Below are 72,089 nucleotides of genomic sequence, written 5' to 3' on the forward strand. Positions count from 1 at the left end.
GTACCCGCCTCTACTACTGCCTCTGGCAGCTCGTTCCAGACACTCACCACCCTTTGAGTGAAAAAATTGCCCCTCTGGACCCTTTTGTATCTCTCCCCTCTCACCTTAAATCTATGCCCCCTCGTTATAGACTCCCCTACCTTTGGGAAAAGATTTTGACTATCTACCTTATCTATGCCCCTCATTATTTTATAGACTTCTATAAGATCACCCCGAAACCTCCTACTCTCCAGGGAAAAAAGTCTCAGTCTATCCAACCTCTCCCTATAAGTCAAACCATCAAGTCCCGGTAGCATCCTAGTAAATCTTTTCTGCACTCTTTCTAGTTTAATAATATCCTTTCTATAATAGGGTGACCAGAACTGTACACAGTATTCCAAGTGTGGCCTCACCAATGCCCTGTACAACTTCAACAAGACATCCCAACTCCTGCATTCAATGTTCTGACCAATGAAACCAAGCATGCTGAATGCCTTCTTCACCACCCTTTCCACCTGTGACTCCACTTTCAAGGAGCTATGAACCTGTACTCCTAGATCTCTTTGTTCTATAACTCTCCCCAACGCCCTACCATTAACGGAGTAGGTCCTAGCCCGATTCGATCTACCAAAATGCATCACCTCACATTTATCTAAATTAAACTCCATCTGCCATTCATCGGCCCACTGGCCCAATTTATCAAGATCCCGTTGCAATCCTAGATAACCTTCTTCACTGTCCACAATGCCACCAATCTTGGTGTCATCTGCAAACTTACTAACCATGCCTCCTAAATTCTCATCCAAATCATTAATATAAATAACAAATAACAGCGGACCCAGCACCGATCCCTGAGGCACACCGCTGGACACAGGCATCCAGTTTGAAAAACAACCCTCTACAACCACCCTCTGTCTTCTGTCGTCAAGCCAATTTTGTATCCAATTGGCTACCTCACCTTGGATCCCATGAGATTTAACCTTATGTAACAACCTACCATGCGGTACCTTGTCAAAGGCTTTGCTGAAGTCCATGTAGACCACGTCTACTGCACAGCCCTCATCACTATTTATTTCCCCAAGTTCCCTAACATCCATGCCTTTCTCAACCGTAAATACCGATGTGAAATATTCATTCAGGATCTCACCCATCTCTTGTGGTTCCGCACATAGATGACCTTGTTGATCCTTAAGAGGCCCTACTCTCTCCCTAGTTACTCTTTTGCCCTTTATGTATTTGTAGAAGCTCTTTGGATTCTCCTTTACCTTATCTGCCAAAGCAATCTCATGTCCCCTTTTTGCCCTCCTGATTTCTCTCTTAACTCTACTCCGGCAATCTCTATACTCTTCAAGGGATCCACTTGATCCCAGCTGCCTATGCATGTCATATGCCTCCTTCTTCTTTTTGACTAGGGCCTCAATCTCCCGAGTCATCCAAGGTTCCCTACTCCTACCAGCCTTGCCCTTCACTTTATAAGGAATGTGCTTACCCTGAACCCTGGTTAACACACTTTTGAAAGCCTCCCACTTACCAGACGTCCCTTTGCCTGCCAACAGACTCTCCCAATCAACTTCTGAAAGTTCCTGTCTAATACCATCAAAATTGGCCTTTCCCCAATTTAGAATTTTAACTTTTGGGCCAGACCTATCCTTCTCCATAGCTATCTTAAAACTAATGGAATTATGATCACTGGTCCCAAAGTGATCCCTCACTAACATTTCTGTCACCTGCCCTTCCTTATTTCCCAAGAGGAGGTCAAGTTTTGCCCCCTCTCTAGTCGGGCCATCCACATACTGAATGAGAAATTCCTCCTGAATACACTCAACAAATTTCTCTCCATCCAAGCCCCTAATGCTATGGCTGTCCCAGTCAATGTTGGGAAAGTTAAAGTACCCTACTATTACCACCCTATTTTTCTTGCAGCTGTCTGTAATCTCCTTACATATTTGCTCCTCAATTTCCCGTTGACTATTTGGGGGTCTGTAGTACAATCCTATCAAAGTGATCTCTCCCTTCTTATTTTTCAGTTCTACCCATATAGACTCAGTGGGCGAACCCTCGGATATATCCCCTCTCACTACTGCCGTGATGTTCTCCCTAATCAAGAACGCAACTCCCCCTCCTCTCTTACCTCCTGCTCTATCTTTCCTATAGCATCTGTACCCTGGAACATTGAGCTGCCAGTCCTGCCCCTCCCTTAGCCATGTTTCAGTAATAGCTATAACATCCCAGTCCCATGTACCCATCCATGCCCTGAGTTCATCTGCCTTGCCCATCAGACTTCTTGCATTGAAATAAATGCAGTTTAATCTAGACTTCCCTTGGTCTTTGCCCTGCTTTCTCAGACCATCTGTCCGGTCATGTTCTGTACACTCTCCCTTACTGCCTTTTGTTTCTGTCACCACTTTATTTCCCACTGACTTCTTGCATCGGTTCCCATCCCCCTGCCATATTAGTTTAAACCCTCCCCAACAGCACTAGCAAACACTCCCCCTAGGACATTGGTTCCAGTCCTGCCCAGATGCAGACCGTCCAATTTGTACTGGTCCCACCTCCCCCAGAACCGGTTCCAATGTCCCAGGAATTTGAATCCGTCCCTCTTGCACCATCTCTCAAGCCACGTATTCATCCTAGCTATCCTGTCATTCCTACTCTGACTAACCCGTGGCACTGGTAGCAATCCTGAGATTACTACCCTTGAGGTCCTACTCTTTAGTTTAACTCTTAACTCCCTAAATTCAGCTTGTAGGACCTCATCCTGTTTTTTACCTATATCGTGGAAACAGACATTTCGGCCCAACCAGTCCATGTCAGTGCTTACCCTCCAGCACGCAAATATTCTGAATCGCATTTACTCACCATGTTTCTCATATCGCTTCACCCCCTGTTCCTTCATTTACCTATCCAATCTAATCTTGAATGTTGACATAGTTTCTGCCTCAACCACTAAACCTGGAAGTGCATTCCACAGCCTCACAACTCTCTGTGTGAAGAAGTTTCTCTTGCTCACTGTACTAAATCCCTTACATTTAATCTTGTATATATGACCCCTTGTTCTTGACCCCTCAACTACTAGAAATTGTCTGCTTCTATCTAGTCTGTCCTATTCCATCATAATTTTAAAATACCTAATTCCACTAATGAGTGGAATCTACCACTTGTGGGATACATCAGTGGACTGTTGACTTGTTTACTGCTGATTTTACTCTACAAGTGAGTTATATTAGTGAATATTCTCTGCTTATTGTGAATTTAAAGATTGATTGTAATTTTTCTTGTCGATCTCTTTTGGCAAATTACTATTAAGGTTTGTGTTTGTATAGTAAAGTTTGTGCAATGAGATCACATCCTGTTGAACAGGACCTCTGAAATTTATGGGCCACCATGGAAAGTGCCCATATTCTGTGAACTGGTACAGAATTTGCCTTTGCACATTTGGGAACTATGGCATTTCTTATATAAAATGCTTTATGTAAATAAAATTGTTCCATATAAACCTATAAATGTGCAAAAGCCTTGTGTGCACACTCTACCACTCTTAATTCAAAGTTTCTTAATTCAATTTATCTGATAATTCAAATATTTTAGCACAAATTTCCAACTTTGCTGTGTTAGTTACTTTGCTTAATTCAAATGACTGGATGATTCATTTTTTTTAGTGCATCTAACTTTGAATTATCAGGAATGATATCATGCATTGCATATTAAAATTGTAGTGACATGTTAAGTGTATCCGTAGCACACAAGATCATTCATCATGCTTGGCTCACATAATCACTATCTGCTAAGATATGCATGCTAATTTGCAAAAATATAGACAGCTGCCGGTCGTGCAGAAGAAGCCACACAAAAGCAACCAATTCAATTGCTAATTTTTCCCCCAATACTGTATCTGCATGGCATTAAAGGACAGGAGAATGTTTTGCATGTTTGTTGATACAGCAGCTCACGGTCATGTTGTTCCACATCTTCACTATACCATTTCGGATCCCGTTCTGAACTGGTTCATTGTACTGTACATTGCAGATTCAATATTAAACATTGGAGATTCTGATTGGCTGGCACTCCAGGTTTGCGAGCACACTATATGGGGTCCACATGAACATCAAATTGTATGTTTTCATAATCCACACAGATTATATACAGAGCTTTCAATAGCAGGCAAATGCTGGAAAGAAAGAACTTGCATTGATATAGCGCCGCTCACAACCTCAGGATGCCCAAAAGCTCTTTACAGCCAATGAATTACTCTTGAAATGTAGTCACTGTTGTAATGTAGGAAACGTGGCAGCCAATTTGCACATAGCAAGGTCCCACAAATAGCAATGAGTTAATGACCAGATAGTCTGTTTTAGTGATGTTTGTCAAAGGATAAATATTGGCCAGGACATGGGGAGAACTCTCCTGTTCTTCTTTGAAATAGTGTCATGGGATCTTTTACTTCCACCTAAGAGGTCAGGTTGGCGGGGTGGGGGGGCTCCGTTCAACCTCTCGTCGGAAAGATGGCACCTCAAGAGTGCAGCACTCCCTCCCGACTGCACTGAAGTGTCAGCCTAGATTTTTAAACTCCGTAGCTAGCCTTGAACTCCATAGTCAGGCAAGAGTGACACACACATTGTAACTCATTTAAGAATATGATGTGGAGATGCCGGTGATGGACTGGGGTTGACAACTGTAAACAATTTTACAACACCAAGTTATAGTCCAACAATTTTATTTGAAATTCACAAGCTTTCGGAGGCTTCCTCCTTCCTCAGGTGAATGTTGTTCATTTCCCGCTGCGCCTACACACGGCGCACGGACCTCACTGTGTAACCAGCGCGCGCCGCATTCCCACAGCACTCACCTGAGGAAGGAGGAAGCCTCCGAAAGCTTGTGAATTTCAAATAAAATTGTTGGACTATAACTTGGTGTTGTAAAATTGTTTACATTTAAGAATATGGAGCTGTCTATCTTGAATAACACACATCAAAGTATGTTGCATTTTTAAGTCAAAGCGACAGGTTGTCGGCCCGAACGAGTGACACGTGGACGAGTCAGGTCGCGCAGTGCTCTGGTTGCGCACGCACCTCCGACATGAGCCCCAGAGCCGGGACCAGGTGTTCCCTGTGATCGGTGCCGATTACCTGGGAGCGGCGCGCGCCGGTTACACAGTGAGGTCCGTGCACCGTGCACCGTGCAATGAAATCATATCATTTAACTCGTTAGCGAACAATAACGAAAACTGGTCTCCTGTGAAGTGGTTCACAAAAGTTAAATGTTGGAGTGCTGCCAGGTGATTGCCTGAAAAGAAAATCTTTAACGTATGTGTTTCCACCAGCAATTTAGCTTTTGTTTTGTTTTTGTTTTGTTTTTGATTCTCCTGTTGAAACTTCGAACTAGAACTAACAGTAAACTGTATTTGAGTGATTCGGGTGTTTTGCGGAAGTATTGGAGCTCTCTTTCGCGTCGGGGAGACTTTACCTCACCCAGGTTAAGTTCCAAGGCTATGTATGAGTCGTCGAACGTCTAGAGCGAGTTATGCGATTCAAGAAAATCTTAAAGCTGCTGATGTGTTAGACAAATATGCCTTGAATTTGTTTAGGAAAATTTTTCCCCATGAATTTGGGTGTGAATATATTAGAGTGCGTGGGGTGGAGGGGATGAAAAGGTTGACTCCATTTCGGGGCCCATCTAGTGAATAAGGATGCCTATGCACTGATGGTACCATTTGGGTGAAATTGGCTAATCCAGATTATGCTGTTAGCTTCACTTCAGTCGGGGAAATGGAGCTCTGTGCATGTGTGCTTCTGTAAATTGTAATACATAAGTGTGGATGGGACAATCATTTCTCTGCAAACATTAAAAAATCACAAGTGGTTGAATGGCTACAGTTGTGCTATAGTGTGAGATTACCACCTGCCTAAACTTGATATGAGTGATTTTTGCACCTAAAACTACCCCATATAGTTTGGATTATTCCTGGTTTATATGTTGCTCTTTGGAAACATTATCCACAAATGTGGGGTTAAGAAGGAAGGAAAGAACTTGCATTTATATAGCACCATTTGCAACCCCCGAACATCTCAAAGCACTTCACGCTCAGTAAAGTTGTTTTGAAGTATAGTCACCATTTTAATGTAGGCAAACGTGGCAGCTGATTTGTGCATAGCAAGATCCCACAAACAGTAATGAGATAAATGACCAGATAATTTTTTTTTGATGGTGTTGGTTGAAGAATGAATGTTAGTCAGGACATCGGGAGAACTCTCTCGCTCCTTTTTTGAAGAGTGCCACGGGATCGTTTATATCCGGAGAGCAGGCAGGGCCTCGGTTTAATGTGTCATCTGAAAAGTGGCATCTCCGACAATACTGCACTGAAGTGTCAGCCTAGATTATATGCGCAAGTCTCTGTTGTGGGACTTGAACCCATAACCTACTGACTCTGAGGGATGAGTGCTGCAACTGAGCCAAAGCTGACTCTAATTTCTCTCTTTGGTGTAGCAGCCATCTTTCCTCATCTCCCTGTGTATGCCTTTATAGGCCAGTGTTGTCCAATACATTAGACACTAGCTACGTGGCTAAATTTTTGAATTTTATTTTGAATAGTAAATTAAAAAATGATCTCAATGCTCAAAAGTTGCACAGCATATGTATGTGTACTTTAACTACTTTTTGTGTGTTTGTTGGTAAAATGGTAGGGTGCAAAGCAGAATGTATGAGTGTTTTTGAGTGTGTGCATTTTACTTCCTTTTAATATTGCTTATTGGCCAATTGCCAAAATGGTATGTAACACTGGTGAAAATGCTGGACTTTAGTACCATGGAAACAATAGCAACATTGTGTGGAGAGGGGAGGTGTCATTGTGGTCAGCTCAACCAATGGTAATAACTGTTTCAGGCCAGCAGAAGAATTCAGGTCCAACCAATAACAGGCAGCTCCAACAGGGCATGTCACGACGAAGGGCAAGCAGCATCCAACCAGGTACTGGTTGGAGAGCAGGGGTGGGTTTGGTGGTCTCATTGACGAGAATGTTGACTCGCACAAATTACCACTCGCAAATGTTGGGCAAAAATCTAGAAGCTACACTAAAATGTGCTGTGTTTGACGCATTCAAGCCAGAATTCCAAACTTGGGTGAAACAGCAAGACTGCAAAGTTTCACACTGAATGATGGTAGATGTTTGTTAAATAAATGTACACATGAAGTATATTTACCTACATTGTGTATAAGGTGCTTTCTACTAAAATTAGTGAATGTGGCTAAAACAGTGTTGCTTGTTAGCAATTTATAGAATCATAGAAGTTTACAACATGGAAACAGGCCCTTCGGCCCAACATGTCCATGTCGCCCAGTTTATACCACTAAGCTAGTCCCAATTGCTTGCACTTGGCCCATATCACTCTATACCCATCTTACCCATGTAACTGTCCAAATGCTTTTTAAAAGACAAAATTGTACCCGCCTCTACTACTGCCTCTGGCAGCTCGTTCCAGACACTCACCACCCTTTGAGTGAAAAAATTGCCCCTCTGGACCCTTTTGTATCTCTCCCCTCTCACCTTAAATCTATGCCCCCTCGATGAAAGCGATATAGTGGAAGTCATGTTGGGAAGGATGGCTGACTGTGGAGCTGCAAGTAGGATGTTTTAGTATTGAGACTTTCTTTTATTTGTTCTTGGGATGTGGATGACATTGCCAAGGCTGGTGTTGGCAAAGGAAAAGAACTGAAGGTGAGTTGACAGTAACACCTCATCACACTGATTTAATGATCTTCCTGTAAGAATGGTGAGTGCATTCAGCATATAATGTGAAGGGAAAGGCAAGTAGTTGTTTATAAATAGAGCTTTTAGGAAAATTGGCAGCATGTCTGTTTGGGAGCAGGGCATGTTGCCGAATAGGAATTTGTGAAGAAGTAGTAAACCCTGATCCCTTCCCAGATGAACTCTTATGCGAACAGGGAATGTTGCTGTGGTGTGGATCAATGAATTATTGCTGACATTGTGCAATAAATGGATTAGATGACTGCATTATTAATCCAAAATGCTTAGAAGTTAATAGAACACTCTAAATCAAAATAAACTACAGTGCTTTTTTCCACCTGTGGTGCTGTACCTTTATTACTGACCTATTTTAAAAGATACAACCAAAAAAAATGTCATATTTTAATACCTATCATTTAGAATCAGGATAGTATTTGGCCTTTTACTGTAAAGCATGGACATATGGGAGTGTGCTGTGTGCAAAGGTAGGCCTAAAAACATAAAAACAAAACCATTCTGTTACTGAGCTTCAGCATTTTGCTCCAACAAAAGTGGGTGAGCCCACCCCAGAAACAATACAATATAACTGGCCTATAACTATCTTAGTTAGAACTTGATTTAAAAACAAAATTTCATGGATCATCTGTCTACTAACTTATGATTTTCAAATTGCATTATGAAAGCTGCAATAGAAATTGAGACTAAATGCTTTTTATTTTGCAAATAGGTTATACAACCTGTAATTGGTCACTGCTATCACTGAATAGATTGCATCGTGAGACCATTTTAAGAACTACGTATCCATCATTCAGCAATGGACTGTGAAGATGTCCCGGACCCACATTTTGCATCCTGCCAACCAAAACCAGTGCATGACCAAAACTACCAATTACAGGTCAGTAGCCACTGGTCAGCATTTTGGCAATTCTCCGAGAATATTTTGTTTCTGCTCTTAACTAGACCATGTGGAGTATTTCTAAGCAGTGATGAAGCACATCCTCATCAGAATGGAGAACTGGAGCTCTAGTCAACCTCTCAGGAATCCCTTAGCAATTTGTTACATACTGTAATAAACAAAGTCTTAGAACAAACTGACTCATTTCCTTCCCGGTCTTGTGGGGTGCAAGAGACGTAAAAGGTGGGGGGTGGGGGCGGGGGGAATACAAGTTGACATTTTTAGCTTGGTTTTAAATGAAGTTCACGTATAGCTCGTCTCATTAGACAGTGGGCTAATTTTGAAAATGGATACAGACGGAACTCTCTCATTTGTGCATCCATAGGAATTAATTCACTTCAACACACTGATCTTTTAAATTTTCAATAAATTTTGTGACTTTTGTTATCATCTTCATTAGGTTGCTTTTAAATATGGGAATAGTGGAACTATTAGTGCATTATGATAGAATTGTTACAGCACAGAAGGAGACCATTCGGCCCATAGAGCCTGTGCCGGCTCTTTGTAAGAGTAATCCAGTTAGTCCCATTCCCCTGCTCTTTCCCTGTAGCCCTGCAAGTTTTTTCCCTTCAAATACTTATCCAATTCATTTTTGAAAGCCACGGTTGAATCTGCATCCACCACGCTTTCAGGCAGTGCATTTCAGATCATAACTACTCGCTGCATTTAAAAAAAGCTTTCCCTCTCGTCGCCTTTGGTTCTTTTGCCAATCACCTTAAATCTGCGTCTTCTGGTTCTCGGCCCTTCTGCCAGTGGGAACAGTTTCTTTTTATTTACTTTATCTAAACCCGTCATGATTTTGAACACTTCTAACAGATCTCCTGTCAACCCTCTCTGCTCGAAGGAGAGCAACCCCAGCTTCTCCAGTCTATCCATGTAACGAAGTCCATAACCCCTGGAACCATTCTAGTAAATCTTTTCTGCACCCTCTCTAATACCTTCACATACCTTCCTAAAGTGCGGTGCCTAGAATTGGACACAATACTCCAGTTGTGGCCGAACCAGTGCTTTATAAAGGTTCAACATAAGTTCCTTGCTTTTATACTCTATGCTTCTATATATAAAGCCCAAGATTCCATATGCTTTTTTAACCGCTCTCTCGACCTGTGCTGCCACCTTCAAAGATTTGTGCACAAACACCCCCAGGTGTCTCTGATCCTGCACCCCCTTTAGAATTGTACCGTTTAGTTTATATTGCCCCTCCTCGTTCTTCCTGCCAAAATGTATCACTTTGCACTTCTCTGCATTAAATTTTATCTGCCATTCCACAAGCCTGTCTGTGTCCTCTTGAAGTCTATTACTATCCTCTTCACTGTTAACTACACTTCCAAGTTTTGTGTCATCTGCAAATTTTGAAATTGTGTCCTAGGGCAATATGTCATGGAACCAACCAGGGAACAGACAATTTTAGATCTTGTATTGTGTAATGAGACGGTTAATTAATAATCTTACAGTAAAGGATCCTCTGGGGAAGAGTGATCATATGATAAAATTTCACTGAATTTGAAAGTGACGTACTTAAGTTCGAAATTAGTCGTAAACTTAAATAAAGCCAATTACATGGGTATGAGGGGCGAGCTTGCTAAGGTAAATTGGGAAATTAAATTAAAGGGTATGATTGGTGAAAAGCAATGGCAAACATTTAAAGAAATATTTCAATATAAGAACATAAGAAATAGGAATAGGCCACATTGACCCTCGAGCCTGGTCCGCCATTCAGTCAGATCATGGCTGATCTTTGATGAGTTATTCTCAACAAATATACATTCCATTGAGAAATAAAAATGCCACAGGAAAAGTGATCCACCCGTGGCTAACTAAAGAAGTTAAGGATAGCATTAGATTAAAAGAAGAGGCCTATAATGTTGCCAAGGAGAGTAGTAAGCCTGAGGATTGAGAGAGTTTTAGAAACCAGCAAAGTGTTGACCGGAAGTCACCGATTACAATTATTGGCTTAGTACACAGAGGAGACAGTCAATTCTCTCTTAATTCTCAATTTGCTTTATTAACGTTATTAGATCATGTACATACCACTTATACGTCTGGTTAGATATAGGCATGCAGTTTACATCAGGTTATACAGTTGTATACTCAAACTAGGATTTAAACGCACACCCACTAGGTTTCTCTGACTAACACTCCGAGTGGTCACAGAATAGAAAGGATATTATATTACCCGGAAAGGAGAGATAACGCTGGCCAAGCGATTCGTTCTCGCTCTCTCGACGTCGTCTCTACGTCCCTGACGCCAGGTCCCTACTTCCGCGATGGTTAGTCTCCGGAGTTTTCCTCACAAACTGGCACCAAGCCTGCAATTCTTCAGTTTTAACTTCAAGCCTGTCTTTTCGAATTATGCTGTCTTCTCCGGTTGGCTTAAAGTTCCTCGAGTGGTCGGTGTCATCCCCTGATTGGCTCTGTTCCAAGGGGCTAGGTAGCATCACCTCATTACTCCTTTTCTAAATAAGGACTGGTGTCTCATCAGAGCTCCTTTGTCCCTCGAACAAGTGGAACTAATTCAAACCGGTTCTGGCCAGTTCAGACCAGTGACTGAACTCCAGGTCACTTCAGTTCAAAAGTTAGTCTCTTTGTTAGCAATTCAAATTAAACTCAGTAGTTTTCTGCAGCCCCTGGCCAACAAAAGGACGACCAAAAAATTGATAAAAAGGGAGAAAATAGAATATGAAAGTTAACTAGCAAGAAATCTAAAAACGGATTGTAAGAGCTTCTACAAGTACGTAAAAAGGAAGAGAGTAGCAAAAGTAAATGTTGGTCCCCTGGAGGCTGAGACAGGAGAAATTATAATGGAGAATCAGGAAATGGTAGATGCGTTAAACAAACATTTTGTATCTCTCTTCGGAGTAGAAGACACAAAAAGCATACCTGAAGTAGAGGGGAACCAAGGGGTTAATGAAAGTGAGGAACTTAAAGTAATCATTATCAGTAGAGAAAAAGTACTAGAGAAACTAATGGGAATAAAATCTGATAAATTCCCTGGATCTGATGGCCTACATCCGAGGGTTCCAAAAGAGGTGGCTGCAGAGATAGTGGATGCATTGGTTATGATCTCCCAAAATTCTCTAGATTCAGGAACAGTCGTCAGGAAAATGCTGGAATCCATTATTAAGGAAGTGGTAATAGGGCACTTAGAACATCATAATATGATACGGCAGAGTCAACATGGTTTTATGAAAGGGAAATCATGTTTCACAAATCTATTAGAGTTTTTTGAGGATGTCTCGAGCAGGGTAGATAAAAGGGAACCGGTGAATGTTGTATATTTGGATTTTCAAAAGGCATTCGATAAGGTGCCACATAAAAGGTTGTTACACGAGATAAGGGCTCATGGGGTTGGGCATAACATATTAGCATGGATTGAGGATTGGTTAACGGACAAAAAACAGAGTACGACTAAACAGGTCATTTTCAAGTTGGCAGGCTGTAACTAGTGGGGTGCCGCAAAGATCGGTGCTTGGGCCTCAGCCATTTACAATCTACACTAATGACTTAGATGAAAGGACTGAGTCTAATGTAAGTTTGCTTATGATACAAAGTTAGGTGGGAAAGTAAGCTGTGAGGAGGACAGAGTCTGCAAAGTGATATAGACAGGTTAAGTGAGTGGGCAAGAAGATGGCAGATGGAGTAAAATGTGGGGAAATGTGAGGTTATTCACTTTGGTAGGAAGAATAGAAAAACAGAATATTTTTTAAATGGTGAGAAACTATTAAATGTTGGTGTCCAGAAAGACTTGGATGTCCTGGTACAAGAAATACAAAAAGTTAGCATACAGGTACAGCAAGTAATTAGGAAGGCAAATGGCATATTGGCCTTTATTGCAAGGGGATTGGAGCACAAGAGTAGGAAGTCGAACTACAATTGTACAGGGCTTTGGCGAGACTTCACCTGGAGTACTGTGTACAGTTTTGGTCTCCTTATCTAAGAAAGGATATACTCGACTTAGAGGGGGTGCAATGGAGGTTCACTAGACTAATTCCTGGGATGAGAGGGTTGTGCTATGAGGAGAGGTTGAGTAGAATGGGCATATACTCTCTGGAGTTTAGAAGAATGAGTGTGATCTCATTGAAACATGTTAGATTCTAAGGGGCTAGACAGGGTAGAGACTGAGAGGTTGTTTCCCCTGGCTGGAGAGTCTAGAACTAGGGGGCATAGATGCAGCATAAGGGGTCAGCCATTTGAAACCGAGATAAGGAGGAATTTCTTCACTCAGAGGGTTGTGAATCTTTGGAATTCTCTACCCCAGAAGGCTGTGGATGCTGATTCGCTGAGTATATTCAAAGCTGAGATAGATAGATTTCTGGACTCTAGGGTAATCAAGGCATATGGGGATCGGGCAGGAAAGTGGAGTTGAGGTTGAAGATCAGGCATGATCTGATTGAATGGTGGAGCAGGCTCGAGGGGTTGTATGGCCTACTCTTGCTCATATCTCTTATGTTCTTATGTACACCGAAGTCCAAGTCATCAATATATATCAAAAAAAGCAGTGGTCCTAGTACCGACCCCTGGGGAATACCACTGTACACCTTCCTCCAGTCCGAAAAACAACCATTCACCACTGTTTCTGTTTCTGTTTCCTGTCACTTAGCCAATTTCGTATCCACGCTGCTACTGTCCCTTTTGTTCCATGGGCTTCAATTTTGCTGATAAGCCTATTATGTGGAACTTTATCAAACGTCTTTTGAAAGTCCACATACACGTCAACTGCATTGCCCTCATCAACCCTCTGTTACCTCATCAAAAAAAGTTAATCAAATTAGACCGAGCATCTGTAAACATCCTGCATAGGAATTCCAACATACCACTTTATTAACTTAAAAGCACTGCCCCTGTCCTGCCAGAAGGAGTTTATAGTATTTTTACCCTCCACTCTTTTTTCACTTGCTGAAGTTACCATGCCCTAAATACCTTCCCCAGCCAGACTGCTTTGAGGCCTCTGCCAGTGGTAATCAATAATCAGCCAATAGATGTGTGAAAGCAGCCTATGGTGACTGTTCCTCCTTCTCTGAGGAAATGTTTTGCCTTTGCTGAGCACCTCCTACATTGGAGATTGGGAAGCTCACCGTTTAGGGAATCATGGGCTGATATTTGTGTTACACCATCTATGGGACAGTTCTGTGAAGCTGCCTCACTGTGTCATCCTCTGAAATTGAAACCAAAACTTTCTATAAAGGTTGTAAGTTACTTATCTCTATCACAAAATGTAAACTATGAAAACTAGATTCTAAATAGTTTTATTTGACCTGAATGATGATTTTAAAATGAAACACCAATTTATTTCCCCACGTTCAAATTGGTGGGACGTTGTTCCTTACCGTAACACAATGTACCTGGATGCACTCTATTGTTATGTCACTTAATATACTGTGACAGAAACGTTTAATCTTGCTATGAACTAATGGAATGGTTCACGTGGATTCAGTCAGACACTGAGATTGTGGATTAATGTTAGAACATAAGAAATAGGAGCAGGAGTAGGCCAATTGGCCCCTCGAGCCTGCTCCGCCATTCAATAAGATCATGGCTGATCTGATCCTAACCTCAAATCTAAATTCATGTCCAATTTCCTGCCCGCTTCCCGTAACCCCTAATTCCCTTTACTTCTAGGAAACTGTCTATTTCTGTTTTAAATTTATTTAATGATGTAGCTTCCACAGCTTCCTGGGGCAGCAAATTCCACAGACCTACTACCCTCTGAGTGAAGAAGTTTCTCATCTCAGTTTTGAAAGAGCAGCCCCTTATTCTAAGATTATGCTCCCTAGTTCTAGTTTCACCCATCCTTGGGAACATCCTTACCGCATCCACCCGATCAAGCCCCTTCACAATCTTATATGTTTCAATAAGATCGCCTCTCATTCTTCTGAACTCCAATGAGTAGAGTCTCAATCTACTCAACCTCTCCTCATATGTCTGCCCCCTCATCCCCGGGATTAACTGAGTGAACCTTCTTTGTACTGCCTCGAGAGTAAGTATGTCTTTTCTTAAGTATGGACACCAAAACTGTATGCAGTATTCCAGGTGCGGTCTCACCAATACCTTATATAACTGCAGCAATACCTCCCTGTTTCTATATTCTATCCCCCTAGCAATAAACGCCAACATTCCGTTGGCCTTCTTGATCACCTGCTGCACCTGCAAACTAACTTTTTGATTTTCTTGCACTAGGACCCCCAGATCCCTTTGTACTGCAGTACTTTCCAGTTTCTTGCCATTAAGATAATAACTTGCTCTCTGATTTTTCCTGCCAAAGTGCATAACCTCACATTTTCCAATATTGTATTGCATCTGCCAAATCTCTGCCCACTCACCCAGCCTGTCTATATCCCCTTGTAGGTTTTTTATGTCCTTCTCACTCTCTACTTTCCCTCCCATCTTTGTATCATCTGCAAACTTTGATATGTTACACTCGGTCCCCTCCTCCAAATCATTAATATAGATTGTAAAGAGTTGGGGACCCAGCACCGACCCCTGCGGAACACCACTGGCTACTGGTTGCCAGTCCGAGAATGAACCATTTATCCCAACTCTCTGCTTCCTGTTAGATAACCAGTCCTCCACCCATGCCAGAATATTACCCCCATGTTGTCCTCTCACTCTGGCATTGATTGCCATTGTATTCTTGGTATAGTCAATTTTTAGGATCGGGAAGGAACAAACAAACAGTTGCTTATTTCAGAGGGTTATTTAAAATTACCATCATGGTTATGTTAACTTGAATTGAAAAATGGTAAAATTTGCAATGAAAACATACATTGTGTTTTTAGCTTGAGGTTTTATTATTTACATATTAAATATTTGAACAATATGAATTCTTGATGAATTTTTAAAATTCCCTAAATATTATAATCAACAAGAGAAAAGCTTGTCAACATTAAAAATTACTGAGCTGGTGTTAATTAGAATAATGATTAATCCTCCTTTGATTTCATTCAGTATTTCTTTGAACATTAAGTATGACAAAATATTGTTTCTCTGCAGTAAAAATAGATCTTGTTAAATAAATTGTGTTGTGTATATTTTTGAAACTATCTTGTCATTTGTATGACTTTTTATGAATATTTTGGGGAGAGGTTACATTATTGTAAATATTTGAATGCAGCGGCCAACATAATTACTTATTTTCAGAGATGGGTGTTTAAGGTCAGCCAAAGTAGTTGCTTAATTGCTTCAGTAGTTTCTTTAAAATATTTTGGTATGCAGTAGCTATTTTCTAAATTTCTATTTGGTCTGATAGCCTTTACCTCTCAGTTACTCTGGGAATCAACTCAAACTGGAAGAATGCAAGATTCGAGTAGTGCAAATTACACCAAAGCCAAATAAACGAGTTTCCTTGTGGACAGAGGATGAGGTGTGTGAGTGGATAAGAAGTCAGTATCCAGGACATAACTCTGATTTTGTAGCAGCAGTTTCTGAACATGCAATCTCAGGTAAGAGTTTAGAGTACTTAATGAGCTACTGTCTTCAGTAGTCCAATCCAAAGTCATCTTTTTCTTCCCACAGATATGTTTCGTGAGTGAATAATAGCAAAAATTTTGCTATGATTTAAGATTTTCTTCCATTTCCCTGCTGCAGCCCCTGGAGTTTCTAGGCATCATACTGTGAAGGATGTTGAGAATTTGTAAATGTAAGTGTTAGAAGTTTACGAACACACGAATTAAGAGCAGGATCAGGCCATTTGACCCCTCGAGCCTACTCTGTCATTTGATAAGATCATGGCTGATCTGATTGCGACCTCAACCCTACTTTCCCGTCCACCTACTATAACTTTTGACTCCCTTGTTAATCAGCAATCTATCTAACTCAGCCTTAAAAATATTCAGTGACCCTGTCTCCACCACTCTCTGGGGAAGGGAGTTCCACAGACTCACGACCCTCTGAGAGAAAAAATTTCTCCTCATCGCCGTCTTAAATGGGAGACCCCTTATTCTAGTTCTAGTCTCTTCCCACAAGGGGAAACATCCCCTCAAGTCCCCTCAGGATCTTACAAATTTCAATAAGATCATCTCTCATTCCTCTAAACTCCAATCTAGTCAGGCCCAACTTGTCCAACCTTTCCTCAAAAGATAACCCCGCTCAACCCAGGAATCAGTCGAGTGAACCGCCTCTAAAGCAATTATGTCCTTTCTTAAATAAGGAGATCAAAACTACACACGGTATTCTAGATGTGGTCTCACCAATGCCCTGTACAACTGTAGCAAAATATCTCTACTTTTATATTCCATTCCCCTTACAATAAATGACAACATTCCATTTGCCTTCCTAATCACTTGCTATACCAGTATTCATGTGATTCATGTACCAGGACACCCAGATCCCTCTGTACCTCAGAGTTCTGTAATCTCTTTCCATTTAAATAATATACTGCTTTTCGATTCCTCCTGCCAAAGTGGACAAGTTCACATTTTTCCACATTATACTCCATCTGTCAAATTTTTGTCCACTCACTTAACCTATCTATATCCCTTTTCAGACTCCTTATGTCCTCTTCACAACTTACTTTCCTACCTACCTTTGTGTCATCAGCAAATTTAGCAACCATACATTCGGTTCCTTCATCCAAGTCATTGATATAGTCATTTAACGCCTTGCCTTAGATATTCTCATACAGCAGTACTGGTCACCCTGTAAGCAGCCTGAGCATCTTGTGTTTCGTGGTTTGCCAATACTATCCAATATCTAACTATTTGATAGCGTAACCCAGGGTGTAACAATAGTGTCCCCTTATGATCCGAACTAGACATTTGTCTTTCACGTATGTGCTTCTTCAATGTTTTTGAAGGAAGACTGAGAAAACACTTGGTAAGATGATACAAATTGTTCAGCTGCTTTATTTCACAGCATGTGAACATACAGAGGAACACAATGATCAAATTTACTTACTTTAATCAATACAACTTGTCTTCATTTAGTGATATAAAATAATGAATACAGTGCACATTCTTACGTCAGTGAATTGTCTTACTTGACTTAAATAAAATAACTCCACCTGCTCTCCAGCCTGTTACTTTTAACCCTGCCTGGCTAAAGCTTTCCCTTGCAGCTTCCTTTTTGAATACCTGACTGTCGTTATCTGTTTTTGCTGTTTATTTTAATATCTCTCTACTCACAGCTAGAAAGGAACCAAAGGCTTCCCAAACCAGGTGTGAGGTTTTTAATGATCGCTAAGACAAGCTTATTTTTTTAGTCTATGGGGCAATTTTAAAGCTTAACTCAATAGCATTTTAACTACCTATTGTTTCAGTGCCTTTATTTAACTTGCGTGAATACAATTTGCTTTAAAAACCAAACATTTAAGAGTAACTTTTTTCCTTAATCTTTTCTATGGGGAAAAATGGTCAAACAACTCTGAAATGTGACAATAAATATTTGGTAAAATATAATGCATACTTAAATAATGAATATTTAAGAATATTGCAAAACAGTGGCAAAGTTGACTGGCTCAAATTATGTTCTGAAATCCCGAGGCTGATTCTGTTTTACGAGAAGGCATTACAGAGACTTCCCTGGATATATACTCTGATAGCTATTGTATGGAATGTTGACAGTTACTGCTATGAATTATGTGTGACTTTCACCAAATCTAAAAATAAAATTTATTCTAAATTGGCTATCCATAATTACTATTAACAAAAACCCATGATGGTGGGGTGAGGGCACGATATAAATGCAAATCGTTGTTGCAGGGTGAGGGAAGAAAGGAATGGTATAATGCTCCATATATATATACTCCAAATGAAAAATATTGATTTTTTCTTGTGTTGTGCCTTTAGGAGATTGGTAAACAAACATCACTGTGTTGTTGGGGAGGGTGATGGCGACTGGCAATGGATACATCGAGCCTAGATGAATCCTATAAGTGGTATTTTCTATGCTAATGTAAAAGTCTTCAGTGGCAAATGTAGAGTTATCAGTTTAGAAATGCTTGCTGGGCCTGCTCACTGGAGAAGGAGAGCTGCAAACAGCGAGCACAACTCTCCCTGCTATCTGTGAGAAGATGTATACCCCTCTGTGCAACCCTTCGCACAACAAACATGTTGCTGAAACACATGGGGGATGTATGCCAATCAGAACAAGTGACATTCAGCCTCTACCAGTCTGTGGCCTGACTTCAACACTTGCTCAAAGCAAACTGTCGCCCCCACCACAGCCAATGGTTATGAAGGGCAAACACAGTCATGCCAAGAAATATGTGTCAGTGCATTCCTCGTGATAAGCATGATGCAATCAAAATGTACAATGGCTTTATAGAAAATATATAGTACCTATGCAAATGTATACTTTTTTTTAAAAAAAGGTTAACTATTATAACCAAACCATTTTTGAGAGAACATCCGTCAATCCAACGTGCAGTGTGAAAAAGCAGCTGACTTAATTGTTTTTTTTCCACATTAATGCGAAATAACTTTGAATAAAAGCAAGATTCTGTCTGCGAAACCGATTTGATGGTAGCCTTATTAGTGTCTGGTAACATGATCTTCACCCACTACAAGACTGGAAAATTATCTTCGCAATAGAGTCTTTGTTAGCTGCTTTGTTACTTGAAGATTATCTTGAAATTTCAAAAACTCATACATAAGGCAGCAAGTCATTATCCTTGTGCCATAGTCTGTCTCATTTGTGTGCGAATTGTTGACCCTGCCAAATATCATGTAAGTTATTGGATTCATCAGTTATGAAACCAGTCAAAGCTAGTGCTGACTAGATGTCATGCAAATTTGCCTCTTTTGACTGCTGAGGAAAATGCATTGAATACATTTTCTTCTCTGAATTAAAATTATCTGCTTGAAGTGATATTCTTAGCTCATGTAGCATTTTTAGGGGTGATGATGTGGTACCTCAACTTGGGAAGTACAATCCCTACTACTTGTACTGCCTACGCTTATGACGGGCAACCGTGTAAACCAGGCAATTAATGATAATGATTTTCTATTCCCAATAGAAGTCAATTACAAAGGCACCACTTAAAATGTATTAAGCATACAGACTTTTTTTAATATTCTTTCATGGGATGTGGGCGTCGCTGGCAAGGCCAGCATTTATTGCCCATCCCTAATTGCCCTTGAGAAGGTGGTGGTGAGCCGCCGCCTTGAACTGCTGCAGTCCGTGTGGTGAAGGTTCTCCCACAGTGCTGTTAGGAAGGGAGTTCCAGGATTTTGACCCAGCGACGACGAAGGAACGGCGATATATTTGCAAGTCGGGATGGTGTGTGACTTGGAGGGGAACGTGCAGGTTCCCATGTGCCTGCTGCCCTTGTCCTTCTAGGTGGTAGAGGTCGCGGGTTTAGGAGGTGCTGTTGAGGAAGCCTTGGCGAGTTGCTGCAGTGCATCCTGTGGATGGTACACACTGTAGCCACGGTGCGCTGGTGGTGAAGGGAGTGAAGATTTAGGGTAGTGGATGGGGTGCCAATCAAGCGGGCTGCTTTGTCCTGGATGGTATCGAGCTTCTTGAGTGTTATTGGAGCTGCACTCGTCCAGGCAAGTGGAGAGTATTCCATCACACTCCTGATTTGTGCCTTGTAGATGGTGGAAAGGCTTTGGTGAGTCACTCGCTGCAAAGTACCCAGCCTCTGACCTGCTCTTGTAGCCACAATATTTATGTGGCTGGTCCAGTTAAGTTTCTGGTCAATGGTGACCCCCAGGATGTTGATGGTGGGGGATTTGGCGATGGTAATGCCGTTGAATGTCAAGGGGTGGTGGTTAGACACTCTCTTGTTGGAGACGGTCATTGCCTGGCACCTGTCTGATGCGAATGTTACTTGCCACTTATCAGCCCAAGCCTGAATGTTGTCCAGGTCTTGCTGCATGCGGGCATGGACTGCTTCGTTATCTGAGGGGTTGTGAATGGAACTGAACACTGTTCAGCAATCATCAGCGAACATCCCCATTTCTGACCTTATGATGGAGGGAAGGTCATTAATAAAGCAGCTGAAGACGGTTGGGCCGAGGACACTGCCCTGAGGAACTCCTGCAGCAATGACCTGGGGCTGAGATGATTGGCCTCCAACAACCACTACCATCTTCCTTTGTGCTAGGTATGACTCCAGCCACTGCAGAGTTTTCCACCTGATTCCCATTGACTTCAATTTTACCAGGGCTCCTTGGTGCCACAAATGCTGCCTTGATTTCGGGCAAACTCAGCTGTTCAATAAGCTCTTTGCACTTTGTTAAAGTGCGATTACCTTAAACCTCTGCACTTACCATTTTTAAATCTCTGCAAAGCAAACTTTTTGTTCTTCTGGTTCTGAGTACGTATATACATCTTATACCTATATTTAGCTGTGAGTTTTCAAACTCTTTTGAAAGGCATTATCTGATTCCTGAGAATGAACATGGTACAGCTTTACATTTTGACTATTGGTGTTCATGCTGTTTCTACCAAAAGCCTATTGGCTTTTCCTCCAAAATCAACCTCAAAATGTTTTAAAGAATCCAAAAATGATGGGAATAGTGAAAAATCACAAACTGGGGAGGTCACCCATTATCGCAGCAGTTCAAATAGCATTTACATATAGTAGCATTTTACATTCAGAAAAATAAGGAACTATTTCTTTCCATTTTCATTCATTTCAGAGAGAAAATTAAGGCTTTTGTGGCTTCAGGATTGGATTTGCAATTTGAATCCAAAAAAACCCGAAATGTTGGAATATAGGCTGTTTAGTTCCTAATGGTGTAGGAATGTCATGACTACTTTTAATTTTAGATTGTGCTTTGTTGCTTAATGAATTACATTAAATGGCAATCAATTACCATGTTGTAACACAGGAAGTTAAGTTTTATAAAACATTTAGAAACTCCCTGGAGGCTGACTTTTATTAATGTTATATGTTGTGATGAAATCAGTGCAAAGTAACTTTTATATTGAGTTATAAAAGGAGCTAGTAGTTGAAATTTCTGGTTATTAGGTACCTAATTAGAATCTACTGTATGGCCTGTCGAATTGAGCAAGTGCTCATTTGGTATGTGGATAGGAGTTGAAAGTGGCACATCAGCCCTGGAACATGATGCTTGCCTCATACTTCTGGAAGACTATGCTTCAGAATGCTGGAGGCATCTGTGAATGTCAATATCCATAGAGCTGTGAGGAGGGTTGTTAGTTTCTCACTAGTGTTTTTAGCAGATTAACTGAAGTGCTAACCTGTTCCATCACGTATCCCAACTTCATATGTAGCTTCACCAGTTTGTGGTGCACCTTGGTGATAATCTGCATGGTCGCATAAAAATTGCCCTTGTCCAGTGTGATATTTGGATGGGATGTTAACCTATGAAACTAGGGCTAGTATTTTGAGGTTGCTCTTATGGCATAGAAATTTATGGCACAGAAGGAGGCTATTCGGCCCATCATGTCTGTGCCGGCCGAAAAAGTCATCCAGCCTAATCCCACTTTCCAGCTCTTGTAGGTTACAGCACTTGAAGTGCCTATCCAAGTACTTTTTAAATGCGATGCACGTTTCTGCCTCTACCATCCTTTCAGGCAGTGAGTTCCAAACTCCCACCACCCTCTGGGTGAAAACGTTTCTCCTCAACTCCCCTCTAATCCTCCTACCAATTACTTTAAATCTATGCCCTCTAGTTATTGACCTCTCTGCTAAGGGAAATAGGTCCTTCCTATCCATTCTATTTAGGCCCCTCATAATTTTATACACCTCAATTAAATCACCCCTCAGCCTCCTCCAAAGAAAACAACCTCAGCCTATCCAATTTTTCCTCATAGCTAAAATTCTCCAGTCCTGGCAACATCCTCGTAAATCTCCTCTATACCCTTTCTAGTGCAATCACATCTTTCCTGTAATGTGGTGACCAGAACTGTAAACAGTACTCAAGCTGTGGTCTAACTAATGTTTTATACTGTTCTAGCATAACCTCCCTACTCTTAGATTCTGTGTCTCAGCTAATAAAGGAAAGTATCCTGTATGCCTTCTTAACTACCTTATCTACCTGTCCTGCTACCTTCAGGGATCTGTGGACATGCACTCCAAGGTCCCTCTATTCCTCCCATTTATTGTGTATTCCCTTGCCTTGTTTGCCCTCCCCAAATGCATTACCTCACACTTCTCTGGATTGAATTCCATTTGCCACTTTTCTGTCCACCTGACCAGTCCATTGATATCTTCCTGCAATCTACAGCTTTCTTCCTCACTATCAACCACACGGCCAACTTTTGTATCATCTGCAAACTCCTTAATCATGCCCCCTACATTTAAGTCCAAACCATTGATATATACCACAAAAAGCAAGGGACCTAGTACTGAGCCTTGTGGAACCCCACTGGAAACAGCCTTCCAGTCAAAAAATCACCTGTCGACCATTACCCTTTGCTTCCTGCCACTGAGCCAATTTTGGATCCAATTTGTCACTTTCCCTCGGATCCCATGGGCTTTTACTTTTCTGCCATGTGGGACCTTGTCAAATCCTTGCTAAAATCCATGTAGACTGCATCAAAGGCACCTTATTGACCAACCTTGTTACTTCCTCAAAAAATTCAATCAGGTTAGTCAGACACTACTTTCCCTTAACAAATCCATGCTGACTGTCCTTGATCCTCGCCTTTCTAAATGACGATTGATACTATCCCTCAGAATTTTTTCCAATAATTTGGTCAGTACTTAAAATGTTATTTTTGCGATAAAATTTATAGAAAGACCGTGTTACTCAAGCACAGTGAGCATTTATGATTTCAGGGCATTGTATGTTTGATTTGCAAGGTTTTACTATCAAGACTATTATGGAAGATGTAAAACTGTACAGCAGTTGTCATGGCTATGTTCTGAAAGACTGACAGAATAGAAAAACATGGCTAGTGTCAGCTCCATCTGTATCAAAAGGTTATAAGTGCCCAAAACTACATGCAGTACTCTAACTGTGGCATTGAGAAATGTTATTATCTCTTTGCTTCTGTATTCTATGCCTCTAATTCTAAAATCCAAAATGCTATTGACCTTTTATGACTTTATCTACACTTGCTCTTGCACGTTCAAGGATTTGTGTATTTGCACCCCAGCCCCATGCCACCAAAGTTGTCTCTCTTCCTCCACACATTCTTAATTCTTTTGCAGTCCATCTCAATGTTTGACAAACCTCTACTTTTGTGTCATTACTAACTTTCAATATTTTGTTCCCTATACCCACGTCCAAATCATCAATATAAAATTGAAGAAAAGTGGACCCACTTCCAGTCTGAGCAACACTCATTAATCCTAAATCTTTATTTCCTTTCTTGTCAACCAATTTTCTATACATGTTGTTACTTTTCCTCTTGCACCAATTGCCTGAATTTTTGTAACACCTAGGTGAAATCTTATCAAATGCCTTCTGAAAATCCATGTACACTACTTTAACCGCATTATATTTATTTATCCAACCAGTCACTTCAATAAAACACTTAAACTTGTCAAACACAACATGCCTTTGACACATCTATACTAGACGTTCTTGATTATTTTACACATCTCTAAATGCTCACTGATTTGATATCAAATTTTGGATTCTAAAGGTTTGTTCCGAACTGATAGATTGAGTGGTATAGGGAACAAAATACTGAAAGTTAGTGATGACACAAAAGTAGAGGTTTGTCAAACATTGAGATGGACTGCAAAAGAATTAAGAATGTGTGGAGGAATAGAGACAACTTTGGTGGCATGGGGCTGGGGTGCAAATACACAAATCCTTGAACGTGCAAGAGCAAGTGTAGATAAAGTCATAAAAGGTCAAGTTAACCAGTTTATACTTCTCTCTCTACTTGAACATTACCAAATCCTTGTCAACAGTTATCTCAACAATTTTCACATCCTCCTCTAATATACTCTCATTTTCACTATCAACCATCATTTGTAAACAAGTTGGAATCGCAACTAAACATCTAATCTTGTGAAACACCAACTCTAAAGGTGTTTTCTATTTGAATGGTAATAGATCCAGATGATTGCAATAGAATGTAATTCAAGACAGGCAGCTTAATTGATGAAGCAGATTACAAATTGAGTATTTCAATCAAATTGTCATTAACTAAAAACTGCTGTACAATAACAATTTAGAATTCATTTTAAATATAATTTTGAATTGTGATTTTTTGTTTTGAATTTAAAATATTTTGATTTTTGATTGTATTTTAATAAAACTTGGTCGGGTTAGAGGCAATAGTAGAAAGTGGTAGCTTCATTAATGCCACTTATAGGTAGATGACAGAATGTTCTCCAGCAAGGTTGAAGCAATCCTGTTTGGATCTAGATTCTATCTGCCTTTCCACCTGTTCATTCAAGCTGATCTTGACAATGCATGACCTTGGTGTCTTATTTGATGAGCTGAGCTTCAATTCCAACATCTTATCCATTGTCAAGACTGCTTATTTCCACTTCAGCAGTATTCCCTACCTCTGCCCCACCACCATCAAAAATCTTATCTACACCTTCATCGATACCAGCCCCAGCTTTCTGAGTTTTACTCTGTACAAACTCCAACCCATCCTAAGTACTAAGTTGCACTCATCTTTAACCCTTGTCCTTGCTGACTTCTTTTGGTTCCCCATTCCCCAGTGCATTGATTTCCATGGCCTCCATGGCCTCACTCCATCTGACTACTACAACTTCCTTTAGCCTCCATGCCAGCTTGTACCCTCTGCTCTTCTGACTCTGATCCACTGTATATTTCCACACCTCTCCCCTGCACTCCTTCACTCCATCAGTGCCAGAGCCTACAGCCATTACACACCTGTACTCTAGTATTCCTTTTCCAAATCCTTCCTGTCTTATTGCATCTCTGCTCATCTTCAAAAGCTTCCCAAAAACCACAGCTTCAGACACCTTTCTTAACTCTCCCCCTCACTTTCTGCTTGGTGTGGCCTCCCTCCTCGTGTGAAGCACCTTGGGACATTTGACTACATTTAAAGGTGCAATATAGTGCAAACTGTTTTATAACTCTTGTTATAAATCTAATTAGCGATAGAAGAGAGGTAGCATGATGGGAAATTCTATGGAAAAGTCGTGACAAGTACTTCCTTCTATACCCAAATTTAATTGGCCACATCGTTAAATATTCATGTTGTTTTCAGATACTTTAATGGTCCTCACCAGTGAGGCGGGAAAGAGCTCAATATTCCTGTGTCCTTGCTTATCTCTGTTTAATAGTGTCTGTAGCTGTTAACAGCCACAATGTATCACCTATTGATGAACTCAGCTATAATGCCTTAGCTAAAGATGAGAATTTAGTGAAGTTTTTGAATCAACATAAAAACAAATCCCTGTGAATTTCAGACTCTTCTGACTTTGTGAATGTTTAAAATTATCCCTTAAAAGTTTTGTATTAAGTTTCTGTTCTAGTATGGGATAGATCTAATAATCCAAACCATTTTTAGAGGAAGCTTTTTGTAAGCTTAAATTTGCTTCCTTCAGTAATTGATTTATGATCTTTGCCTAACATGAAATTACTGAATGTGGCATTTTTCATTGCCACAACTAACTCCACAATGACAAAGAAATCAGCTAGTGAATCTTTCCAAATTTTCAGTTTCTTCTTGCAAGTTCTTTGAAGCATGTAAACTACAAGCAGAATATTTTCCATATGGCAGCAAGTTGGTGCTTTTCACGGTGAATATCTATTAAAATATTGTTTTCAAATTGACAGGAATGATTTTAGTATCAATGGTGAAGAAAACGTACACCACCAGTAAACCAGGATAAATCAGTTTGTCACAAAATAAATATTTGAACAAGAACTGTATTTTTATTTAATCCTCAATCCAAGGAATTGAAACTTGCCTGTGCAATGATATTACTTTTAATCCGATCACTTTTATTGCTTACACTTTGACATTGTGTTGTACTTTTGCACTGAAAACACTGGATGGCACCAGAGTTTAAACAGTGGAGATCTGTGAGTCAGTCTAACATTTTGCTAAATGTATTTCTACAGGATATATTTAAGCTTGGAAGAAGCTTACAGTGAGTTCCTGCCCAGAGACAATTTACAGATAAATTTAGGACAGCAGTCAAAATAAATACCACACAAATCAAAATAATGTGCCCATTGATGTTCCTAACTGCTTAGGTAAATGTGGTTGTCATTTTGTGATGAACTCTAATGTAGAGGATTGGGTTGCTGGATGACTGTATAAGAACAGGGAGGCAAATTGTGTAAGTTGGTTCATGATTTAAACTTTGAAATTTCTTCTGTTTAAGGAATGCTGTGACTGCTTCATAATTTTTTCTGCCCGTTAAAGACAGTTTGGAAGCGAATGATCCCCAATTTAAACCTGTTTGTAAAAGCACTAGTCAGTAATAGGAAGTGACAAATAACAGGCTGATTTTTAAATTTTATGTAAGTAAATGAAAAATCCTCAAAGTACCTTACGTTGTGGCAGGTAAGCCCAAAGATAGATGCATAAATAAGGTGAGCATTATTAGCCTCGCCGTTATTTTGACAGAAAAATCTGGCCCAATATATCCACTGATGGTCTGCATTTTTAAGCTTGTATCCAATTGTCAAGATTTGCTGACAAGTCAGCGTGGGATTTGAACTTGTTGCGCAGCTTGACCATTCCCCTAAGTTTGCCCCAAAGTGTCTTCTGTACATGCGTGTAATCAGGTGATTCCCATGCTTGCTTGTGACCAGGCACTTGACAGTGTGTGAGTATTTCAAACCTTCAGGCAGAGATTGATCATGTAAATTGTACTGGAGAGACTAAGAGTTGAATCTCAGCAGGGGTTCTCCCACTCGTCCGTTCTAACTTTGGAGGAAGAGCTGCGAAAACCCACAATAAAAATGCGCAAGCGCCACTTTTTCGGCATTTCTACGGCCTCTTCCACCATAGTGCCGACGGACAAGCAGGAGAACACCTGCAGAAATTCATCCCCTAATTGATGTAAAATGTATCTGAGAGATACGCAACAGAGATTGATGTGAAATATACTGGGAAGAGTGATGTAAAATGTATAATCAGAAAGGTGATGTATACATGCCAAACTTCAGCATTTGCTGCTTTAAGTGAGAGGGGTGAATGGCAGTGATCTAGGGATACAGTGCCAGGAGCTATCGACTCATCTTGGCAACTGCTGTTTCTGAGGCTGGAACAGAATTCAGTTTGAGGCATGCACATCCGTGGTGTTCGAGACTGTACCTCCACAAGAAGGAGGATCGCAGTAAGCCTAAAAACTATTGAGGACTCTTGCTGATAATCAATGGCTCATGAGATGGTTCTTCATTTTGTTGTGGCATGCATATTGGGTACTTTGGAGGTCAGCAGCATCAGAAAGGAATAGGCTGGAGCTTGCTCTTATGGAGAATGTGTAGGGCATAGTATAGTTTTGTATAAGATATCGAGCAATGTATGGCTCAGGTATCTTCCTTTCATTAATTTTCATAAGGCTTTTGACCTAGTGCCTCATGCATTTCTCATGAAAAGGCAGGAAGTTATGGGAGTACATGGTCAAATCTTGGATTTTATGTGGAATGTATCCCTGAGCTCTAAGATTCACGTCAGGGTAGATAAGAAACTTGTTGAACTCGCTTGAAAGAAGTGAGACAAGGTTGTCCATTGCCATCTAACCCACTTGATGTTTTCATCAACGTTGTGTTGTATGGCATCATAAGGGGTTGCTGCAGTGCCTATTTTGGGCATTTCTAAAAGAACTTGGTGCTGCTTTTTGCAGATGATATGATGCTGGTGGATTCATCTGGGGATCATGTACAGTGGGGGCCAACTAGTGGAGTATGGTGATTGGGTGATCCCAAGTTGTTTTTGAATGTTCACATTCTTCCCCTTGGAGAATAGTGTGTCGTGGAAGGATTCGCAGGCTGTTAATAGTCTGATAGGCCGCAACATGAACGCTCCTTCCATAGCTGTAACCATCTTTATACAGAGCACTAGTCTCCACTCACCGGGATAGTCTGGAGCAGTCTGAACCCTGCATCATCTGACTCCGAGGCAGGAATGCTCCCACTAAACCAAAGGTTCACTCCTGGTATGTAAGGTAATGAGTGTGGATAATAGGACGCATCCTGTAAATATGGAATATACTCTCGGAATGTCTGATATTTGATCTGTGAATCTTGTCCAGGAGAAATCACTGATTAGCCACAGATGTGATTTTTGGTGACACCATTCTAGCCACATGCACTAATTTTAGTTTTAAAAAAGACACACACAATGCAGGTAAATGTATTTCACGTGCATATTTACTGTGCAAACATCTACAACCATTCAGTGTGAAACTTTGCAGTGTTTCTTTCTTCACCAAAGTTTGAAATTCTGGCACAAATTTGTCTCAAACACCACAACTTATTGCAGGTTCCACATTTTTGACCAGCAGTTGCGAGCGTTAATTTGAGTTCATCAGAGTGATTGCTGAGAATGTTGTTGCGCACAAGACGACACACAGGACCAGTCCCTGCTCCTCTATCCAGAGCGCAGTTGCTGTTTGCCCATTACCAGCACGGGCCCTGTTAGAGCTGCTCATTATTGGTTGGGTTTGCTTTCTGCTGGATTGGTTGTTCCGATTGGTCGAGCTGACCACAATGACAGCCCCCCTCTCCAAGTCTGGCATTTTCACCAGACACACCATTTTAGCAGATAACCAATAAGGAGTAACCAAGGAAGTGAAACACATACAATGATCAAAAATACTTGTACATTTTGCTTTTAGTCTTACCATTTTACCAACAGACACACAAAAAGGTTAAAGCACATGTGTAAATGTCACGTCAATATGAGTATTGAGATCAAATGCCCAACTCTTTTACTCATCAAAAATGCAATTAGCCACATTTGGATTCCCGTTTGCTGGTCTAAGATCAGAAGTAATGGAGTAATCGTTGTTCTTTCTCCTCCCACATATATACAGACTAAGTTGGATTTTTACCAGAAACATCGAAGGTTTATAAGATGCCGTTGCATTGCAGCTGGTCCCTGTACTGCTTTACATATCTGACCGAGTAATTTAATAGTTAAGGGTTAATTGGGCCATGTGAATGCCATGTGAATGCCATGTGCCAGTCAATTTTATTGTCAATTTTCAAATGCTCTGATGAGACTAGGTATTCCTGGCAATTGTTCATATCCTTCAACTTTCATCGTACTTAGGGCACAGTAGGGCAATGAACCAGTATTGTGATCTTTCCTTAAGAGCCATTTCTCCCATTTAAATTTTTTTTTTTCCCCATACAAATGACCCTATCCATTAGCTTCCAGGCTGACCCAAGTTGACTGTTTTCTAATGTTAGTGGCACAAAGATGTCCAATTATCTGTTGCCTAACTGTGTGAGGCAGCTTTTTCTCCTGGTTTCTCATTGGCTGCTATGTGAAGCCAGAATCCCACAATTCAGCACTAACCCTTCAGGTTTCCCAGAATTTTGTAATATCATTTGGAGACCCCACTATGCTATGGTCTTTCTTCAATAAATGCTAAGTCCCCAATGCACATATGTGTTCAAATACTTCTTCATGGTTCACAACTAGGAATGCAACAGAATGGCTTCCTCTGCCCAATACTTGAGGTCCAGGACCACTTATTATTTATATTGGCCCAGAAATTGCTCCAAGCGGCGAACCAATAGTGCTTGCCTCTCCATAGATTTATGCTCGCCCACTAACTTACCGCAGTCTTTACTGGGGGGACCTCCTCTAATAGGAAGCGGAGAAAAGCCCACGGGAGAAGTGAAAGGATCACTCTCCTCGACCAATCAGATTGCAGCATTTTTGACCAACTGCAAACATTTTCTGCAAGTTTGGAATGTGAAATCCAGGAAGTGAAAGGTACAACACTAAAATCATTTGTAAAAACAGTTATAGACAGCAAAAAAAAGAGGTTAAGAAATAATCAAATTAAATAAGAGACCGAAGGGAAAAGTTTTTAAAAATTTTTTTTAAATTTATTAAAAAAAAATGTTTTTTAATGACCAAAAACTATTAAAGTAAGGAGCAGTGACACTCCATGTTTTTTAAAGTTAATTTTAATTGTTTTGCAGTTATTAAGACTTTACCACACTATTAAAACTTAGTTTAGACTTGGTATTTTTAAGCGTACCTATTTTGTGGCGATATTAATTACTTTCCATCTGGGCAGATGAGCAAGTTGGTGCTGGTTCAATGATTTCAGTGATTGTAGTCAGTGATATCCCTTTAATTCGAAGCTGTCAAATCGCCAGTGAACCAGGAGAAGCAAGTTCCGAATTTCCGCGTTTCACTGCACATGTGCGAATGCCGGAACTTGCTCCTCAATTTCGCCACTAACAACGGTGAGCGCTGTTGAGCTCACCGTTCTTTTCGAAACAATTTCTGGGCTGTTATGTACATAATTTCGCTGTGATATATGCAAGAACTGCTGTGTTATACTCACTTATTTTCTGATGGGACAAAAATCAAGAGTCAACTGTAACTTGTAACAGTTACTTTTAATATTTAAAATATCTGTAACCCATCAGAATAAATTATTTTTGGATTCAAAGGCAAAGTTACACTGGACTCAAATGTGGGCAAATGCAGTAAAAAGTGTAAAAAAAAAAATCTAAATTTCCTGTGGAGGTCTGGGAAAGACCTCCTCAGGAAATTTAGATTTTAAAAAAATACTTTTTAACTGCATTTTCCCACAATTATAGTCAAGTGTAACTTTGCCTTTAAATCCAAAAATAATTTATTCTGATGGGTTACAGATATTAAATAAATCTTGCATTTTCAGTGCTCTTGGCACCTTCAGAAATTTCAAAATTTGCCGTGGGGGGCGGGGAAATCCACTTTAATGTACTTGATTTTTTCCCCTGCACTATGAGTGATATATTAGGTATACCTACAGCTTAATTTACAACAAGCTCATGTCTCACCACACTGATAGTATAATTACTTTTCACATGTTATGAGCAAAGTTTCAGTTTCTGCTGAAAAGTGGGCCAAATTTTGAAATGTAATCTCTAAACACTGATTAAAAATCATGAAATACCATGTAATAAAAATGGATTTAACTTATTCAGTCATGCTAAAGTGGTGGTCATAGAAAGCCAAAGCGTTATATTGGGGGCTATTTTTAAGTTAGTTGTTTTTGAGTTAGCTTTTTGAAGCTGTTTGTCAGCTTTTGTGCATTTTCTAGGTTAGTATGTATGCTTTAATTTTTAAAAGGGTACTGGATAAGTATTTGAGAAGGAACGATATAAAATAATATGGGGAAAGGGCAAGGAAGTGGATTTGGAGTAGATAGTTTCAGTTTAGCAGGTACCATCAGGCGTAACTGATGGCCACTTCCTGTGCTGTAATTTCTGTGATTCTATACAGTTTGAAATCAAGACAATTTGTGCATTTAAGTTCAGTGTCCCTTACCTTTGTAGCAGCCAGCAGGTTGTTGTAGTCTCTGCAGTCCATGGGTGTTCCCAGCTCAATATGTAGGCTGAGATGTTCATCTCTAGACAAATCCAGGGATTTAAGAGCCCACCAGACAGTTTTATCTTGACGTAGTCTAAGATTTCAGGTAGCTGCAGATAGGAAATGTGGTTTGGGCTGAATGAGGAGCTTGGTGTGCTTGTACAGTGCTCATTGCTTTCTTTGGAGAAGTAGCAATCACCATAAATAATTTGCACAGAATTATAAATAGAACACCGTTCTTGGAGATGGAAACAACTAGGCAACAATAGCCTGAGTTTTGACTCCCACATGGTTGTCGAGCCTGGCACATGATCAATTTTCCCAAATCTCTTTTTGCTGCTTTCAACCAAATTGGCACCAATGCTGGTGGAGAAGCACTTGATCCTTTCTCAGTACCTTCCTACTGCAGCATGACTGAGATCAGGAATTCTATGGGCCTGGCCTACATCTTGCCAATCCATAGCACTCAAACACAGCATTTCAAATGCATATTTCTTCTGGCCTAAAATGACTGCCAGCAAACTTTTAAATAGCCGTTGGACTCTGAGAATCTCATTGTCTGTTTTGTGTTTTGTTGAAAATTGGTTTGGGGTTCTCAGGTTCTAATTGTTGAATGAATGATAGCAAGAAAAAACAGCCGAGGGAATATGGAAATTAAACTAAAAACTGAAAAAGTAAAGATAAATAACAAAGAAAATTGAAGCTGAAAAGTGGAAAGAGCACGTTACAAATAACACAATGTAAACACTGGATTAAAAGTTACTTTTCTTGGTGTACTTTGTATGCATAAAAGTATAGAAATGAATCTGCTTGTTCACGCATGTTTGTTATGGAACATATATATAAGGAAAACAGCTTGAAACTGTGTAGAACAAGAAATATCTTCAGTCTTAGAGGTGAAAGACAATGTGTTTTAATTCACTGCATTATCCGATGCCAGTAATGAACATTTCTAGATGCCTGTTGACTCATCATTCAATGAGATAATCTAAAGCTCCAATGAAAATACAACTCCCAATCATTCATGTATTGAAATAATGAAGCTGGTGCAGCTATATTTTAAATCTAATCAAATAGTCACTTTAAAGACAATATAACTGAGTCAGTTAAACATTTGATTATTCTACTTCAGGTGTGGATGAGGCAGCATTGCCATGTACTTCAGCTGGCTTGTTTAAACCTTCAACTGTTCTCCAACCCTTTAACCAACACTTTACAATTCAGTTTAGTATGAAACCTAGCAAAGATTTAAGAATGCACGCATCTGGGGTCATGCTCCAAAATTGATTTCCTGTCACTAATATAAAGTTTAAAGTGTGATCTTTCTGTCAGTTGCAGTAGATCAATTTTAAGAATGTCTCTGCTTGATGTGGATGTGTTTCAGATCTTCGTCTTGTTGTTAAGTTCTACCAAACAAGACAATTTAACAAAACTGTCTTTTTGGTTCAAAGGCTATACAACTTTATGGTGCAAGCCATTAGTGTACCAACATGCTATGCAACCGTCATTTACATAAACGATTTGTACTCTGGAATCGGAAGTATAATTTCAAAATTAGCAGATGACATCGAATTGGGGGGTATAGTTAATAATGAGGACTGTGACTGAATACAGGAAGATATTAATAAACTTGCAGAATGGACATGTAATTGGCAAATTAATTTCAATTTTGGTAGGAAGAATAAGGAGGCCACATACTCCTTGGAAAAGAATAGTCTAAATGGGGTAGACGAGCAAAGGGATCTGGGGGTACAAATACACAAATCACTAAAAGTAGGGATGCAGGTTGATAAATTACATAGATTGTACAGCACAGAAACAGGCCATTCGGCCCAACTGGTCCATGCTGTTGCTTATGCTCCACATGAGCCTCCTCCCATCCCTCTTTATCTCACCCTATCAGCATACCCTTCTATTCCTTTCTCCCTCATGTTTTTATCTAGCTTCCCCTTAAATGCATCTATGTTAGCTGCCTCAACTACTCCTTGTGGTAGCGACTTCCACATTCTAACATTCTGGGTAAAGAAGTTTCTCCTGAATTCCCTATTCGATTTATTAGTGACTGTCTTATATTTATGGCCGCTAGTTTTGGTCTTCCCCACGAGTGGAAACCTCTCCCCTACGTCCGGCCCATCAAACCCCTTTCATAATCTTAAAGACAGGTCACCTCTCGGCCTTCTCTTTTCTATTGAAGAGAGCCCTCGCCTGTTCATTGTTTGGGTTGAAACTCAACAGTGGCAATTCACAATAAGCAGCAGAGCACAACATGAAGTGTGTCTGGAATGTAACTGCACAGCCAGGGGAGCCTTTGTTTTGGCCACTTAACCTTTAGATATATTTAGTTCAATCAATCACCCTCCCTCTTTCATTAGCACAGCTGCCTCATGTTCAGATGAGAATTTGGAATTAACTAAATGCTAAAAGTGAATCTGGAGGCAAACGTATATAGGTTGGTAGTAAATAATGCATCCCTAGAATTTTATATCAACTACAATGAATTAAGATGAGACATCAAGGAACCAGAGCAGTCTTAGTAACTCTTGGCGGCAGCAGCAGGGATATTGCGTAAATAAATCTTTTATTTGGTTCTAATAATCATTCTCTCTGCAGGGTCTCTGTGCAGTGCTTGCTAAACTTAAACTGTCACAATTACTCTCTGCTGATAGTCCTGGCTTTTGGCAATAGAAATGGAGGTCGGGATGACCTCATGCTACCTTCTGATAGTGACGAAATAACTCCCTTTCTAATTCAGATTTGAATATTGCACCATCTGATAGTGACGAAATAACTCCCTTTCTAATTCAGATTTGAATATTGCACCATCTGATAGTGACGAAATAACTCCCTTTCTAATTCAGATTTGAATATTGCACCATCTGAAACCAGGAACTCGTTCTGTAGGCAAATGTAGACTTCAATTTATATTCATTGTGTATCAATTATGGTTACGTAGGGTAGACTTTCTGTGTCAAAAGCAAAATACTGCCAATGCTGGAAATCTCAAATACAAACAGAAAATGCTGGAAAACACTCGGCAGGTCAGGCAGCATCTGTGGAGAGAGAAACAGAGTTAACGTTTCACGTCGATGATTTTTCATCAGAACCTTGGTTAGACCACACTTGGAGTACTGTGAACAGTTCTGGTCTCCATGTTATTGTAAGGATATAGAGGCGCTGGAGAAGGTGCAAAAAAGATTTACTAGGATGATACCAGAACGCTGAGGTTATATCTATCAGGACAGATTGAGCAGGCTGGAGCTGTTTTCTGTAGAAAAGAGAAAACTGAGGGGTGACCTGATAGAGGTCTTTAAGATTACAAAAGGGTTTGATAGGGTAGACATAGAGAAGATGTTTCCACTTGCGGGGGTGACCAGAACTAGAGGCCATAAATATAAGATAGTCACTAATAAATCCAATAGGGAATTCAGGAGAAACTTTTTTTTTACCCACAGTGTGGTTAGAATGCAGAACTTGCTATCACAAGAAGTAGTTGAGGCAACTAGCTTAGATGCATTTAAGGAGAAGCTGGATAAACACGTGAGGGAGAAAAGAATAGAAGTATATGTTGATGGGGTTAGACGAAAAAGGGTGGAAGGAGGCTTGTGTGGAGCATAAACACCGGCATGGACCAGTTGGGCCAAATGGCCTGTTTCTGTGCTGTACATTCTATATAATTCTGTGTAAAAATTGAAGTCTACATTCGCCTACACACCAAGTTCCTGGTTTCAGATGGTGCAATACTCCAATCTGAATTTGCATTTTTTACTGATTGGAATACTGCAATCAGTAACAGCATGTTAATTTTCTTTGATTTTCCCTTCTACCCTCTTTCATATTTAAATTATTTTCTATTTAGCTCCTTAGCCAAGAGGGGGCAAGCAATCTGCTCTCCGTTCATTGCCAATGCTGATGTATAATTTGCTGCTGGTGGGTGCATGGAAGTGGCCCAAGATGACTCACTATGATCACTGCTTTTGTGAACTATATTTTCTCTCTCACTGAGTTCTCATTAACTTAATGCCAGAAATTGTTCAAATAAGCTTATAAAGTCATTGACTTAATGAATCCAAATCCACTACCCCGTTCCTTTCTCCATATCCATTAATGTTCTTGTTTCCCAAGTAAGCATCTACCTCCCTTTTCAAAGACCTGAAAAGGGTGGCAAACTAGCCAGAAGTCAAGGTTCATGTAGGAACCAATGACATAGGAAAGAGTAGGATGGAGGTCTTGCAGAGTTTGAGGACTTAGATTCTAAACTAAAGTGCAAGACTTTGAAATAGTAATATCTCCTGGTGCTACATGCTGGACAATTTAGGAAGAAGCTGATTGGACATGTCTAGGAAGCCTCCCAGGTAGGGGGAGGGGCAATAGTAGTTCAAATCAGGGCTTTCACCTGATGTTTACAGACCTCGGCAGTTGTAAATTGATAGCTGAAAGATTAGATTTGGGAAGAATGAGCCAGAAGTAAGTATAATAAATAGGGTTAGAAAAAGCTAGTTTAAATGTGAAAGAAAAGCATTACAAACAGGCATGATGGAAAAAGTTACAGGATGTGCGCACTATGTGCAAGAATTTAATATTGCTAGAGGATCTTCCATGGTATTGTTCATAGTGAGTCAGGATAAGTTGTTTTGTACTTTGTAACAAAATATGTTATCAGGGGCATTGATTTATGGTGATTTGATAAAACCACAATTTGACTTATTCAAAGAGTACTGTAGGAATGTTAGTGACTTTAAGATCATTCTTTGTGCATATTTGCTGTGAACTGTGATTAATCACTACTCAAAATTAGTATAGCTATGCAATTAATTTTATCTTTTTTAAAGCTCAGGACAGAGAGGAAGGTGGTGCAGGTAAATAGTAGGTAGGTGTAGGAACTGCATATAGTAGTAATGGGAAACGGGTAGTGTTGATGGTTTGAATGCTTGGAAACTGAAGACATGGAACATTTGGAACATGGAAGAGAAGGATTGGTGACTGGATGAACTGAGCTGAGGTTTGCAGAATGTGGGAACATTGGGAGGGGCAGTTGTGGTGTTTAGGAGAGCTGGGAAAGAGGTATCAGTGTCTGGTGGAAGGATATGGCAGAATTGGGGGGAGCCCCTGGTGAGAGAGGGTTTGTTGGGTGTGGCAGTGGTGAGAGGATGAACTTGGAGTGTGGTAGCAATGGGATGGTGATGGTGGAGTATGGGATCGTTGGGAATTGAGATTATTAGATGAGAATACTGAGAGGGGTTGAGTGCTATTGACAAATACATGGTGATTGAGGTTTCTTCAGGGGTGGGTTGACTATGAAGTTTGTTCCCACATTCTGCAAACCTCAGCTCAGTTCATCCAGTCACTAACTCTTCTCTTCCATGTTCCAAATGTTCCATGTCTTCAGTTTCCAAGCATTCAAACCATCAACACTACCCGTTTCCCATTACTACTGCATGCAGTTCCTACACCTACCTACTATTTACCTGCACCACCTTCCTCTCTGTCCTGAGCTTTAAAAAAGATAAAATTAATTGCATAGCTATACTAATTTTGAGTAGTGATTAATCACAGTTCACAGCAAATATGCACAAAGAATGATCTTAAAGTCACTAACATTCCTACAGTACTCTTTGAATAAGTCAAATTGTGGTTTTATCAAATCACCATAAATCAATGCCCCTGATAACATATTTTGTTACAAAGTACAAAACAACTTATCCTGACTCACTATGAACAATACCATGGAAGATCCTCTAGCAATATTAAATTCTTGCACATAGTGCGCACATCCTGTAACTTTTTCCATCATGCCTGTTTGTAATGCTTTTCTTTCACATTTAAACTAGCTTTTTCTAACCCTATTTATTATACTTACTTCTGGCTCATTCTTCCCAAATCTAATCTTTCAGCTATCAATTTATACTTGCAGCAAGAAGTGGCAGGAAAGAACATTGGTTAAAGGAGTGAATATGTGGGTCTGGTCATTGGAGGGAGGGGGTGGCAGCTGGGTTGGAGGGGGGGGGTGATAAATGTTTTCCCAGGTCACTGTTTTCAAGAAATCTACCCTCACTGTCCTGACATGCCTCTCATTCTGCATGACCTCTTCCATCACCCCAAGCTAGTGTTGCGAACTAGTTACAAGGTTCAGAGTCTGGTTGCGCAGGTGAGAGTACAGATGTGGCAAAGAGTTTCTTAATACTGTTTTCCAGTGCTAAGGAAAGCCAGTCCGCAAATCCCCAACCCCTGTTGTGACTGATCGCCACTACTGCCTCCTTCATGATAGCCCACTCCCCTCGTCCCAGCTGAAACTATCCTAAGTCTGCTTTGGGGTTGTATATCAGTGCTGCGGGTCTTGTTCTGGTTGGGGTGGGGGGGTGGTGGAAATGGGGATCTAGTCACACGGGTGGAGGGGACAGCAGTCGAGTATTTATTTTAAATAACACAGGTTTCCGCACTGCATGGCTAAATGTTCAGTTAAACTCAGAATGACCTGAGGCTCTGTTTACTTTAATAACTTGACAGTCTTAAACGGACACAGCTGCATCTTATCAGAATAATACATCCTGCATTACAACTCTGCCCTTTATAACACTGCAGATCATCCAACTTAGCGTGAGCAACGCCACGGGAAATGCTTTACTAAATATATGTGTAATTCTTTGTATAAGCGGTTGAAGAGAACTGAATGGTTTAGGGCTATTGTACAGCACCAGAAGATCGTATAGTTCAAGCAAGGCTACAGCAAGCAAAAGTTCTTAAATGGCATTTAACTATGATTAACACTCTGTCTGGCCTATTCTGGTATATGTAGATGATAAACTACATTCAGACGAAGGCCATGTGGAAGGTACGTAATTTAACGTGATATGCTTTGCTGTCCTGAATCACAACTGGGGCTGACACTGACACTAATAGCAATTATAGACCCTCATAACTGTGTTCTGTCTGAGTAATGTGCCTCCTTGACACTTTGCAGAATTTTAACTTGTTTTTCAGCTTTCAGTCTGTCACTGAATGTTCTATGTAATTGGAGATTTTTAAAGTGGAAAGGCTTAAAGTTCATTACTTGCTTTGTTGAAATTGCATCATCATTCTCTGAAATGGTTCGGAATAGAGATTGTCATTTTCTTCTTTGCAAATTGAAAATGAGGTTTATAAGCAGAGTTTGTTGTCAAAGAGTTAAGATTCTTTTACAGCTAAGTTTTTTTTTAAAAAGTAGCCTAGACCAGCACATAAATAAGACTGCTGATTAAAGCATGTATTAAAATGTATATTTGCTAATTATTGGCTAAATGGTTTTTAGTTCATGGGTAAGTTTTAAAAAAAAAAGGTTGCAATTAGTATCTCAGCTCCTGAAAAATTATGGAGATGTTTCTGAAACTGGTTTAAGTTGGTTTTAGTTTATAAAAAATATTAATTCTATCGCAAAAAAATCTGCAGGGTAGTGATTAAGCTGTAATCAAAGTCAGTTTTCTACACATGCAAGGACACTTCACAAATTGTCATTGTAAATGGATAAACTGTCTAAACGGGTAAATGCTTATTTATAAAGTTTCTTATCGACAGGACGTGCTTTGTTGAGACTCACTGCTGGAAAGTTAGAACAAATGGGAATTGGGCAGGAGAGCCATCGTCAAGCATTGCTTCAGGAAATACTGCAACTGCGTATACAAGATGACGTGGAAAGTCTTACTGCCATCTTTGCAGGTATAAATAAATCAGGATTTCTGGCACAACTGATTTTCCTTTCTTTATTGCAATAAATGAAAGCCACCAACAAACAATGTGGGTTTAGGAATGAAGTTAAATTACCATGCCTTGCTGATGCTTTGAATCAGACCATGTATGAAAACTTGAAAAACGGCATTGTCAAAGATTTTTAACTGAGTGCACTTGATATTACTTCCTTACAACAAGTCAGTTTTTCCACTATAATCACTATTTCCAATTTTTCCATTTTCTATGTGTAATATATTTTTATATACTAATAAACCTCCTGTGGCATTGCTTAATGAGTTGGCTTTTTTTTAGCAATAGGGTGTTTATGCCATGTATTGCATATCAGGATTCTGACTTTGTGACTGAATACATCAAATTTCATTTTTACCAGTGCTTTAGAAATTGAATTCCATGACTCTTATTCTATGAAAACTATAAATATTCCTTTACTTGCACATTTAAATTTTTATTCCATACCATTTTAAAAACCGAGAATGCGATGCATCAATTGGAGATAAGTATTTGGCAGTACTGAGCAGGTGAAGATTAGCTTCAATTTGGGGCAATCCTGGTAGTGGTGAGGAATTGGTCCTGGGGTTTGGCAGGATGGAGGGGATCTTGTTGTCTGGCCCCACTATAGAGGGAAAACCTGAGGTTTGGCAGAACTGAGAAGTGGAATGTATTGTTTGGCTTGCTACTTTGGGGTAGGTCCGCCTGGGGTGAGGGCTTAGGCCTGAAAGCATTTGGGGAGGGGGTTTGGGTTTCTCAGCAATGGTTCGTGTGTTTCTAAAAGATCTCCACATTGAAATAATGTCTCGTGATTGTTTCCTGGGAATGTGTTTCTCTCTCTCTCCATCTCTGTCATTCATACATATATTTTATGAAGTTACTATACAAAGAGGAGTACATTCATAGTTGTATTTTATGAAGCTGTTATACATAAGCGTATACTTACAGGTATTTTGAGTGTACAATCTCACACATTTTATGAGTGTGTGTTCCCATACATAGTTTATGAAGTCACTGTGTGTCCTGTCTGCATTTTGCCTGCAGGAGGAATGTATTGTTGTATCAGACTGCTTGCCCTGGGACCATTGCAAATTTGAGGGCTGAGATCGCTTGTTTGGTCCTGGATTTGGAGCTTAGTTACAGTTGGGGACAGTGGAGTTGAGGGGAGGGGGTGGGGAATGTCCTGATGCATGAATTTTAATATTTTTGAGTGCTATTTTTAACCTAAATATGCAGTAGTAGTCCAGTAATATACAAAGGGTTTTAAAAAAAAAGCAGTTGGCATGTATGTCCATTTTGCTAGCTATTCCTTTACAAGTTAACAAATGTTCAGGCTAATGATTGCGATTGCTGTGACTCATGTTGACAGGTCAAGCAACTTAATTAATATATTTTTTATATATATATATATTCTCCTTCTGTGAACATAACTAATTGCTGGAACTGTAGCACTTTTATATCTTGAGGGGGTTTTGTAACCCGACATTGAATTAAAAATTGTGATTAATAACTCGTTTCAGAAACACTTGGCACTTGATTTCCCATGATGGTGCAGTAGTGCATTAAAGAACTGCTGACTTGCAGTAAAAGTAAATATACCTCAGGGGGAGATGCTTAATCAAAACTGACAGAAAGAGGACTCAGAATGTGCTGCAGGTTATAAGTGCTTGCATTTAAATTCTATTTTTTTTTAAGAGTTGCATTTTTGCAACATTATTATTGAAAATGGAATGAAAATTTCTTTAACTCGGTAAATGTAATTTATAACTTGTCATTAGCACAGTAATCAACACCGTTACTTTTTAAAGCTTTTAACAGTTTTAATCTGTTTTCCTTTTTAATTTGGATCTGGCCCTTTTCATTTCTTAAAATCCCACTTACGCCACAGTGCATCGCTAGACAAGGAATCATAGACTGGTTACAGCACAGAAGGAGGCCATTCAGCCCATCAAGCCCATGCCAGCTCTTTGTAAGAGCAATGCAGTTAGTCTCATTCCCCCACTCTCCCTACAGCCTTGCAAATTTTTCCCCTTCAAGTATTTATCCAATTCCTTTTTGAAAGCCACAATTGAATCTGCTTCCACCACCCTTTCAGGCAGCGCATTCCAGATCATAACTACTCACTGCGTAAAGTTTTTCCTCATGTCGTCTTTGGTTCTTTTGCCAATCACCTTAAATCTCTGGTTCTCAACCCTTCCGCCAATGGGAACAGTTTCTCTTTCTTTACTTTATCTCAACCCTTCATGACTTTGAATACTTCTACCAAATCTCCTCTTGTTCTTCTTTGGTCTAAAGAGAACAACCCCAGCTTCTCTAGTCTATGCATGCAACTGAAGTCCCTTGAACCATACTAGTAATTCTTTTCTGCACCCCCTCTAAGGCCTCCACATCCTTCCTAAGGTGCAGTGCCCAGAATTGGATGCAATACTCCAGTTGTGGCTGAACCCGTGTTTTATAAAGGATCAATATAACTTCCTTTCTTTTGTACTCTATGTGCTTCTATTTATAAAGCCCAAGATGGCGTGTGCTTTTTTAACCGCTTTCTCAACCTGTCCTGCCACCTTCAAAGATTTGGTGAGACCACAACTGGAGTATTGTATGCAGTTTTGGTCTCCTTACCAAAGAGAGGATATACTTGCCAAAGAGGGAGTGCAGCGAAGGTTTACCAGACACATTCCTGGGATGGCAGGACTGTCTTATGAGGAGAGATTGGGTCGACTAGGCCTGTATTCACTCGAGTTTAGAAGAATGAGAGGGGATCTCATTGAAACATATAAAATTCTGACAGAGCCAGACAGACTGGATGAGGGGTCACAGACTCGGGATACGGGGTAGGACATTTAGGACTGAGATGAGGAGAAATTTCTTCACTCAGAGGGTGGTGAACCTGTGGAATTCTCTACCACAGAAGGTTGTGGAGGCCAAGTAACTGAATATATTTAAGAAGGAGCTAGATTTCTAGACACAGAAGGCATTAAGGGGTATGGGGAGAGAGCAGGAATATGGTATTGAGATAGAAGATCAGCCATGATCATATTGAATGGCAGAGCAGGCTCGAAGGGCCGAATGGCCTACTCCTGTTTCTATGTCTCTCTGTTCCTGCACCCCCTTTTTAGAATTGTACCATTTAGTTTATATTGCATCTCCTCATTCTTCCTACCAACTTTTTTCACTTTGCACTTCTCTGCGTTAAATTTCATCTGTCATGTGTCCGCCCATTCCACCAGCCTGTCTATGTCCTCTTGAAGTCTATTACTATCCTCCTCACTGTTTACCACACTTCCAAGTTTCATCTGGAAATTTTGAAATTGTGCCATGTACACCCAAGTCCAAGTCATTAATGTATATTAAAAAAAAATGGCATTTCTCCAGTTGTGGCCGAACCAATGGTCATCAGCTTAAACAAATTAATATGAATTTGAGCTATAAAACAACAGTGACATCATCTCAGGCTGATTCACTTAGCACTGAAATGTTATTTGTCTTTATGAAATATAAAAACAGCTAACTTGAGGTTGTATTTTTTTTCTTTGTAAAATTACATAGTTTTACTATCACAAGTGGAGAGAAATTAGGATCTCAAACAATAGTACATGAATTGTCCTGGAGCGTGAGATATCAGTCTCCATTGCAAAACCCTGCAAAACCTCTGTTCCTTCACAAACAAGACGTAAACATTTGGGGCCTGTCTGAGGTTGCCTAACCAATGGCGAACTGCTGCTTATCGAAGCCAACCCTCTTCTCCCCACCTCCACTGCTTGGCTGCATTTCATCCCCTGCTTGAACTGCCAAGGAGAGGGGTATGACAATTATCTTGGCTTATCCCCACATTCCTATAGCTTCATCTCCTTTTTGAGCACCACATCCTTCAACCACTACCTCCACCTTTCTTCCATGATCCTTATCACATATAATCTCCTCTCCCCCCCTCTTTCCCCCCCCCCCATCCCCTTCCCCCAAGACCTTTAGGTGCATTCTTCTATTTTCACATAGTCTCTGCATTCAGCAATTCTTAATCTTTGAAGACTTCAACCAGCACGAGAATTCTACCCTGACCATCTTCTCTGATTGCTCGCCCTCGTTTTCTCCCTCAATCTCACCCTTCTCATCAAATCTTCCACATACACACTTGACCACTTCCTCCAATCTCACCAATCAAGAGAGCGTCATTAGTTTACAACTTTCAATCAGCGATAAGGCCATTTGCAACTACTTCCTCAGGCACATCTTGCTGCCCATTCCAAATCCTCACTTTCACATTCCTGACTCCCTCTCTCTGGCCCAACATCCACATTGATATTAATGTTTCTGTCATTTGCTTCAACCTTCGATGCCCTCTTCTCCACCAGGTCCCTAATGGTCTCCTACCTTCACTATTCCATCTAGTACAGCTCTGCATCTTGAGTCTATGGGTTGCAGACTAGAGAACATGTTGGAAATCGGCTGCCTTGGCTATTCACCTCCAGATTTGGCATGACCACCTCCAGCAATACCACTGCTCCTTCACCACAGTCAATTCTTATCATTGAAAAGCAAGAGGACTCCAAACTCCTCCTCCTTCATTATCAACCATCTTCTCAGACTTCCCTGTCATGCAACTTCCATCTTCATCTCAGACAACAAAAGTGAGAAGTTCATGAATGATTTTATCAACAAAATCGAGGTTATTTGCTTCGCCGCTGCCGCCTCCACTTCCCAATCTGTCCTAACTTTACTCCTATCTTTCTTTTGCAGGCAGAGAGCACATGTTATGAAATGCGAATGGCTTGGACACTTATTTTCCCCCTTATGAATGCATGCATCCCATGATGGGAATTGCATTGTCTCTTTAAATCAACTGTCCTTCAAAACTAGCAGAACCTCTTGTTACAGGCAGTGTGAGTTGATGGAGTTGTTTTGAATTGCTGTGGTGCTTCAGTGTTTTCAGTGATTCCCTTTGCATAAATCAGTTTCCCTGACACACAAGTGCTGACACAAAGAGTATGAGACATAAAGTGGTGAGTGAAGCCTCTGCCATTAATACAGGATGTACATTGGAAAAAGTGACTTACCTTGGCCACCCTTGTGAAGTCAATGAATCGCTTTCTGAACTGTGTGGTAGTTCTTGAGGTAGTTGAGGTTGGACTGACTGCTTCAACTATCTCCTTAGATACAGACTGCCCTCAATCCTCAGGAGTCATTCCCTTTTAGCTCTTATCCTAGCCATAACCTATCAGAGAATCTTTGCTGCTGAGCCATGAGGCAGTTGCCCCTTAAGACATTCTTCCACTTGAGGCTGCTGCTGTGCAAAAAGTCACGTCTACCTTTTATTTAGTTACAACCTTTTAAAGGCTGCAGCAGCACTCAATTTGCCTCCCTCCCAGCAATGGTAACCGAATGAGGAGAGGTATTACTGCTACTACCCATAGCATGTGTATATTTAGGGCCCTCAGAGGAAATTTCAGCATATTGGCGGGCGACTCATATGGGCATATGGAAGTCCTGCCCTGCTGCTAACCCGCCAATGGGAGCTGAATCCAGGCGCAGATTTCTAATTGGAGCTATATATGTATATAGAATGAAACATTATTTCTGGCTTATATTTAACAGCATAACTGCAAAATGCTCCCATGTCAGTTCCACATTCTCCAAGTTGATGAAGGCTGCCAATTGTACAAATAGAGTTCTCTTTCTTTATATATTGCAACAAATTTTACAGCAGTAACACTCAAGAAAATACAGAATTTCAAGTTAATTGATTCTAAGATCAGATTTTGCTTTCTGAAATGAAATTAGAATTGTAAGGAATTGTAAACCTGCTTTTACAACATGTTGCTGAGGGCAAGAATGTAAAAGTGTGCGTTGTTGACACAATTGGATGAACTATTGTGTTGACATATTAATAGTGTGCAACAGAGATCAGATTTGAATTACAGATAACACTAAACTGTAAATATTTAATAGAGTACAAAAATGTTTCGATGCTCAGTATATTGGCAGTAGTAATTTTAAAGGGGCAGTTCATCCATTAGAAATATGGAGTGACTTATTGTTGCATTATTGACTTTGCAACTTTGGGCCAGAACTTGCGCAGAGTGCTGTGGCCACGCTCACCGCAGCTCCTGCGAATTAAGTTAACGAATGTACTTGCTGCGGGCCCTGTGGCGTTGACTAGCTTGATTTTGAACTTTGAAAACAAATTGTGCGCTATCAACTCAGCCTCTGAGCACTGTAAGTTGATGCAGATGGAACAGTCTGTGAGAATGGAAGATATGCCCGCAAGCAGACTTCATTCATTTAAAGTTAATATTCTGGAAGTCATTGTAAATAAATTTTTTAAAAAATTTTTATTAAAAAAGCCAAAGAAATAATTGAATGAAATTAAAGAGACAGAAGGGAAAAGTTTTTTAAAAATTTAATTTTCAAATTTAAAAAAAAAAATTTTTAGTGACCAAAAACTCTTAAAATAAGGAGTAATATGAGACTCCACATTCTTAAAATTTAATTTGTTTGGCAGTCATTAAGACTAACCAAGCTTTTGAAACTTAGTTTAAACCTGGTATTTTTAAGCGTACCTGTTTGGTGGTGTAATTAGTTACTTTCCAGCTGGGCAGATGTGCAAGTTTGCGATTTTTTTTTTGTGATTTCAATGATTGCAGCGTGCAATGGCCCTTTAATTTGAATCTGTCAAATCATCGGCAAACCAAAAGGAGCAAGTTCACAATTTCCGTTTTAGTTCAATTCGCAGTTAAAAATGGAGGGTGCTGTTCAGTTCCTCCGTTATTTCGGGAGCAAGTTCTGCCCCAATTTTAGCTATAGACTGCTACCATGCAGGTTTGTTAAATTTAATTTATCATCTATATGAAAAGATATAGTGCACTTTGCAGGAAAGTGATAGAATGTAGTTCTTGGGAAGTTAGATAATTTGATGGTGTGCAAACGTAGTCAGAATGAAGGAGCATTTTTTGCCTGATCTCAGTAGTTCACATAGGTGACGACAATTATTTATGAAGTCATCTTTTGAGTTCAATTCATGACTGAACTATAAATTAAAATGACTGATGGAAAGTCTATCATAGGAGTAACATATTTTATCACTGGTAACACACTACTGCTCTCTGACCAATAAGTCTGGTATGCAGTGTTTTCAGGTTTTACTGAAAATCATCAGTGATAGCATCTGCTGAATGAATTGCCCTAATAGACATAAATATACTGTCATAACTACTTGCCCATTCAGCAAAACATTTAGTTAGAAACCTGCTGTCTGGCCTTCCAATCAAATTAACAAATGGATGTTAAATAAAAACAGAAAATGCTGGAAATACTCAGCAGGTCAGGCAGCATCTGTGGAGAGAGAAACAGAGTTAACGTTTCAGGTCGATGACCTTTTGTCAGAACTGAAAGAAGTAAAGCTTTAACAGTTTTTAAGCAAGTACAGAGCCAGGGAAAGCAGGGGTTGGGGGGTTGTGGGAAGGAGAGGAAAGAATAAAGGGAAGGTCTGTGATAGGGTGGAGGGCAGGAGTGTGAAATGAAAAAAAGGGGGTGGTAATGGGACAAGTAAAGAAACAAAAGATGGGTCTAGAGGAGTTGCAAATGGCAACAGCAGAACCATTACCAGCACCTCCTGTCTGGAAAAAAAAATGGGAGCAGTGGTTATGATCTGAAGTTATTGAAATCAGTGAGTCCGGAAGTTTGTGAAGTACCTAATTGAAAGATGAGGTACTGTTCCTTGAGCTTCCATTGAGCTTCATTGGAACAGTGTAAGAGATCGAGGACAGAGAGGTCAGAGTGGGATTGAGAATTAAAATGGCAAGCGACCAGAATCTCAGGGCATGCTTGCAGATTGAAAGGAGGCGTTTAGCAAAGCGATCACCCAATCTGCATTTAGGAACATAGGGACAGGAGTAGGCCATTCAGCCCCTCGTGCCTGCTCCGCTATTTGATAAGATCATGGCTGATCTGTGATCTATCTCCATATACCTGCCTTTGGCCCATATAACTTAATACCTTTGGTTGTCAAAAAGCTATCTATCTCAGATTTAAATTTAGTAATTGAGCGAGTATCAATTGCCGTTTGCGGAAGAGAGTTCCAAACTTCTACCACCCTTTGTGTGTAGAAATGTTTTCTAATCTCACTCCTGAAAGGTCTGGCTCTAATTTTTAGACTGTGCCCCCTACTCCTAAAATCCCCAACCAGCGGAAATAGTTTCTCTCTATCCACCCTATCTATTCCCCTCAATATCTTATAAACTTCGATCAGATCACGCCATAACCTTCGAAAATCTAGAGAATACAACCCCAATTTGTGTAATCTCTCCTTGTAACTTAACCCTCGAAGTCCGGGTATCATTCTAGTAAACCAACGCTGCACTCCCTCCAAGGCCAATATGTCCTTCCGAAGGTGCGGTGCCCAGAACTGCTCACAGTACTCCAGGTGCGGTCTAACCAGGGTTTTGTATAGCTGCAGCATAACTTCTGCCCCCTTGTACTCCAGTCCTCCAGATATAAAGGCCAGCATTCCATTAGCCTTATTGATTATTTTCTGCACCTGTTCATGACACTTCAATGATCTATGTACCTGAACCCCTAAGTCCCTTTGGACATCCACAGTTTTTAACTTTTTACCATTTAGAAAGTACCCTGTTCTATCCTTTTTTGATCCAAAGTGGATGACCTCACATTTGTCTACATTGAATTCCATTTGCCACAGTTTTGCCCATTCACCTAATCTATCAATATCCCTTTTGTAATTTTATGTTTTCATCTACACTGCTTACAATGCCACCAATCTTTGTGTCATCGGCAAACTTCGATATGAGACTTTCTATGCCTTCATCTAAGTCGTTAATAAATAGCGAATAATTGAGGCCCCAAGACAGATCCCTGCGGGACTCCACTAGTCACATCCTGCCAATGTGAGTACCTACCCATTATCCCTACTCTCTGTCGCCTTTCGCTCAGCCAACTTCCTAACCAAGTCCGTACTTTTCCGTCGATTCCATGGGCTTCTATCTTAGCTAACAGTCTCTTATGTGGGACTTTATCAAATGCTTTCTGGAAGTCCATATAAATAACATCCATTGAGATTCCCCTGTCCACTACTTTAGTCACCTCTTCAAAAAATTCAATCAGGTTTGTCAGGCACAACCTACCTTTCACAAATCCATGCTGGCTCTCTCTGATTAACTGAAAATTCGAGGTGTTCAGTCACCCTATCCTTAATTATAGACTCCAGCATTTTCCCCACAACAGATGTTCGGCTAACTGGTCTATAATTCCCTGGTTTCCCTCTCCTTTCTTAAAAAGCGGAGTGACGTGCAATTTTCCAATCGAGAGAGCTTTGAAAGATTATAGTTAGGGCATCTGCAATGCGCTCACCTACTTCCTTTAAAACCCTGGGATGGAAACCATCTGTCCTGGGGATTTGTCACTCTTTAGTGCTATTATTTACTTCATTACTGTTGCTTTACTTATGTTAATTTTATCGAGTCCCTGTCCCCGATTCAATATTAGTTTTCTTGGGATTTCCAGCATTCTATCCTCTTTTTCTACTGTAAATACTGACGCAAAGTAATTGTTCAACATGTCCGCCATTTCCCCATTGTCAATAACAATATCCCCACTTTCAGTTTTTAAGGGGCCAACACTGCTCCTGACCACCCTCTTTTTCCTAATATAATGATAAAAGTTCTTTGTATTGGTTTTGATATCCCTTGCAAGTTTCTTTTCATACTCTCTTTTTGTAGCTCTTACTATCTGTTTTGTGACCCTTTGTTGATCTTTGTATCTTTTCCATTCGCCAGGATCTGTGCCATTTTTTGCCTTTTTGCATGCCCTTTCCTTATGTCTTATATTGTCCTTTACCTCTTTAATTGTCCATGGCTTTTTTTCGGCAAGTAGAGTTCTTGCCCCTCGGGTATAAACCAATTCTGTATCACGTTGAATGTTTCTTTAAACATTTCCCACTGATCATCAGTCGTTTTACCCATTAACAGATTTGCCCAGTTTACTGTGGACAGTCTCTGTCTCACCCCATTGAAGTCGGCCTTACCCAAATCTAGAATCTTAGCAGCTGATTCACTTTTTTCCCTTTCAAACACCACATTGAACTTGATCATGTTGGATAGATGTTCACGCACAGTTAAGCTGTTAACTAAATCTGGTTCATTACTCATTACTAAATCTAGTATGGTTTGCCCTCTTGTTGCCTCTAGGACATACTGCTGTAGAAAACTATCCCGGACACACTCAAGAAATTCACTACCTTTCTGACAGTTGCTACTCTGCTTTTCCCAATCTATGTGAAGGCTAAAGTCCCCCATTAAGACCACTATGCCTTTGTTACACGCTTGTCTAATCTCTGCATTTATACAATCTAGCACTTCAGAGCTGCTGCCAGGGGTCCTATACACAACTCCCACTATAGTCTTAGATCCTTTCCTATTTCTCAATTCAACCCATAAGGTCTCTGTTGGCTGCTTACCTCTCGTTATATCCTCCTTTATCATTGAAGTGATTTCATCTCTAATCACTAAGGCTACTCCTCCTCCTCTTTCATTTTCCCTATCTCTCCTGTAGACCTTATAACCCAATATATTTAGTTCCCAATCCTGACCATCCTGCAGCCATGTCTCAGTAATAGTTATCATGTCATACCTTCCAATTTGAATTTGAACCTGTAGTTCATTTAATTTATTCCTTATACTCCATGCATTTGTATATAGAACTCTTAGTTGGGTCACACACCCTAGCCTGACCTTCAGCTTTGATGCTGGGTTAATCGCTTTACACCTTCTAGTTTTCACTTTATCTGTAGTGCCTAAAGTACACTTTCTTTCTGCTGCTCTACGCTTTTCCCTTTCACTTGTTCTTGAACAACTGTTTGTACTATTTGTATAGTAAATTTCCCCTGGGTCTTCCCCTCTCTTGCTGCTCTCAACTTTACTCCCTTCTGACTCCCCGCTCAGGTTCCCAACCCCTTGCCACTCTAGTTTAAACCTTCCCCAACAGCACTAGCAAACACCCCAGCGAGGACATTGGTCCCGGTCCTGCTCGGGTGTAACCCGTCCCGCTTGTACAGGTCCCACCTTCCCCAGAACCAGTCCCAATGTCCCAGGAATCTAAATCCCTCCTTCCTACACCATCCCCAATGTAGAGGCGACCGCTGGGTGAGAAGCGAATATATTATACTAAATTGAAAGAAGTACAAGTAAATCGCTTGAAGGAGTGGTTGGGGCCCTGGACGGGAAGCGGTGAAAGGGCAGGTGTTGTATCTCCTACTCTTGCATGGGTCGGATCAGATGTGACAGGTGGAGAAACTGGGAGAATGGAATAGTGCTTACAGGAAGTGGGGTGAGAGGAAGTGTAATCAAGGTAGCTCTGGGAGTCGGTAGGCTTATAATAGATATTGGTTGACGGCCTATCCCCAGAAATGGGGAGAGAGAGAGAGAGAGAGAGAAGTCGAGGAAGGGAAGAGTTAGAGATGTATCATGTCAAGATGAGGGAGGGCTGGAAATTGGAAGCAAAGTTGCTGAAATTTTCCAGTTTGGGGCAAGAGTAGGAGCGGCATCGATAGTCATCAATGAACTGGAAAAAGATGAGTAGGACTGGAACAAAGAATGTTCCACGTATCCCACGAAAAGGTATGCATAGCTCGGACGCATATGGGTTCCCATGGCAACACCTTTTATTTGGAGGAAGTGAGTGGAGTCAAAGGAGAAGTTGTCCAATGTGAGAATAAGTTCAGCCAAGGTGGTGTTAGACGGGGACTGGATGGGCCTCCATTCAAGGAAGAAGGAGAGGGCCCACAGGCCATATTGGTTGTGGATGGAGGTGTAGATGGACGTCCATGGTGAAAAGATGATGGTTAGGGCTTGGAAACTGTTTAAATGGCGTCGAAAGAGTCGCGGATATAGGTCGAAAGAGATTGGACAAGGGAAGGAAAAAATAGTCGAGATAGGCAGAAATAAGTTCTGTAAGAATTGGAAAACAGTAATTTTGTTAATAGAGATTTGTGAGCGTGTGTATACACACACATTGTGATTTAGTTCAGTTGTTGCTGCTAATTCAAAATTTAAATCAAGTTTATTCCAAAATAACCTTCAGCTGAAACCATGGCACCAGAGTAGAACTAGACCAAGAACCATTTTGTCTACAATAATATTTTGTATTTCTAGCACGACATATATTTTGACATGAAATTGTTAAAATGTTGCACATAAAGAAGATGGAAATATCATGTGATATGGTAACAAATTACAGTTTTACTGACTGCAGATGATTTTTAGTATGTATTCTACCTGAAGCAGTATAGACTTGCAATTTGTCCTGTCAATAAAAACTAAAAAAAAACGGGAGTTTGTCATTCTGATTGGCTTAGGGTTGTGTATATCAACAATGTTAATGTAATTCTGTGAAAGATAGATTCCGAATACAAAAATATATTTTAAGGACAACCATGCTTTAGATCTTCCAGTTCAATTAGGAACACTCATTTTTCACTGCCTGCAATTAGCCCTCCAGCAGCCGCTCCATCTAGTCCCTTGTCTAGGTTGTCTATTGTAACTATCATCCTGATGGCGCAGTTGCTGGCTCTCCTAAAGAGAAACCTGGTCTTTTTTGATTCACTTTTCTTCTCCAAATCTAACTGTGATAATCTTGGGAAAGGACCTCCTTCAATGACTCTTTTCTATTCTGTTATGACTGACATCAAGTTTTATCTATACCAGATCCATTGAATCATATACTCTGGGGTCTCCAATTAGACCTCTAATCTTGGCCATATTGACCGGATCCCACTTCTCATCCTCAAGCTGTGTACCTTTGAACTTATATGATCCAGTGCTGTCTCCTTAGTCTCTCTTACTCCCAGGTTATCTTAGCTTCTTCCTAAAAATGCCCTTGTTTTCACAGTATCCTTAAGAAAAGCAGTCCCTCTTATCGTTCCAACTACCATCCTACTATTTTTACATTTCTAAAATTACAGAAGTTGCTGTTAACTCTCGAATTAGCCATCAACTTGAAAATTCTGGCTGCCTTCAGGATAATATTGTAATTCCCAGTACTGGTGACCTTGTTGCCTGTGTTGCAAACTCTGCTGTTGAACATTTCAATGAATCATTTGTCATTGCATTAAACATGTCCAAACCATTTGACAAGGTCTGGCACCATTTGTTTTAAACAAATTACCATTGTATGTTCTCCCATTAAAGCAGTGTTCATGGCTGGTTTCCTCCCAAATTGTTCTATCTGTTTTGTAGCTAATGGCTCATCTTCTGACTCTTCACATTAACTCAATCGTTCCCAGGGCTCTGTTCTCTATTTCACTCTGTTCCTTCTTCATGTAAGTACTCAACATTCAACCGTATCCACTCTTTTGCTGATGATTCCAGTCTATATTCAACTTCAGATCACATGCCCTCAGTACACACAATTTGAAGTGCGGCGGCTGAATTAAGATAGCTAAGTCTCCCTCCATGCTCTTTTGGGAATTGAAAATCTTATTTGTTATTCAAAGACGCAGCTTTTTCATACCTCTCTCAATTCTGACCAACTGTTATCAACTCTTAGCTTTGCTGTCTCCACCATTAGTCCTCTTGCATCTATTGGTATTCTTGGCCTCATTGTCTTCTCTGACCTCAAATGGAACTCTCATATCTCTCCCATTGTATCCAAGAAGTTCAATTTCCTCTTTTGTGCCCAATTGTGGTTTTCTGCTGAACAAATCTCTTCAAAGCTTGTGCATTGCTCCTATATCTGGGGAAGCTCATTTAGCACTTCTGTTGCACTTTTGGACAGTGTACAAGCTTGTTATCTCTAGTCTCCAACCTCTCACTCTACTACACCTTTTTCATGTAACACTGACTTATTAATGTGGCCAGTTCTCGGAACCTTCCTCTTGTTCCTTCTAAGCTTCAAATAAACCTACCTACATGCTCATCTTCCTCTCTGTATCCTGCTGTATTGAAATCAAGACATATCACTGAGTCTCATACTTAAACTCATTTTCTCCCAGGACTGCAAAACTGTAGAACTCCTATTTTCCTTAGTATTTCCTTCCTATATTGTTGAAGAATCTTAAAATGTAATCTTGCCATTGCATAATCATTACTTCTTGATTACCTTATTATTTTTATCACTAGGATTTAAATTTGTCAAACACGACATGTCTTTAACAAATCCCTTGCTGGCTGTCCTTGATTAACCCATACATTATCTCCAATTATGGATTCTAAAAGTTTACCCACAACTGACATAACTAACTCGTCACACCATTTACAATCTGGTAGATTAATGAACATTGGTTCAGCTTTAGTGTTTTTTTTAAAAACTTAATTAAAAATAAGAATTGGTGCTTTAATGAGCTTAAGCAAACCAGGAAAACACATGCAACCATGGTTCATGATGGCATACTCATAAAATGTTTACTTGACATTGGTGTACACTGAAAAGATTTTGGTCAATTATTTTGTGTTCAGTCAGAAAAAGATATTGCTATTATATTTCAGAACTTGAGTACCTAATGTAAGCTGACACTTCAGTGCAGTACTGAGGGAGTATTGCTTTGTTAGAGGAACTGTCTTTTACATGAAATCTTAAACTAAGTCCCCGTTTGGCTTTTCAGATGGACATTAAAGACACCACGCCAGAGTGTTCTCCTGGTGTTCTGGCCAACGTTCCTCCACGGATCCTCAACACCAAAATGGATAAACTGGCAGTTCATCTCATTTGCTATTTGTAGGACATAGTTGTGCACAAATTGGCTGCCAGATTGCCTACAAAGCAACAGTCACTGCATTTCAAAAGTAATTCATTAGTTGTGAAGAACTATAAGATGTCCTGAGGACTTGGTAAAGAACTATACAAATTCAATTTCCTTCCTTCCAAATCTGATTTATCAGTACCTTCAGCCTTCGTTGACCAGGTTTTCAGTTTTGGTTTCAATCTAACTCAAAATAAAACTTTCCACTTTGTTCTAGTCACAAGGAAAACATACTGCCTTTGGAAATATAATAGACAAAAGTTAAGAATGTGAATGTGCTAGTTAACACAATGGTTCAAGCACAAATGAGTTTGTTGCTGTGGGATGCAGGCTGAATTTTCCCACTCTACTGACCCTTTGTAATATGAAATTCTAAGTCCAGGAATCATTCTTGTCACTCTTTGAGCCTTCTCTAATGTGCTGAAATCCTTTTGAAGAAAGGCTGCCTAAAATTGTATATAATATTCCAAATATGGCCTCATCAGTGATCAAGTAAGGTTAGAGTAATTGTTTTGACTTCATTAACCAAATAATCAATCATCACATCCAAATCCTTCCCTTTTCCAGTTTTAATAGGTTGTCAAGCAGTACCTATCTATTGTGTACCCATCTTTGATGTTTCCTGTTACAATATGCATCACCTTACATTTATTGGGACTAATTGAGCAGTTGAGCCAAGGAACAGCATATGGATGTTTATATTAATATCCAGTTGAATATTGTTTATCTCCCCTTTACTTGTCAATGGCCATATAGCTTGGTATCCTCAGCAAAGACATGCCTACCTTCAAATAATATATGAATAATGTGCACAACATTATAGATGTTGTAGATCTCCCACTCATCACCGCTCTCTAGACACATCTTTATCCATTTCAGGCCTGCTTGCTATCTTGCTATTAATTTCATGAGCTCCTTTAAAATTCTTATGAAATTTTATCAAATGCCTCTGAAAGTTGAAATAAATTCTATCCATTGGATGGCCCTCAACTATTAGTTTCCAGTTGTTCCCATTAGATAATTAAGTCAATTAAATAGACAAGATTCTCAGTTTACAATTCTGCTACTAGGTTGAAAATATGAACTGATCCATGGATTCCAATGTCTAAAACATACATATCAGAAAATTCTGAGGGAACCAAACTACATTTGTTTACCCCCTTCTCTGTAGACAGAAGGGAACATGGAGCTTGAGCAACGTTTATCCAAGAAAGGATAAAAAGAGAAATGATACTTCTACATCTTCAGAAAATAACGTATTTTCTGACTTGAGTTTTGTTCTTAAAATAGATTTGATTGAACCACCACTTTAAGAAGAAAAACTTGCAAAGGTTGCTGATCTTGCAGCTGTAAGCTGAAGGAGCTGCATTGTTTACTGAGAGCTATGACTAACTTGCCATAAGAATTTCCAATGTAAGGTGAAATGAATTGCATATAAAACCAGTTTCTTTCCTCCTCATTCATCAACACGTTGTAAGTTGTTTGTCACTGCCACATAATTTATTCATAGCTCTGGCTGAACGAAGAAATCAATAAAACTGTCTTGTAAATAAGGAATAGCAAAGGGTTTAGATTTATCAGCTTTGTACCATAGTATTGAAATGTAGTCCGTGTCCCCTATTCCTGATGTATATTTGGGAAAGGAGGTCAGGCATGCTGATAGAATCAAAAGCTGTATCTCCTATGTTCTTTTATGTAGAATTGACCCACTGAAGAATGGAGCATTTGTTCCATGGTTGAATGTTAATGATACCAAGCATTGCAGAATCTGTGGAAAGGTCCAGTCTTCAGCTTTTTTTTGTTTGTTTCATTCATAGATCATCATGATGGAGTGTTAAAGGTTTAAAAATAAATCAACTGTTGGAAGAAACATATTTTAATTGTATGAAATTGTTTTTATGTTCCTATCTGTGTTTGAAGCACGAGTTACAATTACAAAAGTCAATGACCAAAGCATGTTGTATTTAGAATGATAAGGACTGCAAAGAACTTGGGCTCTAAAATGCACTGAGTTTTATAACCAATTAGTTTTACACAAAATGAATGCTATATAACTTACTGAGAATTTGAGGTGATATTCTCTGCAACTGTAAACACCGTATCCCCCCTTGTCCTTCTTGGCCACACTGCAGCCTTCAACATAGTTGATCGCACAATCCTTCTCCAACGCATCGCCTCCATTATCCAGCTTCGTGGGACTGCCCTTATTGGTTATACTTATAATTATCCAATCACAGTCAGAGCATCTCGAGCAAAGATATCTCTTTCCACCCCTGCACTGTCACCTCCAGAGTCTCTCAAGATTTCAGCTGGACCCCTCCTCTTCCTCATCTTGACATCATCTACAGATTTGGGGTCAGTTTCCACATGCCCATGTGCTGTTAGACTGCTTGTGTGACATCCAGCCTTGGATAAGCCGTAACTCCCAGCAAGACACTGGGAAGATTGAAGCCCTGGTCTTTGGTTCCTGCTACAAATTCTGTCCCTTGCCACTTACTTCATCCCTCTCCCTGGTCACCATCTTGGGCTGAACCAAACTCTCCTGTTTGCTCCTGAGCTGTGCTTCCCACCACACATACTCTCCATCGCAAAAATTGATTATTTCCACCTCAATAATTTCAGCAGACTCCACTCCTATCCACCACTGAAGCCCTTATTCTTACCTTTGTCACTTCCAGACTCAATTATTCCAATGCTCTTCCTTCCTCTACTGTCCATAAACTTAAGCTCATCTGAAATTTTGCTGCCTGTACTCTCCCTCACCAAGTTCTGCTTATCTATCACACCCATTGTTGCTGACCTACATTGGCTCCTGGTCCCCAAAGGCTCAAATTAAAAATTCTCATCCGTGTTTCGATCCCTCCATTTCCTCTCCCATCTCTTGTAACCTTCTACAGCCCGACAACCCCTTCCTATTTTTTCATTCCTCTGACTTTAGCCTTTTGTACAACCCCACCCCTTCATCCCACAATTGTCAATGATGTCTTCAGCTGCCAGGTAATAGTTTTGGAATTCTCTCCCTTTACTACTTTGCCTCTCCACCTCCCTCTCCTCCTTTTAAGGTGCTCCTCAAAACCTTTTTTAAAATTCGTTCATGGGATGTGGGCGTCGCTGGTGAGGCCGGCATTTATTGCCCATCCCTAATTGTCCTTGAGAAGGTGGTGGTGAGCTGCCTTCTTGAACCGCTGCAGTCCGTGTGGTGACAGTTCTCCCACTGTGCTGTTAGGAAGGGAGTTCCAGGATTTTGACCCAGTGACGATGAAGGAATGGCGATATATTTCCAAGTCGGGATGATGTGTGACTTGGAGGGGAACGTGCAGGTGATGTTGTTCCCATGTGCCTGCTGCTCTTGTCCTTCTAGGTGGTAGAGGTTGTGGGTTTGGGAGGTGCTGTCGAAGAAGCCTTGGCAAGTTGCTGCAGTGCATCCTGTGGATTGTACATATTGCAGCCACTGTGTGCTGGTGGTGAAGGGAGTGAATGTTTAGGATGGTGGATGGGTTGCCAATCAAGCGGGCTGCTTTGTCCTGGATGGTGTCGAGCTGCTTGAGTGTTGGAGCTGCACTCATCCAGGCAAGTGGAGAGTATTCCATCACACTCCTGACTTGTGCCTTGTAGATGGTGGAAAGGCTTTGGGGAGTCAGGAGGTGAGTCACTCGCCGCAGAATACCCAGCCTCTGACCTGCTCTTGTAGCCACGGTATATATATGGCTGGTCCAGTTAGGTTTCTGCTTAATGGTGACCCCCAGGATGTTGATGGCGGGGGATTCGGCGATGGTAATGCCGTTGAATGTCAAGGGGAGAGGTGGTCATTGCCTGGCACTTGTCTGGCGTGAATGTTACTTGCCACTTATCAGCCCAAGCCTGGATGTTGTCCAGGTCTTGCTGCATGCGGGCTCGGACTGCTTCATTATTTGAGGGGTTGTGAATGGAACTGAACACTGTGCAATCATCAGTGAACATCCCGATTTCTGACCTTATGATGGAGGGAAGGTCATTGATGAAGCAGCTGAAGATGGTTGGGCCTAGGACACTGCCCTGAGGAACTCCTGCAGTAATGCCCTGGGGCTGAGATGACTGGCCTCCAATAACCACTACCATCTTCCATTGTGCTAGGTATGACTCCAGCCACTGGAGAGTTTTCCCCCTGATTCCCATTGACTTCAATGTTACTAGGGCTCCTTGGTGCCACACTCGGTCAAATGCTGTCTTGATGTCAAGGGCAGTCACACTCACCTCACTTCTGGAATTCAGCTCTTTTGTCCATGTTTGGACCAAGGCTGTAATGAGGTCTGGAGCCGAGTGGTCCTGGCAGAACCCAAACTGAGCATTGGTGAGCAGGTTATTGGTGAGTAAGTGCCGCTTGATAGCACTGTCGACGACACCTTCCATCACTTTGCTGATAATTGAGAGTAGACTGATGAGGCGGTAATTGGCCAGATTAGATTTGTCCTGCTTTTTGTGGACAGGACATATCTGTGCAATTTTCCACATTGTCGGGTAGATGCCAGTGTTGTAGCTGTACTGGAACAGCTTGGCTATCTCTGACCAACCTTTTGGTCACTTCCTTATTAGCTTGGTGCCTGTTTTCTTTACATTTCTGTGAAGCATCTGGCGATATTTTTTTGTTAATTTTAATCAATTTTTCACCAGTTTTTCCAATCAATTTTGCAACTTGTTTGTTCCAGTGAATGCTGTGGTTGGTAAATCCATAAAGCAACCTTAATTAAAAGGCACCTTACGACTCCTTAACCCTTTCACCTTAACCTCTCTTCAGGGAGTCATCCTGGAATTTACTGTCCAGACATCTAGGGATCATCTAATTCTCAGCTCTCTTGAACTGTCTTATATTACCTCATCCAAATTACATGAATCAGTTCAAGTTATTCACAGTTACCGACCCTCCATTTTTGGACACAGTTTGCAACTGAATGAGTTAACCTCCTTCTGCCAAATCATCAAAGAAGGAGTCAAACGAACAAAATTCTGAATTAAGATTACTTTATTAACATTTGTAACATTTTAAAACACTCTTAACCTGCTCAAGTACTTTCTCGCACTCTTACGTATGCTCACACACTACTCACTATCTCTCATTGTTCTGTCTGTCTGCTTTTTCTCCTTGAGTGTTACAAACACCATTTTTCATGCATTTAATTCTCAAAAGTAAACCATCTTTTCCTGATAGTTGGCTAATCTGGGTGATGTATGTTACTGCAACGGTTCACCTTTTAGGCATCAATCGCCTTAGACACCTGTCGAGGACTTGTAATGAACCAATTTTAATTGTCAAACAAAAATCAAACCAGCTAGAAGCTGGTGACTCTCAATAGTTTCTCGGCCCTCAATAATGGGATATACATACGATGTCACATAAAAGTTCTTTTAACTCACGCCTGAGATATGTTATCTCTAAATTTGTGGCCTTGCCAACCTAGTTTTACTAGCTCTGGTTGTGAAAGTTATTTTTCTAAGTTTTTTGTTAGTGTGAAAACTCCACTTTCGGGCCACTTCATTACATTTCCACCCCTCCCCCCCCCCCCCCCCCCCCACCCCAACACACAGATGGAACATCGATGTTCCTTCTGTGTCAGGTACATAAGTAAGAGAATCATGTTAAATACATCACTCTACCACCAGTTGTATATACAATACAACAAAGTAACAGTGATACATTAGATTACATATAAGGATAAGTAAGTTATACAATCCACACAATTCTCCTTTTGGATTTGCTAAAAAAAGTTAATTCAGGGAATGTGTCTGGAGTGTCCTGAATTGTATTTTTGGAGCATTGCTATATGCTGGAGGATTGTTATTGAAGGTCAGATCTGACTGTACACATCAGTTTTCCTGCAGTCACAAAAGATCATTAAGCTTATTAGGTAACACCCTCTCAGTCTGGGTGCACAATCACTCATTGCATTATTAACCACAGTTTTGCTTGACCATTGAGAATGTTCCTTTACAACTCTTGGAGTATCATATGACAGTGGGGGCTCGATTTTGCGATCGCATTTCCGGCGGGTTTCCAGCGGGTTGGGCCCGAAAATCCCGATATCCGGTCACGTGACCGGATCGCGACGAAATCCCGGCCACTTCCGGGTACCGCGCTGACGTGCGGGGCTGCGCGCGCAAGCCCCGCTGGTGGGAATCCCGCAGGCAATTAAAGCCAGCGGGGTTCCACTTGAGAGTACTTAACTTGCTCGTTGTGGTCAGTTAATAAGCTGAAGCAGCTGTCAAAAGAGGAAGTGTGGGATTTTAGGTTCAACGCAGTCAGTTTCCCACACTGGGGGAAACAGTACCTTTCAAGCCAGGCGTGTTGCAGCCAGCAGCCTGTGGCAGGTGCCAAGGTGCGCTCCACGGGGGAGAGCCCTCACCCACGCAGGAGGCCACCGCGTCACATAGGGCAACCCCTGCCCTCCACCACCCCCCGCCAAGCCAGAGGACAGACCGACACGAAACCGCAGCCCCAGTCCGAGGACCCACCCACCTACCCTGCACAACCCCTCAGACCAACACCTGCCAGATGGGTGGTGCGTTGACATCGTCGGAGGACGAACAGGATGACCAGCCCCAGCAGCCTCGCAGTCCACGCCGTCCGCCTCGGAGAGGTGGGGCCCCCCAACACGGTGCTGCGGCACACCCACCTGCACAGCAGGAGGGAGGGCAACCGCAGAGAGAGATGCATCGCAGGAGGCACTACCCTCCGCACAGGGTGTACAGAGCGAGGCTCAGCTTCATGGACCTCTCCGAGGAGCAGTGCATACGGAGGCTCAGAGTCAATCGCCAGGTAGTCGCCGACATCTGCAGCCTCCTTAACGACGAGCTGCTCCCTGACGGACCAAGCAGCATCTTCTTACCTGTCGCCGTCAAAGTCACCACTGCCCTCAACTTCTTCGCATCCGGTTCCTTCCATGGTGCCACCGGGGACATCACCGGGGTCTGTCAGTCCTCTGCACACAAGTGCATAAGGCAGGTCACCGATGGGTTGTTCCGCAGGGCCTCCCACTACATCAACTTCGCCATGGACGAGTGCAGCCAGATGGAGAGGGCGGTTGGATTCCATGCCATGGCCGGCTTCCCACGGGTGCAGGGTGTAATCGACTGCACTCACATCGCAATACGGGCACCTCCGCATGAGCCAGGGCTGTTCATCAACAGGAAGGGGTATCACTCCATGAACGCCCAGCTCATCTGTGACCACCGCCAGCGATTCCTACACGTGTGCGCCAGATACCCCGGCAGCTGCCACGATGCCTTCGTCCTCAGGGAGTCCGCCGTCCCGCCCATCCTGCAGGCACCCAACGCCGGCAACGGCTGGCTCCTCGGCGACAAGGGGTATCCCCTCCACACGTGGCTCATGACACCTCTGAGGAACCCCATCACCGAGCCGGAGCGTCGGTACAATGACAGCCACACTGCTACCAGGTCTACAATTGAGCAGACCATAGGGCTTCTCAAGATGCGCTTCAGGTGCCTTGATCGTTCTGGGGGAGCGCTGCAATACACACCATTCAGAGCGGGACGAATCATAATTGTCTGCTGTGCCCTGCACAACATGGCCCAACAGAGAGGGGTGCCGCTGGAGGAGGCCCCATCCACACCCGCCACCCACATTGAGGAAGGCGAGGGCGAGGAGGAGGAGGAGGCGGAGGAGGAGGACGCGCCAGAGGATGTTGGACGACCCATGCGCCGAGCCGCGACTCACCGGGATGGTCGCCAGGCCAGGGAGGCACTCATACGTCAACGGTTCTCCTAGAGTCACACACTGCGAGGCGCTCGCATCTCCTCACCTGCACATGCGAGCGGCCATACCAGCCCCCTCCACTGAAGAGTGCTGCCAGTAATCCTGCACCCACAGCAGTGTGCCCAATGGGTGGCAGCAGGTGTTCGCCGTCATGATGGCCTCCACAGAACGCACCTATTGCACAAGCCGCGGAAGAATGGACGAGAGGTGGCAGGAGTGGTGAGAATGGACTATTTAATATCTCGAATGTGACATTATATAAGAAAAAAAGTACAAAATAATAAACACCCTGGTGTTTACCCTTTGTGATTATAAGGCCTTTGCAATTCTTCTCCGGGAACCCCTACGTGGTGCTACCCCTGTGGCTCCAGCAGAGGTAGTGGCAGGTTGCTCGTCTTCTTGCCTTGACCGGGTAGATGCTTTTGGCGGACGGCCCCTGGGTTTCGGTGCCCGTGACGGCACCTCCACAGACTGCTCCTCCTGCACCGGGGCAGGGGCAGACTCGGCCACCTGGAGAAGAGGCACCATTGCGGGTACTGGTTGAGAGGTGGGCGACGGATGGGACGTGGGGGCGCCTTGAGAGGCGTCCCCGCTTCCATGTCCCCGGTCACCATCATCCCTCTCTTGGCCTCGGCCCACATCACCCCTTCCACCCTGCTGGACGGCAGTTTGGATGGCATGTGTGAGGCCTTGCAAGGCCACCCCTAGTGTATCCCTCAGCCTGTTGATGGCGTCGGAATGTTGCTCACCCTGAATCCGTACAGACGTTGTCAGGGCCTGCATGGACTCGATCTGGAGCTGTGCGTGACGCTCGAGGGAGGCCAGCCTGTCCTCCACCGCAGACAGTCCCGCACCTACCTGCGACACTGTGTCGCCGGTACCCTCCTGTGCCTGCGCCACCAATGCCCACATGCAGGAGGTGGACTCCTCCATCGCCTGCGCTATTGTGGACAATGCGCGCGGCACCTCTGCCAGTACCTCAGCAATTAGCTGGTGGCCCTCGACGACTCTCCTTTTCACTGGTGGCCCCCTGGGTTCAGCATCTGGGTCCGGCTGAGCAGAGCCTGGAGATGAGTGCTCCCTCCGTCGCGGACCCTCCGCGGCTGCCCCTGCCACCAGGGTCTGCTCATGCTCACTCGTGCGCGGTGACTCACCAAGTGCTACCCCAACTAGTTGGCGAGGGGGACCCACCGAGGTGCGTGTCTCTGCGCTGGTGGATGGTTGGCTCTGATGTGACGATGCACCCTCAGAGACCGCCATGTCCTCTGAGGAATCGCCCTCCACGATTGCTTCACCCAAAGACGGACCTGCAAGAGAACAGAGGGCACTTTGAGGCATGTGGACCAACTTGACAGTGCGCCTGATGGCAGGTGATGAGACGGTAACTCGCGATCATGGGTGTTGAGTGTCAGCTTTCCCTTACCGGCCGTTTCGGCAGCGACACACTCGCCATCGGCCACCGACAGGCAATGTCGCGTGCGGGCGAGGTCGAGCGCCTCCACCTCTGCGTCGGTGAGCTCCACCACTTGCGGCGGCCCACCTCCGGTGCGTGCCCTTTCCCTATTGTTCTTGCTTCTCTTCTCCTGTGAAGGCAAAACACAGATGTGTGAGTGGGTGCGTATTGCATCGTGAGACGCATCGAGCATCGGTGTGGTTGGGTTGAGCGTGGCGCGGAACGGATGGGAGGAAGCGTGGGCCACGTGCCCATCCCATTGCATGGGGATTGGGGTGTGTGGTAGTGTTCGGGTGGGGTCAGGGACGGTGGGTACTTGCGTGCACGGCGAGGATGGTGAATGAGTGGCTGTGAGGATTGCTGATGGAGCGCAGTGGTGGCTGTGCAGGAGGGGGTTGTGATCTGCTTGGCGTGATGGTGGGGACGGGATGTGGGAGGGTGCGTTGGTGTACTCACCTTGCCAGACCTAGTCAGGTCATTGAAGCGCTTGCGGCACTGCTCCCAAGTCCTTGGGGTGTTGCCCCTGCTGCTCACCTCCGCCGCCACCTCTGCCCATGCCTTCCTGGTTGCGGCGGCAGGGAACTTGCGTCCATCTTCTGGGAAGAGTGTTTCCCTCCTCCTCCTCACGCCCTCCAGCATCAGCTGCAGTGCCAGATCTGAAAAATGGGGCGCAGCCTTTCCCCTTTGCTGAGCCATCGTCTCAAACCGCTTGCTTGTAGCAGGAGGGGCTTTGGGAGACTGCCCCTTTAACTGGAGCTCCTACATCGCGTCGACGGTACTGCGCATGCGCAGCCGGCCGGCACGCAGCTGGGGAGCGCAGAACCCGGAAGCAGGGCTTAATCGGTCCAATTATCCCGCGATCGCGTGGGGGACGCACACGATTAGCCGTCCGCGTTTTCCACGCTCCCGGAGGACCACCCGCTGGGAACCCGCAGGCCTGCTAAATTCGAGCCCTGGATCTCAGACTATCAATTTGCCTCAGAAACAATCCAAGGTATGTTAGGCACATCTTTGAAGCATTCAAAATAACTTATGATTATTTTGATTCCTGTCGAAAGATCTTACTTTCAATTAAATCCTCTGCTTATGAGCAAAATTTTTCCAACCTTCATTTCCTGAAATATTTTATCTCAGCAGTTAGATGGAAGGTTTTCTTGACTGTAAGTATATACATGCCAGCCACTCTTTTTTTTGATCCTTGTTTACACTCCTCATATGCTGCTTCAGATGTTTGTGGGTTTTTGGAACCTGAAAGATAGCCCTACAATACTTTACCAATTGTCCCTTCTGCGCATGCATAGGAGTATCACTATGCCTTAAGTGGGAGTCTGAAAAACTGTTAGAAGTGTTGCATGAATAGATGTTGGCAGGTATTATAACTAGTAGTCTTACTCCAGATACACACAGGTCAATATTGTTATTTTACTGGACTAGTACCCTCCATAGTGGCTTATACCTTTGCTTTGACCAAAGGCAGCTATTTGTAAAATTAAAACCACATATAGAAAGTATTTGCAAAGGTAGCCTGGAAGATGAGTTTATAGAGTGCTTTTGGGGCAGTTTCTTAGAGCAGCACGTTCTAGAGCCAACCAGAGAGCAGGCTATTCTAGATCTGGTAATATGTAATGAGTCAAGATTAATTAATGACCTCATTGTAAAGGAGCCTCTGGGTAGCAGTGATCACAATAAGATTGAATTTCACATTCAGTTTGAGGGAGAGAAGAGTAAGTCTAAGACTAGTGTTTTAAACTTAAATAAGGGCAATTATGAGGGCTTGAAGACAGAGCTGGCTGAAGTGAATTGGGAACTTAGGTTAAGGGATATGTCATTAGAGATGCAGTGGCAGACATTTAATGAGATATTTCATAACACTCAGCAAAAATACATTCCAGTGAGAAAGACTCTAGGGGAAGGACATACCATCTGTGGCTAACTAAGGAAGTTAAAGATAGTATCAAATTGAAAGAAAAAGCATACAATTCCACGAAGATTAGTGGCCGGTCAGAAGATTGGACAGAATATAAAAAACAGCAAAGAATGACTAAATGAATAATAAGGAAGGAAAAATTAAATTCGAGAGAAAGCTAGTTAGAAATATAAGAACAGATGGTAAGAGTTTCTACAGGTATTTAAAAAGGAAAAGAGTAAGTAACGTGAGCGTTGGTCCTCTAGAGAGAGTGTCTGGGGAATTAATAATGGAGAATGATATTTTGCGTCCGTCTTCACTGTAGAGGATACAAATAACATGCCAGAAATAATTGTGAATCAAGAGGTGAAAGGGATGGAGGAACTTAAAACATGTACAATCACCAGCGAAAGGGTTTTGAAAAAATTATTAGAACTAAAAGCTGACAAGTCACCAGGTCCTGACGGATTTCATCCTAGGGTCTTAAAAGAAGTGCCTGCAGAGATAGTAGATGCATTGGTATTAATTTTCCAAAATTCCCTAGATTCTGGAAGGGTCCCATCAGATTGGAAAATAGCGGAAATAACTCCTCCATTCAAGAAAGGAGGGAGACAGAAAGCAGGAAATTACAGGCCAGTTAGCTTAACATCTGTCAGAGGGAAAATGCTGGAATCTGTTATTAAGGAGGTTATAGCAGGGCACTTAGAAAATCTCAATGCAATCAGGTAGTCAACACGGCTTTGTGAAAGGGAAATCATGTTTGTCTAATTTATTAGAGTTCTTTGAGGAAGTAACAAGCAACGAGGATAAAGGGGATCCTGTGGATGTGGTGTACTTGGATTTCCAGAAGGCTTTTGACAAAGTGCCACATCAAAGGCTACTGCACAAAATAAGAGCTCGTGGTGTAGGGGTAACATATTAGCATGGATAAAGGATTGGTTAGCTAACAGGAAACAAAGAGTAGGCATAAATGGGTCACTTTCAGGTTGGCAAAATGTAACGAGTGGAGTGCCACAGGGTTCAGTGCTTGGGCCTCAACTATTTACAATCTGTATCAATGACTTGGATGAAGGGACCGAATGTATAGTTGCTAAATTTGCTGATGACACAAAGGTAGGTAGGAAAGTACGTTTTGAAGAGGACATAAGGAGTCTGCAAAGGGATATAGAAAGGTTAAGTGAGTGGACAAAAATTTGGCCGATGGAGTGTAATGTGGGAAAATGTGAACTTGTCCACTTTGGCAGGAGGAATAGAAAAGCAGTATATTTAAATGGAGAGAGATTGCAGAACTTTGAGGTATAGAGGGATCTGGGTGTCCTGGTACATGAATCACAAAAAGTTAGTATGCAGATAGAGCAAATGATTAGGAAGGCAAATGGAATGTTGTCATTTATTGCAAGGGGAATGAAATATATAAGTAGAAATGTTTTGCTACAGTTGTACAGGGCATTGGTGAGACCACGTCCAGAATACTGTGTGCAGTTTTGGTCTCCTTATTTACGAAAGGACATAATTGCTTTAGAGGCAGTTCAGAGAAGGTTCACTCGACTGATTCCTGGGATGAGGGGGTTATCTTTTGAGAAAAGGTTGGACAAATTGGGCCTGTATCCACTGGAATTTAGAAGAATGAGAGATGATCTTATTGAAACATATAAGATCCTGAGGTGATTGGAAGGGGTAGATGCTGAGGAGTTGTTTCCCCTTGAGGGAGAGACCAGAACTAGGGGCCATAGCTTAAAAATAAGGGGTCTCCTATTTAAGACTGAGATGAGGAGAATTTTTTTCTCTGACGGTATGAGTCTGTGGAACTCCCTTCCCCAGAGAAGGTGGAGACAAGGTCATTGAATATTTTTAAGGCTGAGTTAGATAGATTCCTGATTAACAAGGGAGTCAAAGGTTATAATAGGTAGACTGGAAAGTAGGGTTGAGGTCACAATCAGATCAGCCATGATTTTATCAAATGGCAGCGCAGGCTCGAGGGGCCGACTGGCCTACTCCTGCTCTTAATTTGTATGTTCGTATGTAATCTCGTAAGCTTCATATATATAGAATCTCCGCATACAGTGCACAGCTTTCCCATTTTATCTCTGACATAATCCTTTTACAACACCAAGTTATAGTCCAGCAATTTTATTTTAAATTCACAAGCTTTCGGAGGCTTCCTCCTTCCTCAGGTGAACGATGTGGAAAAATTTCCTCACCACATTTTTTTTCCACATCGTTCACCTGAGGAAGGAGGAAGCCTCCGAAAGCTTGTGAATTTAAAATAAAATTGCTGGACTATAACTTGGTGTTGTAAAATTGTTTACAATTGTCAACCCCAGTCCATCACCGGCATCTCCATATCATAATCCTTTTAGACAACTACATTTTGATTTCCTTATGATCTTGACACATGAACATACAATAGTGTTGTTACTTAGGAACTACAGTTACATTTAGGTCAGTAAATTGGACGAGGTGAATTTACGCGCGTGCTGAAGAGGAATTTCAACACCCTCATAAAAATCTGTGACCATAGCCATACTGTTCACAGTTACAAGGTCATCTTTTTCTGAAGGCAACCTGATGTTGGCTTCTGACTCTTTCACCTGCAACGATTTAAAAAAAAATCTTTGCTCCATTTGGGCCCTCTGCAACAGCCAAGGTAGGCATGCAAAAATTGCTATGTGGGAGTGTAACCTGGCTATGGATGGCAGGAATGAGTTTCTCGGCACCAGACTTTGGGAATGATATCCAAAGCCTGTTTCAGATCAAGGTGCAAGGTATGTCTCAATCAACAGTAAAGTACAAACTCAGTTGCAATTCATGAATACTTGTCAATGGTTTTATTTAATGGCAAAACTATGGCAGATGGAGTTTAATGTTGGCAAGTGTGAGGTCATGCACTTTGGACCTAAGAGATAAAGCAGAGTATTTCCAAAATGGTGAGAAAGTGGGAACAGTAGAGGAGCAGAGAGATTTGGGAGTCCAAGTACACAAATCATTTAAAACTAGGAAACAGGTATATAAAGCAATCAAAAAGTTAATGGAATGTTGGCCTTTATCTCCAGGATGCTGGATTACAAAGGGGAGGAAGTTATGTTTCAGTTGTACAGAGCCTTGGTCAAATCACATCTGGAGTACTGCATTCAGTTTTAGGCACCGCACTTCAGGAAGGATATTTTGGCCTTGGAGGGGGTACAGCACAGATTCAGCAGAATGCTATTGGGGCTTAGAGAGTTAAATTATGAGGACAGATTGCATATAGTATAGTAGATTGAAGGCTGATCTGCTCAAAGTATTTAAAATGTTAAACGGATTTGATAGGGTAGATAGAAACTATTTTCTATGGTGAGGAAATCAAGAACGAGGGGACATAAAATTAGAATTGGGCTATCTAGGAGGGAAATCAGGAAGCACTTTTACACACAAAACGTAGTAGAAATCTGGAATTTTCTCCCCCAAAAGGCTGTGGACGCGGGGACAATTGGAGCTTACAAGACCGAGATCGATAGATTTTTGTTAGGTAAGGGGTACAAAGGAATCTGGAGCTAAGGCAGGTAAATGGAGTTGAAATACAGATCTGTTTGAATGTCGGAGCAGGCTCAAGGGGGTGAATGGCCTACTCCTGCTCCGATGTTCCTTATGTTTGGATGCTATAACAGAAGAAGCAGAGGATAAAGCACAGAAAATTAATTCATTATTAAAAATATGAGATCACACAAAAACTAAAAGGAAACCGATTGAAAATGGAGACATCCAGCATTGAAATAATAAGTTTTACTCAAAGATGAAAGTTTAGTGAATGTGGCTCTTGGTCTTATTTAAAATGGTAATAACACTATATATAAATTCCCCTGGGTTTTTTGACTTGTTCAATGTAGTCCAACCACAGATTAACTTAATATCTACAGAATACAGTTTTATCAATTGCACTTTTCTCAATGCAATGCAGCCCATTTTATTTTGCATTATCATTGTTTCACCTCCGATGCACCCGATTTGGATTGTATTGAGTAGTTCAAGTCCTAGGCATTGCTCATCGGTTGAAAGAATAGGACTGCATGCATGCATGTATGGAAGCTGGTTAAAAAGGCACGTTTGGGCTGAATTTCTACAGCATACCAAAAAATCTGAAATTTGTATGAATAAGGAAAACACAGCAAAAGAACAGAAAAGGCCAGCAACTGCAATTCAAAATGTTGGAAAATGTTCTGAAGAGTGTCCAGAGTTTCCTCCCCCCAAATTTTGTGCTCATTTCCTCCTTCAAAAAATTCTAAATTTACAACTGCATTTTTCTGTACTTTAGATATTTTTTCTCTCTATGATAAACTGATGGAATATTGGGTATAGCTGCAGCTTAAGTCATAATACGTCCATGTCCCAATGCACCCCCATTGAAACTACTACTTTTTGTATCTTCCGCGTGAGGCGATTTGGCTTCAGTTTTCACAGAAAAATAAAACTGAATTGCAGAATGTGATCCCAAATGACTAACGAACAAGAAAAATGCTATGGTCAGTAAACCTATAAAGGAACCTTAATTAAAAGGCACCCGATGAATTATTAACCTTTTATCTTAACTCCTCATCAAGAAGCCATTGGGGAATTTACCGTCCACGTCTAGGAATTATCAGAGACCTTGCTCGCTTGAACTGCCTTTTATTAACCTGTCCAAGTTACACAAACGAACCCACCGCTCCCCTCCCCACCCCTTTTTAGGGCATAGGGTATGCCACTGAGTAAATGAGTTAACCTCCTCTTGCCAAATTATCAAAGAAGTCAAACGATAAAATCATGAACTAACATTTCTTTGTTAACACATAACACATTTAGAAACATTTTAATACTAAACATTAAAAATCTGCAAGGTACCTAATCAGATATAATTTTAACTGATGACATTAATAAACTTAAGGTTAAAAGGCAGCTCAAGTGTATCTCTGTAACTTAGCATGTTAAAGTTCAATATATTGCTTGTAAGCTCGTAGCACAAACAATGCAATTCCTTGATGTCACACAACATTGCCTCTCTGTTCACAAGTATTAGATTCCTCGGGTGTCAGTGCAGGGAATCACCATATATTGATGTCCATTCCCTCTTGAGTCTTCCGTCTCTCCTGGTGGATCCACCTTGCACATCAGTAGTTATATTTGGACTATGCCTAGTTCAAATTTTGGTTCCTTTATTGTTAGGGAACCATAAATCTTGCGTATAAGTGATACACACAAAGATAGGGTATACCACTCAATGAATGAGGTAATGTTTTGCTACAACATTTTAATGCTCTCCCTCTGTGTCTCAACCTGAATGTGCATGCTCTCGTTGTCGTGCTCTTTCTCGGCCTTCTATCTGCCTGCTTTATTTCTCCATTGGGTGTTACAAACATCAACTTTTATACATTTAATTCTCAAAAGTAAAACCTCCTTTTCTTGATAGTTGACCAATTTGGGTGATGCAAAGGGCTCACCTTTTAGATATCAACCACCTTAAACAGACACCCATCAAGGACTTATGATGAATTAATTTCAATTATAAAACAAAATTAAGATCTTTAACAAAAGCCAGATATGCTAGCTGGCTGATGAAGCCCCATAGTCTCTGAGCCTTCAATAAGAGATAATGGAATGTCAGATAAAAGTGGCATTCTTTTGAGTTACTCTTGGCATATCTTGCCTTTAAGTTTGTAGCTTTGACAACCTAAGTCTACCAGCCCTGCTTGTGAAAAGTCCTTTGTTTTCAGACTGCTATCGGAAGCACCCAGGAATCTTGGCATTAACCCTTTTCATTTTCCCAGAGTTGAGCAGGAAAATGCTATTTATAGGACCACTTTCTTAGACTGGTAAATAAGTTATATGTTTATAACTGAAGAGATGGAAAACAAGAAAGAAAATACTTGCGTTTATGGAACGCATTTCATGACCTCAGGATGTCCCAAAGCGCTTCACAGCCAGTGAAGTATTTTTGAACTATAGTCACTGTTGTAATGTGGGCAAATGGTTTGCAACCTTTATGGAGATAGTTGAGCAATATTTCAATCCTTTTTCAACAGTTACAGAATTGGTCTTTTCAGCACTGAAGATGATCTTGCTTGTATCCTGGTGAGCTTGATTTTGTCATCCTTTCTCTTCCTTACCATTCGCAGAAGCTGAACATTGTAAGATTCAGCATAATTTCTTCTGTAATCAATGTCCCTAAATAAAAAAAATCTACAATCCCATTTGCTCTTTTTTATGGCTATTTACACTTGCAATCCTACTTTCAAAGATCTACGTACCCGCACACGAGGAACTATCTGATCCTCCACTCCACTGAGAATTGTACCATTTAGGATATATTTCATTCTCTTCTCTTTTTCCTACAATGGACTGATTGACTTTCATCTGCAATGAGCTGTATCTGCCAATTCCCTTTGTCTGCCCTCCTGTAGTTCTTCCTAACAGTTTGTAATACCCTAATTTAGTATTGTTAATAAATTTTGATCTGCTCTCCAGTCATTTATGTCCCTACAAAGATTCCTGGG

The 72,089-nt window shown here is 41.4% G+C and overlaps 1 protein-coding gene across 4 annotated transcripts; it reads left to right on the forward strand.

Annotated features, from left to right (window-relative positions):
- Positions 1–5,058: 5,058 nt before the first annotated feature.
- On the forward strand, positions 5,059–56,351 carry LOC137321383 (sterile alpha motif domain-containing protein 12-like). 4 transcript variants are annotated; one of them, XM_067983774.1, is made up of 5 exons: positions 5,059–5,137; positions 8,448–8,615; positions 15,922–16,114; positions 39,573–39,713; positions 54,340–56,351. In XM_067983774.1, the coding sequence occupies exons 2-5, from the start codon at positions 8,535–8,537 to the stop codon at positions 54,348–54,350; spliced, it is 426 nt and encodes a 141-aa protein (XP_067839875.1). In that variant the 5' UTR covers positions 5,059–5,137; positions 8,448–8,534; the 3' UTR covers positions 54,351–56,351. The 4 variants fall into 4 exon arrangements, with proteins under 4 accessions (XP_067839875.1, XP_067839872.1, XP_067839873.1 ...); XM_067983771.1 differs by having other exon boundaries at positions 5,074–5,282; XM_067983772.1 differs by having other exon boundaries at positions 5,074–5,254.
- Positions 56,352–72,089: the final 15,738 nt, after the last annotated feature.

The sequence above is a fragment of the Heptranchias perlo genome, chromosome 5 (genome assembly GCF_035084215.1).
Source record: "Heptranchias perlo isolate sHepPer1 chromosome 5, sHepPer1.hap1, whole genome shotgun sequence".
Classification (NCBI taxonomy): Eukaryota; Metazoa; Chordata; class Chondrichthyes; order Hexanchiformes; family Hexanchidae; genus Heptranchias; species Heptranchias perlo.

Bases quoted from the DNA above. Each gene is read 5' to 3' on its own strand.
- LOC137321383 (XM_067983774.1), top strand. From the start codon at position 8,535: ATGGACTGTGAAGATGTCCCGGACCCACATTTTGCATCCTGCCAACCA. The intron at 8,616-15,921 runs GTCAGTAGCCAC...TTGGTCTGATAG, and splicing joins ACCAAAACTACCAATTACAG to CCTTTACCTCTCAGTTACTC. The intron at 16,115-39,572 runs GTAAGAGTTTAG...TCTTATCGACAG, and splicing joins TTCTGAACATGCAATCTCAG to GACGTGCTTTGTTGAGACTC.